The 72,089-nt window shown below is 47.0% G+C and overlaps 1 protein-coding gene across 1 annotated transcript; it reads right to left on the reverse strand.

Annotated features, from left to right (window-relative positions):
• Positions 1–1,856: 1,856 nt before the first annotated feature.
• arhgef33 (Rho guanine nucleotide exchange factor (GEF) 33) lies at positions 1,857–29,970 on the reverse strand. The gene is made up of 5 exons (XM_038818947.1): positions 29,634–29,970; positions 28,701–28,830; positions 19,531–19,669; positions 5,197–5,304; positions 1,857–2,398 (listed from the first exon to the last, which is right to left on the reverse strand). The coding sequence occupies exons 2-5, from the start codon at positions 28,808–28,810 to the stop codon at positions 2,246–2,248; spliced, it is 510 nt and encodes a 169-aa protein (XP_038674875.1). The 5' UTR covers positions 28,811–28,830; positions 29,634–29,970; the 3' UTR covers positions 1,857–2,245.
• Positions 29,971–72,089: the final 42,119 nt, after the last annotated feature.

Below are 72,089 nucleotides of genomic sequence, written 5' to 3' on the forward strand. Positions count from 1 at the left end.
TTTAATTCAATTTTACTTGGGCTCAATGATGCTACACTCAGTCACATGATGCCTTGATATCAAGGTCAGTCATTCTCACCTCTAACCACTCATTCTGCTAGGGGCTGCAGGGCTCCACCAGCGCAGTCCAGATGGCTGTAGAACTGCTTTAGCACATCAGTTTTCTACTCTATCATGCTGTTGGGCAGCATGGTTATCATTTTATGCATACTGCTCATGTGTGCATGAGTTATACATTGGAGTCGTCAGTCACGTAGTCAGCAGAAATCTCTTATTGCCCAGTAGTAACCCCTTAATTTGGCATAATGGGGCAGCACGGTGGCACAGTGGGCTAGTCCTGCTGCCTCACGGAGCTGAGGTCCCAGAATCGATCCCGGCTCTGGGTAACTGTCCGTGTGGAGTTTGCACATTCTTCCTGTGTTTATGTGGGTTTTGCCCCCACAACCCAAAGATGTGCAGGGTAGGTGGATTGGCCACGCTAAATTGTCCCTTAATTGGAAACAATTAATTAGGTACTCTAAATTTTTTTTAAAAATTTGGCATAGTGGCTCAAATGGAGCTGACAAACTGGACTGATGCAGAGTGAAAGGACATGATTATTGCAAGGAAATCAGCCAATGACCTGATTCACTGCCCAAGATAACACACCAGCTGCAGATTGAGGCAGTTGAACACCTTTTGATTCCGATATAGGGCAGAGTTGACTTTAAGCAACCATAAAGTGATGTGCACGCAGTCCATGGCCCCCTGCACCATGGGGAAGCCTGCAGTCCTTGCAAAGCCAATTGCTCACTCCATATGCTGATTTCTGGCAAGAGAGAATGAAATGTATTTAGCTTTTATTAAGTAGAGAGCCTCTGTAATCTCCTTTCCGCAGCAGTGCATGGAAACTGTGAGATGTTGCAAATATCTCCATCTCCAGCCTGGAAAGAGGCAGATGCTAAAAGATTATCACCAGGGTCACTTTCAGAGGCACTAGCTATATGATCCCTGCTGTGCTCCAAGACTGTAGTCGCAGCTGCAGCAGGTGATAGATTTCATTGAGGAACTCCTTACTGAGGTGCAGAATCTCACATATTGTTACTCGTTGAGGTTCAGGTAGGAAAATTGCTCTCTGAACACCTGGGACAGATATGGCTTAGTACATGAGGCCATTTCTTCCCTAATCTTCTAACCAGCAGCTTGTCCTGCTCTGCCTGGCCTCTGCTCATTCTCCAAGACATGCAGTATTTCAAAGGGAATTCCTACTATAGCTCTCATATCTAGGAACAACTGGTTACGCAGAAGCCTTGAAATCAGCAAAAAAATACCTTCAGCACCTGCCATACCATTCCCTGTAGTCTTTTGCAACTTAAAAAAAAGAATATAAAGCATCAAACACAAGCATGACAGAAAAAAAATCAAACAGCAACTAAGCAGTAAGTAGATGATTCTGTTAAATGATATAGAAGGTGGGTCCTCCCCGCTGAACATGTGTTCAGTGGTGTGAGGTTAAGAGAGGCCATTAGCTGGAGCATTGAGCTCCAGGATGTCACAACTGGCATCAAACCAGCATTGGATGTTGATTGACATCAGGACCTGTTTGCTTTGCACACTCTCAAGCCATTCACTGCTCATGTATCAATACGGCATCCAGTGCGGTTCTCCTCAAAAGCGTTCATTTGCATTGCAGATACCATTTTGGAGTGCTAAGTGTGTGTTATTGCCTAAAGACTGGGCACAAACAATCCCAATTTCTAACCCAATATTGTTTGTTGAACTGAAATAGAGATGCAAATAGGAGCCCCTCTGATGATCAAAAAATGCTTGTACATCTAGAAATGGCATCAGTGTCAGTTTTATTCATCTGTTTATACCTGCTGTCTCCCAAATAATTCGACAAATAATGAGCTGATAAAAATGATCATTTGAAAAGGCTGCATGTTAATTTGTGAGTAGAGCTGCCAACTCTGGTTGCATTCCTAGAGGCTTCATTACCTCATCTCCTGCTACCAGCTGCCCACTCTGAGCCTTCTGTCATTGGTCATCTGATATGTCCAACCTCCAATGCACCCCTTTCCACACCAATTAGAAAACAAGAAGACTCTTCACTACCCAGTTGGATGATGTCTTGACTGCCAGTCAACCAGCCATTTTACCACCTTCAATATTTGCAGAACTAATTAACTAATAAATAATTAACATTCAAACAGAATTTTGAAAGACAATCTTTCATTATTGCCCAACATTTTTCCTCCCAGCTTGCTCAGACACCCCAAGGCAATTCTGGAGGTTTGGCAACCCGAGTTGTGAGAGTAGTCAGTGATCTTGTCTGCAAAAGTCGAATGTATTCTGGGATACGATGAATAGGCTGAAAGATCAGTGTCAGCAGATCGGGCATGGCCTCAGAATGGTGGTCCTGTGGGAAGAGACAATAATTGTCAAACTGAAACAACGTTCACAACCTCTCTGGGGCTCAGTAGAAAGTAATAAAAAAAAAGAAAACACGTTATAGTAAAAAGAAAAGAGAATTGAACAATTGAATATCACGGTGAAACATAAATGTACCTGTTAAAAATGTTACATTTTAAAACCCAAAACTCCAGAAGATTAGCAGTTGTGATTTCTGTTGTTACAAAGCTACATCCTCCCTCATTTCCCTTATTTCCATTCCTGAAGGCTTTCTGTTTTGCTGGAGAACAGTTTCAAATGCATTGACATACCCCCAGTCCCTCTCCCAACTAACTGCTCCTCATGTGAGTGCATACAACAACTTGTCAACAGGCCATTCAACCAAAGAGGCATCACTTTCATGGTTGATTTTTTTCCTCAACTGATGCCTGTCTACACAGGAGGAATCAGTATTCATTGATCAGGAGTGGGAAAGTCCTGTACATTTTCCCTAGTCCCTGGCCTTAGGATAAAAAGACTAATTGCTGTGTTCATTACAATGACATCTGAACCAAAATCAACTAACTCAACGCAGACCACACCTTTCCGGTCAGTGTATTTCAGTTCCACACCAAAAAAAACTGCCTAATGAGTCACCAAGGGAGTTCAAAAAAGGCACCAAACATAAAATCACCTGTACTACAAATTATTTGAAATTTGATGGAATAATTATTTTTTAAATAGAACAATGATAACCTGAATCTTCTGTATAGGGTCAGAACCTCTATTTCTGATCCTGTTCAAACAAAACATACACACTATTATCCTCCAAATTTTCAGGTCAATCTTCCTTTTGAGACTCCTGCAGAATTCAGAATTCTGGTAAGTAAATAGTTTAAATGTCCCGAAGCTTCTTTGAAAAGCCAGAGAGAGAAGGTAAGTGGGTAAGGGGATAGGATGGGTAAGCTAGGGGATAAGGTGGGTAAAAGGGTATCGGGGTCGCATAGGTAGGGAGTAAAGTTTAAGGGGGTAGGTGGGTAAGGGGGTTGAGGAGGGTAAAGTGAATGGGTAAGGAAGTAGGGTAAGTGAAGGTATAGCGTGGTGAGGTCGGGTTGGATCAGGGGAGTGGGGAGGTGGGGGGGGGAAGTTGAGTGGTTGACGCTAGTTAGGTTAGGTTGTGGGAAGTCAGTTGGTGAGGGCTAGTCAGGTTGGGTTGGGGGGAGTAACATAGAAAATAGGTGCAGAAGTAGGCCATTCGCCCTTCGAGCCTGCATCACCATTCATGGCTGATCATGCAAATTCAGTGTGCCACTCCCGCTTTCTCTCCATACCCCTTGATCCCTTTAGCCACAAGGGCCACATTCAGTTCCCTCTTGAAGATATCCAGCGAACTGGCCCCAACAGCTTTCTGTGGTAGAGAATTCCAGACGTTCAAAACTCTCTGAGAGAAGAGGTTCTGCCTCATCTCAGTCCTGAATAGCTTCCCCTATTCTTAGGCTGTGACTCCCTAGTTCTAGACGTCCCCAACATTGGGAACATTCTTACCGCATCTGGCCTGTCCAGTCCCATCAGGATTTTATACGTTTCTATGAGATCCCCCCCTCATTCTTCTAAACTCCAGTGAGTACAAGCCCAGTCGATCCAGTCTATCTTCATATGTCAGTCCTGTCATCCCGGGAATTAGTCTGATGAACCTTCGCTGGACACCCTCAAAAGTCTGAGAACACGCATGAACAGATTCAAAAACAGCTTCTTCCCCGCTGTTACCAGACTCCTAAACGACCCTCTTATGGACTGACCTGATTAATACTACACTCCTGTATGCTTCATCTGATGCCGGTGTCTAGGTATTTACATTGTGTACCTTGTGTTGCCCTATTATGTATTTTCTTTTCATCTACTAAATGATCTGTTTGAGCTGCTCGCAGAAATATACTTTTCACTGTACCTCGGTACACGTGACAATAAACAAATCCAAATCCAAACAAATCATTAGCAAGAATGTCCTTCCTCAAACTAGGAGACCAAAACTGCACACATTACTCCAGGTGTGGCCTCACCAAGGCTCTGTATAACCGCAGCAAGACATCCCTACACCTTTATTCAAATCCTCTCGCTATGAAGGCCAACATTACATTACCTTTCCTCACTGCCTGCTGTACCTGCATGCCAACCTTCAGCAACTGTTCCACCATTGCACCCAAGTCTTGTTGCCCTACCCCTTTTCCTAAACTGCCACTGTTCAGATAATAATCTGCCTTCCTTTTTTTGCCACCAAAGTGGATAACCTCACATTTACCCATAGTTACCCAGTCGGGGGTGGGGGCTAGTCAAGTCAAGTTGGGGTGTTGATGGGGTAATCAGAGGGCCAGGGGAGTCAGGGGTTAGTCAGGATTTGAAAGTTCAGGGGAGTCGGGGGTCAGATCTGTAGTTGCCCAGTGCTAGACTACATTTTAACCTGTCTAACATTTCCTGGGTAACTATCCAGATAAGTAAGTTGGAACTATCCAAAGTCATAGATTTGGTGACATTTGGGAGACAAGGAACAGGGGAATTGCCTAGCCAAAGTTCAAACGTCACAGAGAATTCCCATGGAGTAACTGTGTTGGGAAGTCCAAGGGTTAGTGTATCTTGCGAGGCATGTCTGGACTCTGACTATCTGGAGACTGAAAGATCTCGGCCAATATTTTCCTAAACTATCCATCTCTGTTATGTGTTAGTAATTACTGTTAAAATTAGATGTATTTTTACAAAATGGTTTGTATGCATTATCACTTGTGCTATTTATTAGATATGATCTAATGTTGTTAAAAAAAAGTCTTTCACCTCATGTTGCCTTGTAAGTTTGAAACAATCCACCCTGTAGACGTTAAGCACAGAAATACACTCAGGAAGCTCCCTTAGGTAAATGATGTAATTGTCCAAAAACTGGACCTGTAAGAAAATGAAATGCAATTAGTAAATTGTTGAACAGACCTTGCTGTCAGAGAATGGATAGGTTTGTAGTATTTGCTAAAATGTACTTTTTCTCTCCATTTCCCAGATATCCTTACACTCGACGATGAACCATCCTACTGCCTTGTTACCTACCATATCTGGATGGCAGCAAACCAGGTTTTGAATAGTACAAGTGTGAAACATCAGCTCAAATTATAATTTTTCTGTTTTAACAGCAATGAACAGTGGGAGAAACGTTTATCTGGTCCCACCCTCTAACTGATCGGATTGGTTCGGATTGGATTGTGACAATTAAGCAATCTCCAATCGCAGTGAAAAGCCTCGGCCGTAAATGGAGTGGCAACTGAATTGGTTTGCCACTCAACTCGAAAGTACTTACCTTGAAATCCAGTCAATCCCATCCCGCATGAGGACAGCTCAGTTGAAGGTAATTAGCCATGCCCCCTGATTTGGTGTCACATCTTCAACTATCTGGTTGATCTTTTGATGCTGGGCCAGGCCACTGACTCATGAGTAAATTGTCCCATCCACTCTATTTCCATGAATCTCCGATGGAGCTGATCAAGTATGCCAGGCCTAAGTGTTGCAGGAGTGAGTACTTGTTGTCTTTTGAGGAATATTCCATTGGATATACCAATCCCATCTTGATATGGCCAATACATTCTCTTTTTTAATTAAACATTTTTATTGAATTTTATATTTGTACACGAGACAGAAGGTGATTGAAACAGTTACTATTTACAATTTACATGTCTCCCCCCGCCTTTTCTGTTATCCGAGCTCTGTCTTAGGTCCCTCCTTCCGCCATACATGTTATAGTCTATCTTTTGTCTTGTTTTTATCGTTGTTGTCCCTATGGCTTTGGGGGAGTGGGGGGGGGGGGGGGGGGGGGGGGGGCTTCTGGCCCCCTCTTCGCTCTTTCCCTGTGTATCCTGGTATTTCCCTGGTTTCCTCCCTTGCTGCCCCCTGAACTGAGTGGTCGCACACACGGTGGCTCCTGCCTGGGGATTTGGTTCTTGATCCTTTTTGGCCATTTAAAGGGTACTGTGCAAGTGAAAAAGTGACAGAGTTGAAGAGTTTGGAGCCCTCCTCCGGTGTGACATGTTTGCAGGCACGAGGAATGTGTTGAATAAAGAGCCCTCATTGGACTCAGAAAGCTCGCATGGCGTAGGAGTGGAAAAATGGTGGATGACTGAGTCGTCATTGGAATTTGTGACGGAGGAGTTTAGAAGGCAGAGACAGGGGGTCATGGACGATCTGGCAAAAGTCACTGAGCCAATTGGGGCTGCTCTGGACAGGGTGGAACAGCCGTTGGAGATGCAGAATTCGACAATCTAGAAGGTTAAGGAGACGATCTCAGATGCCTCCTTGGAGTCGGAGGTGATGATGTTGGCGGAGGGGCATAAAACATCGAAGGCCAAGATAGAGCTGGAGAATCGCACTGATGTCTAGATGCAAGAATTTGAGGATTGTTGGGCTGTGGAGGGCATAGAAGGTGCAAATGCCACAGACTATGTGGCAAAGATGTTTGGGCAGTTGGTGAGGGAGGGGGTCTTTGCACGCCCTCCCGAAGTGGACCGGGCCCACTGGTTGTTGCGAAAGTAGCCCAGACGTGGGAAGCTGTCATGGGCAATCATAGTCCAACTCCACAGGTGCTTAGATCCTGAGATGGGTGAAGGAAACACGGGAGTGCAGATGGGAAGGCTGCACCATCAGAACTTACCAGGACTTTGGAGCAGAACTGGTGAAAAAGCGAGCGGAGTTTAATAAGATCAAGGCAGCTCTTTTATAAGTGTTGCTGGGAATGGTTGGAATTGTTGGGGGGTGTGGGAGTGGGGATCAGTGATGCTAGTTAACGGGAGTGAAGTGGGGGAGAAAGCTGTGACTGGTTACCTGCGGGGGTGGGGGGGCTTGTTTTCTTTGTTTGTTGGGGTAACAAGCCTATGACGGTTGGGTTTTCTTTGTTTGGGATGGGGAGAGGGAGGGGTCAGTGGGGGAGGACAGCACAGTGGTTAGCACTGCTGCCTCACAGCTCCAGGGACCTAGGTTCAATTCCGGCCTTGGGTGACTGTCTGCGTGGCGTTTGCACTTTCTGCCCATGACTGCATGAGTTTCCTCTGGGTGCTCCGGTTTCCTCTCACGGTCCAAAGATGTGCAGGTTAGGTGGATTAGCCATGCTAAATTGCGCCTTAGTGTCCAAAAGATTAGGTGGGGTTATTGGGATAAGGTGGCGATGTGGGCTTAAGTAGGGTGCTCATTCTGAGGGCTGGTGCAGACTCGATGGGCCAAATGACCTCCTTCTGTACTGTAAATTGTATGTATGATTTGGGGTGGACTGTTGGTTTGGTATTCAGGGGGTAGGGCCTGGGGAGGGAGGGAGGGGCCGGGTCTAGGTGGGGGGGGCAGCTGCTGACGATGAAGGTTTTTTGTTGAGCTACTGAGTAGAAGGGGGAGATGGTGGCCATCTTGGGTAGGTCTGGTATCTGAGTGAGATGGGGCCCAGTTGGACTTCCTTGTGGATGGGATAAGGCTGATCGTGGGGGTGCTGGAGGCAGAGGCCTCCGAACTGAGTGGTCACATGGAACGGAAGGGGATTAAATGGGCTGGTTAAAAGATCTTGGATGTTTAAAAGTTTGAAGATAGATATTATTTTCCTACAGGAGACCATCTGAGAGTTCGAGACCAGACAAGGTCTGGGAAGGGGTGGTTAGGGGCAGGTATTCCATTCGAGCTTTGAAGTGAAGATGAGGGGGACCGTGATGCTTATTAATAAGAGATTGGACTTTTCGGTGGGTAATAGAGTGGTGGATTCAGGAAGGAGTTATGTGATGGTGAGTGGGACATTGGAAAGGACCCCTCTTCTTCTTGCTTCCACTCCAGGGAGGTGGTTTCTGCAGTGATTGAATAGTCCAATCCTGGATTCGCAGACTCTGCCGCAGGTTTGGTGGGTGGTCCTTGTTGAGGTGGTGGGTAGGATGCTCTGGATTCTGCGCACTCCTTCCGCTGTTTATGCTTCGCCTCCGCATGCTCCATCCTATGAAGCTCAAGGTGATTGGTGTCCTCGCTGATGCTTTTTCTCCAGTGTGTGTGTTCCCACGTGTCAATGGGGATGTTGCATTTATTTAGGGAAGCTTTCAGAGTGTCCATGTAGCGTTTCCTCTGCCCTCATAGTGGAGCTTGGAGTAGAGTACTTGTTTTGGGAATCATGTGTCGGGCATGAGGGCAATGAGGCTGCCCATCGCAGCAGGGCGAGCTTGACCAGTACCTCAATTCTGGGGATATTGGCCTGGAAGAGGATGTACACCTTGGTATGCTTATTCTGCCAGTGGATTTGCAGGATTTTGCGGAGGCAAAGTTGGTGATATCTTTCCATGGATTTGAGGTGTCTGCTGAACATTGGCCATGTTTCTCATGCATGTAGGAGGGCAGCGACCATGGTTGCTTTGTATACCATGAGCTTGGTACTGGGTTTGAGGTCTCGGTCTTCGAACACTCTGTTCCTCAGGCGTCCGAAGACTATAGTAGTGCATTGGAGTCAAAGCTAGATTTTGTTGTCAATGTCTGCTTGTACCAAGAGAAGGCTCCTGAGGTATGGGAAATGATCCACAATGTCCAAGGGCTCACCGGGAATCTTGATGGTCGGATGGCAGTTTTTGTGTGGAAGGAGCAGGCTGGTAGAGAATCTTTTTTGTCCCGGATGTTTAGTCTGAGGTCCATTCTCATATGCCTCGGTGAATGCGTTGATGATGGTTTGTAGCTGGGCCTCTGAATGTGCGCACGCATAGGTGTCATCTGCGTACTGCAGCTCGATGAAAGTCGTTGGGTTGGTCTTGGTTCTGGCCTGGAAGCGTTGGAGGTGGAATAGAACATAGAACATCGACCATTACAGCGCAGTACAGGCCCGTCGGCCCACGATGTTGCGCCGTCCTGTGAAACCCTTCTAAAGTCCCTCTACACTATTCCCTTATCGTCTATATGCCTATCCAATGACCATTTGAATGTGTTTAGTGTTGGCGAGTCCACTACTGTTGCAGGCAGGGCATTCCACGCTCTTACTACTCTCTGAGTAAAGAACCTACCTCTGACATCTGTCCTATATCTATCTCCCCTCAATTTAAAGCTATGTCCCCTCGTGCTGGACATCACCATCCGAGGAAAAAGGCTCTCAATGCCCACCCTATCTAATCCTCTGATCATCTTGTATGCCTCAATTAAGTCACCTCTTAACCTTCTTCTCTCTAACGAAAACAGCCTCAAGTCCTTCAGCCTTTCCTCATATGATCTTCCCTCCATACCAGGCAACATTTTTGTAAATCTCCTCTGTACCCTTTCCAATGCTTCCACATCCTTCCTATAATGTGGTGACCAGAACTGCACACAATACTCCAAATGCGGCCGCACCAGAGTTTTGTACAACTGCAACATGACCTCATGGCTCCGAGACTCAATTCCTCTACCAATAAAAGTAGTTCCCCTCTTATTCGGTAGGTTAGCTGCAATTCGCCCTCATTTTCGCCTGTCCGCTGAAATTTGTCACCATTGTCCCCCTGCTCCGCGATGACATGCAAGCTGTGATTCTCATCAACGGGGAGCTTCCGACTGGTGGGGTGGAGTGTTGCTGCGAGTAATATGGAGAAGAGCCTTGGTGCGATGACACAGCCTTATTTGCATCTCAGTTTGCACACGTTTTGGGTCTGTTGTGGTTCCGTTGGTGAGAATCACAACTTGCATGTCATCGTGGAGCAGGCGGACAATGGTGACAAATTTCTGCGGACAGGCAAAATTGAGGAGGATGTTCCACAATCCCTCACGGTTGACAGAGTAAAGGGTCTTTATGAGATCGAAGAAGGCCATGTACAGAAATTGATGTAGCTACTAGCCCTTTTCCTGGATTTGTCGTGCGCTGAAGGTCATGTCCATTGAGCCTCTTGATGGGTGGAAGCCACACTGAGACTCAGGGAGGAGCTCTTCAGCCACTGGGAGGAGGCTTCTCAAAATGACTGGCAATAGTGGAGATTAGGGAAATTCCTCTGTAATTTCCGCAGTCGGACCTGTTTCCTTTCTTGAAGATGGTCACAATTAAGTCATCTCTGAGATCGTCCAACAAGGGTGATGAGGTTATGAATTCTTGTCAGGAGTGCATCTCCACTGCAATTTAATACTTCTGCAGGGATTCCATCTGCGCCAGAGTGCTTGCTGTTCTTCAGCTGTCGGGTGGCCTTTTCAATCTCACAACGAGCTGGGGTTGCGCTGAGATGGTGGCGGGTAGCGTGTTGCGGGATGGTGTCGAGGGCACTTGCGTCGAAGGCAGCGTCCTGATTGAGGAGGTCCTCAAAGTGCTCTCTCCAGCGGTCATTGACTGCTTCTTTGTTTTTGATGAGCGCCTTTCTGTTTTTCACTCTCAGTGAGATGGGTCCCTAGGTAGTCGGTCCGTAGATGGTTTTTATTGCACAATCTCACATCTTGATTGTCGGCGAGTTGCTGAGTTTCCTCCGCTCTTTCCACCCATCATCTGTTCTTTAGATCGCAAGTTCTTTGTTGCACCTTAGCGTTCAGTTGCCTGGAGACTTGTTTCCTCTCACTCAGGTTTTGGTGGAGCTGCCACATCAAGAATGCCTTGTGTTTGTGGTCAAGTGGATCCTCGATCTCCTGATCATTCTCATCGAACCAGTCTTGGTGTTTCCTGGTCAAGAGCCCAAGCGTCTCCTTACAGGCGTTGACTATGGTGGCTTTTAAGGTGGGCCAGGCATTGTGGGTGTTCTGTGGCTCTGGGTCATTGGTCGTGGCCAGGTTAGCTGTGAGGCGCCAACTGAGTAGCTCTTCTAAGGGTCTTTGAGACCAGCGACATTGAGTCTCCTGCAGCAGAGTTTTTTCTGCCAGTGTTGGTTTGATGACGATGATAGAACTGATGAGTTAATGGTCAGTGCAGCGATTGTCAACTCCGGTCATGACGCGGGATGATGGGGACATCTTTACGGTCCCTTACTTGGACGATGATGTAGTCCATTAAGTGCCAGTGCTTGGATCATGGGTGTTGCCAAGAGGTCTCCTGCTTGTCTCTCTTGATCCAGGTGAATGGGTTTGTGCCAAATTGGGAGGATGTGGATTTTATCAAGAGGGTGTTGGCGGCCATTCCTGACTTCGACTCACATCAGTTCTTCTTGGGGGGCGACTGTAGTTGTGTGCTTGATCCCAGATTAGATAGGCCACACCCTAAATCCCTTATGACATTGGGGGTGGTGAAGGAGTTAGTCGTGTTTATGGAGCAGATGGGGGCAGCGGGCCTGTGGAGATTCAGTTACCTGAGGGAGAAGGAGTTCTCCTTCTTTACACATGTGCATCGGGTTACTCCCATATTGACTTCTTTGGAGTGGGAAAGTCGTTGCTCGCTGGGGTGGTGGGAGCGGGCTAATTGGCGAATGTTATATCTGACCATACTCCACACCATGTGGATTTGTGTTTGGAGAGGAACTGTACTCAGCAACCCCCTTGGAGGCTGGATACAGCGCTGCTTGTAGATAGGGGGGGGGGACATGTGAGAATATAGCCTCTGCTATTGGGACATAGGAGCTTAATGAGAACGAGAAGGTCTCACCTTCTATGTTCTGGGAGTTGTTAAAGGCGGTCATTAGGAGGGAGTTGATTTCAATGAAAGCTCACAGGGACAAGTCAGGGAGGGCGGAGAGTGGGGAGGCCGGCAGTGGACTGGCATTACTCTGTTATCCTCACAGTCAAGTTGTTGGCAAAGAGGAAGAATCTCCAGATGCAATTCAACTTGGTATCGACGAAGAAAGTGGTCAGCCAACTTTGTCGTGCAAGAGGGACATTTTACGAGCATGGGGAGATGGCCAGCTAGTTATTGGCTCACCAGCTGAGATGGTAGGTGGCCTCTCGGGAGATAGTTCAGGTTAAGGACCCGGGGGGAGGAGTGGTCGCTGATCCAGAAATGGTTAATGAGGTATTTGAAACCTTTTACTGGGGATTGTACAGGTCACAGACTAGAGGAAGGCTTGATCATGACACAGTTCTTCATTGGATTGAACTTCCCAGTGACGGAGAGGGAAAGAGTTCAGGGGTTGGAGGCTCCACTTGGGCTGGAGGAAATTGTGAAGTGCATTTGTTCTATGCAGTCAGGGAAGGCACCAGGTCAGGACAGATTCCCAGTAGAATTTTACAAAACATTTTCAACAGAACTGGCCCGCATCTGCTGGACATGTTTAATGATTCATTGTCCCAAGGGGTATTGCCGGACACAGTGATATAATTTCCTTGATCCTAAGAAGGATAAAGATCCCAAGGAGTGTGGGTCATATCGGCCCATGACGCAAAGATGTTGGTGAATGTGCTGGCAACTTGTTTGGAGGGGTGCCTGCTAGGGGTTATTTCTGAGAATCAGATGAGGTTTGTTAAGGGCCAATAATTGTCAGCCAACATAAGGAGATGCCTGAACGTGGTGATGTCGCCCTCGCTGGGGACAAAGCCAGAGTCAATAATCTCCATGGACACCCAGAAGACATTCAACTGGGTGGAATGGAAGTATCATTTTGAGATACTGGGGTGGTTTGGCTTTGGACCCGGGTTCATTTAATGGATTAGCCTGTTGTACAAGGCCCTCACTGCGAGTGTACACAGCAACATATTAAACTCGGGGTACATTCGGCTGTATAGGGGTACAAGGCAACGATGTCCACTTTCCCCGCTACTTTTTGCTCTAGCAATTGAGCGGGTGGAAGGGTTTGGAAAGGGGAGGTAGAGAGCATCGGGTGACCCTTTATGCGGATGAGTCACAAACCCTCTCTGATGTGGGAAAGCTAATGGAGGTATTAAATTATAATTCGGTTCCTTTTCAGGTTATAAACTGAACGTGGGAGCGAGTGAGGTGTTTCCAGTGAACTCTCTGGGGAAGGGAGCTGATCTGGAGAAATTGTCCTTTTGGCTGACCTGGTCTAGTTTTCGATCTTTGTTTGGGCGGGTAAGACCCCTTGGGTTCGGAGGGTGTTTTTACAGAGAGATAGATCGTTAGTGGGGTTGGCTTTACCTAGTCTGATGAATTACTACTGGGCGGCAAATATTGAGAAACTAAGGCGATGGGTCATGGACGAGGCGTCAGTTTGGGGACAGATGGAGGAGGTTTCTTTTATATGTTTGAGGGCCCTTGTGACTGCACGTCTTCCATTCTCACTGGTGAGGTACTCCATGAGCCCAATAGTTACAGCTTCTCTGAGAGTATGGAATCAATTTAGACAACATTTTAAGGTGGAGTCTATGTCGCGAACGACACCTATATGTAAGAACCACAGATTTATTCTGTCGAGAATCGGAGGGTCTGGGAATGGTGGGGGTCGAAGGATTTGGGGATTTGTTTGTGGAGGATAAGTTTGCGGGACTGGAGAAGTTCCAGCTTCAGGGGAGGAATGGGTTCAGATATCTACAGGTTCAGAACATTGATCGAAAATAACTTTCTATGTTTCCTCGGTAGCCGCCCCCACTCTGATGGATAAACTAGTGTCTTTGGATGAGATAGGGGAAGGGAGGATTTCTGATATCCATGGGTATTTGGTGGAGAGAGAGGGCTTCGCTGGAGGAGATAAAGAGATAATGGGAGGAAGAGATGGGTGCACACTTGGGGGGCGGGGGTGTATGGAGTGAGGCTTTGCACAGGGTAAATTCTACCTCCTCGTGTCACAAGACTGAGTTTGATTCAGTTTAAAGTGGTGAAAAAAGTGCACATGACTAGGGCACACATGAGTGGGTTCTTTTTGGGGGTGGAGGATAGAGGCAAACGTCGTTCAGGGGGCTGGCAAACCACTCGCATATGTTTTGGTCCTGCCCTAAGTTGGTTGAGCTCTGGGCTTCTTTTCTTGAAATTATGTTGGAGATTTTGGGGGTAACAGTGGTGCCTTGCCCTTTGTGGTGATATGCATCACTGTAAATACACAAGGGGTTAATGTAAATACACTACGGCTAAGCAAACACTAGAGGGAGCACCGGAGACGTCATGACATGCAGACATACAGCTAATGAACACATAGAATAAGACACGACCAATGGGCAGTCAAGACACCCAGAGGTGACACTACCACAAGGGGCATTACACAACCCATATATAAGGATAGGTCACACATGCTCTGTCTCTGTCAGGCGACACTTAGCGAGTAGGACAGGGGCAGATCAGAAGCATCACACCCACCACGTGGCTTAGAGTAGACTGGTTAGTTAGACTGAGTTACTATAGCAAGATTAGCAGGAGAGTCAAACTCATAGAGAACTGTGCTAACGGTTCAATAAATCACATTGAACTTACTTCAAAGTCTGGAGTATCTTTTGGTCACAGCTGCATCGAGTTGCAGCCTGTGTTACCCAAAGTACATAACACAACACATAACATAACACCCTTGGGTGGCAGTCTTTGGGGTATCGGATGAGCTGGGGCTGTAGGAGGGGAAGAAGGCTGAGGACTTGGCCTTCGCTTCTCTGATAGGCCAGAGGAGGGTTCTGCTTGGGTGATGGGCATTGGAGCCGCCTAAAGCGATGACTTGCTTGGGGAACTGTTGGAGTTCTATTCGAGGTGGAGGCTGTCTATTTCCTTCTTTAAGAATAGGTAGTTATCTGCAAGTTAGACGGTGGAATGGGGGGGCGGTGGCGGAGGTATGAATAAAAGAGGGAAATATGGGACTGGTGGGGATATTTTGATAAAATTGTATAAAGTTGATTTTCTTTTGTGTATGTTGTAAAATGGAAAATTTCTTGAATAAAAATATTTTAATAAAGTGTTGAAAAAGCTTCAACCGTGTTAACAAATGGAACTCTTCCACTCAGGTGATTGTGTGAAATAACTGTTCACCTGTAGTGGATTCACCTTGATCCACATTATCCATTTTGCTCAAGCATTCCCAATTTCGTAGATGGGTCTATGCTTTTGGCAATACCTGAAAATTCTCTCCTCCCTTTGACTCTGGGGGGCACATTTCTGCAGTTTGAACGCTATCTGCCCTGGCTTCTCCACACATTCCTGCTGCTGGACCATCTGCAAAGTTTGACTCAGTCCTCTCCAAGCCCACAGACCTTGCACTTGTTTGTATATGTGAAGCATCTACATGGTTTGTGGCGGCTTTTCTCTATTTGGGAGTCTTAGATATTGTACCCAAAGATATTCTGGAGTCCAAGGCTTGCAAATGCTATCTCCAAGCCAAAATGGCCCAATATCTGCATCTGTCCTGTAGTATGCTCTTTACACAGTCTCTTCAGCTTTTCCAGGAGGTCCTACTGGAAGGCCTCGATTGGATTTAACATTCCAAGAGTTCAGCATAAGCCAAGTCACATTCTTTTGTTTTCTCTCTGCATCAGTTAATTAAGTTGTCCAAGCTCACTCCAGCTTTTGTTCACACGGCATGAGTTCCAGGTGATGTATTTAGAAATTAACTTTAATTCTAAGCTGATTTTCTAAATGTTGCCCAGGCTTTGATGGATCTTTCTGGTCAGCATCAGCTATACCAGGGTGCTGATTCTGCGCAGACCTTTGTTTCCTCAGGTGATCCTAATTTTTAAAGCCTGTTTCTATGCATCAACAACCTTCTGATCCAGGGAGCATAATTCAGTCCTCTGGGCGGCACGGTAGCAAAGTGGCTAGAACTGTTGCTTCACAACGCCAGGATCCCAGGTTCGATTCCCGGCTTGGGTCACTGTCTGGGCGGAGTCTGCATGTTCTCCCAGTGTCTGCATGGGTTTCCTCCAGATGCTCCCATTTCCTCCCACAAGTCCCGAAAGAAGTGCTGTTGGGTGAATTGGACATTCTGAATTCTGCTTCTGTGTACCCGAACAGGTGCCAGAGTGTGGAGACAAGGGGCTTTTCACAGTAACTTAATTGCAGTGTGAATGTAAGCCTACTTGTGACAATAAAGATTATTGAAAATGCAATAGGTTGACAGGACATCAGGGGCTTTCCAATCTACCTCTGGAAATCTGGCTTCCATAGCCTAAGTCTTTTACCAGCTTTTCCCTCAAAAGAGCAAACCTTGCTTTATAAATTGCAGCGAGCTGCAAATATGAGCAGAAACCACACCTTGTGCTGTGTTGCTGCGTTGTGGGTTTCAAGCTTACGAATGGCAGGGGCTCTGGTGTCGGGGTTGGCTAATGGTGCAAAAGTGTGGCATTAGCAGAAAGGAATCCATGCCAAAACACAATTCTGCACTAATATGTGTGGCTGAAACCGCCATTGATTTATTTGCCTTGTCAGCTCAGGGCAAAACCAAGAGTGCAGCTAAATTGCTGTCAATCCCTAGTCACACTGTTGCTCTCCCGATGTGAGAGCTATGATATGGTCACAGTGCTTAAGGTAGGGCTTTTGACTTGAATTGTTTCTTTCAGCTGCAGATCAATGCTGTTGACCACTACTGCTGCCACCGTGTTACATTATCTATTTCTAGATTAATATAGTAAGAAGTCTTACAACACCAGGTTAAAGTCCAACAGGTTTGTTTCGAATCACTAGCTTTCGGAGCACAGCCTCTTCCTCAGGTGAATGAAGAGGTGGGTTCCAGAAACATACATGACACATAGACTTTGTCTATATATATATGTTTCTGGAACCCACCTCTTCGTTCACCCAAGGAAGGAGCTGTGCTCCGAAAGCTGGTGATGCAAAACAAACCTGCTGGACTTTAACCTGGTGTTGTAAGACTTCTTACTGTGCCCACCCCAGTCCAACGCCGGCATCTCCACGTCATAGATTAATATAAATGAAGCTAAAGGGCAGGCAGAGAGATTGAACACAGCTTTAATGGAGACTTCTTACTGCTTCATCTAATCAACTGTGCAAGATAGCTAAATCATTGCATCACTTCATGTGATGAAATCTGTATTAGCATAAAATAAATGATTTTATTTGACATACATAACAGCGTTGTCAAAGGTTTGGGGAAACCTGCCTAATTCAAAGTGAAATTGTGTCTTTGATGTAAATTTGACATCTTGGATTTGACTGTGTTTTTATAAATCAGTGCTGACAGTACTCCAGTGCTCCTCTCCAGGAACAGAAGGAAGATCAGTGATTCAATTTTGTATCAGACAATAAAGAAAAGGAAGAACTTGCATTTATATAGTGCCTTTCACAACTTTCAGGTGTCACAAAGTGCTTTTCAGCCATTGTATGACTCTCCCAATGACCAGTTGCAAAGCAAGAACAGAGGGCCAAGTGCAGGTATTGTGGAGGTGTCATTGATCAAAAAATAGTGAAAGGAGGGTCAAGAGAAAAACATTATTTTTAATAAAATCCAAATGCTGCAGATATGAGAAATCTGTAATAAAATGAATAGTGCTGGAAATAATCAGCAGCTCTTTCAGAGAAACAGAGTTAACAATTTGAGTGAAATATGGCTCTTCAAAAATGGTTTTTGAGCTCTGAAGAAGAATTATATTTGTCGTGAAGTATTAATTTTAAAACAGGAGAAAATTTACACTTAAAAGTTCCAACCTAAAAAAATTATCCCTCAATTTGCTGAGATGCAATTTTTTTTTTACATTCTAAAATGCTCATTATCTTTGGAGAAAAGACTGAAATAATCTGGAAAGTGTCCCATTATTAATTATATAAAAGTAGATCTCATTACTAACATTTCAAAATAATTAGTTTTCTTTAAAAATAAACTCTAAAATGTTTGCTTCTTTGAGGCACCATATTTATACATTGCTGAATTACAGAATGTGGATTCCCCTGTGTGATTTCTCATGACTATCTGATCTCAGCCAGGCCGTTGGGGAATAAATCAAGCTTGGGGGGTTGATACGAAAAAGAGGTGGTAATAATAATAATAATAATCTTCATTATTGTCACAAGTAGGCTTACATTAACACTGCAATGAAGTTACTGTGAAAAACCCCTAGTTGCCACATTCTGGTGCCTGTTCAGGTACAGAGGGAGAATTCAGAATGTCCATATTACCTAACAGTCTTCGGGACTTGTGGGAGGAAACTGGAGCACCGGGAGGAAACCCATACAGACATGGGGAGAACATGCAGACTCCATACAGACAGTGACCCAAGCCAGGAATCGAACCGGGGCCCCTGGTGCTGTTGAGCAACAGTGCTAACCATTTTGCTACCATGCTGTCCATATTTGAGGAGATCAGATGACTGTGCCAAAATTTTGCAATTGGTTCAAAACAAGGGGCGTCTGCTCTCTCACTCATTGGGGCAATATCCTAAAGATAGGAACCTCACATGAAATGAAAAGAAAAAATAACATTAGAAAATATTGTCAGGCATCCTCATTATACAGTAAGCATGAAGAAAAATAGGTGTGCTACGATTATTTGTCCTATTCTTTTTTAATTTTTCTGTGTAATCTTTTCATAACTCTAGTTTTATAGTCTAATTTATCTAGGCTCTGGCTTGAACTTATCTTTATTCTTCTATCCCAGCACTTTCACTTTTCATTTTGAAGATGATGGAATCCTGTTGAAAAAGTGGTTTAAATGGTGGCCTTCCAGGCAATAAAAAGCCTAGAATGTGGTAATGAACACAATCATATTACAACTGAACACCACCCGGATCAGCATGAGTTGTGGTGATATGCCTATGGCTATATCATAGATGGGTGGTATGTGACCTCCAACCAGCAGGTGGCGGTACAGATACACCATATGGTCTCACGTGAGCTGTGACTCCGATATAAGGGGAGACGCATCCAGCCATCTAGAGAAGATTGATAGGGTAATAAGACATACATGTGAATGGTCAATGTGAGGTGCAAGTTTCAGAGGAGTAGTTAGCAGACTCTATGATAACGTGCTCTGTATCAGATTGCTATCTTACCACACGAGACTCAATAAAAGATTCTGGTTGGGACAATCGTGGTGTTTGCTGGATTCCTTCGTAAAATATAAAGGACCAAACACAACATGAGTAACGTCTGGAATACTGAGCAAACGGTGGGGGGGGGCAGGGATTTTCTGCACCTCCCGCTGTGTTTCTGGGCAAAGGGCTGGTCCCGTCACTGTCAATGGAATTTCCCATTGAATCCAACCCCGGAAAACCCATGGTGGGACCAAAAGATCCCGCTGCCAAAAACAGCCAGAAACCCCCCCCCCCCCCCCCCCCCCCGCCTTATTCTTCACTATTTATTTTTACCACTAAAGCAAATAACTCTAATGGGGAGACATATTGAACAAACTAGTTCCTGGACTAGTTTTACTTTCTATTTACCTCATCGTTGTTCAGCAACTTCATGAATATATCTCCCACAACGTCTTGCCACTGCCATCTGTTCATCCTCTCCTCCAGATTACAAAGTAGAGCAATATGAGGCTGGGTGAGGGCTCTTAGGGAACTCGGTAAAATTCTGCTGCAAAGAAAAGGCAGTCAAAGAACAACTGATCAAAACAAATTGATCAAAACACACAGTGTCAACATGTCATGTGACATAGATTTCAAACTTCTTCCAGTGCAGGGAACAATCCAACTTTTAGTTATGTTTAATGTCAGCTTTCAAAATTTCCTCCATGGAATTTTATGGCCACCCACAGGAGTGGGCTGGCAAGTGGGGTGGCCATGAAATTGGGGGTGATGTTGTCAGGCTCCATACACATTGCATACCTGCCTCCACTGGTATTTTAACAGTGGCAGGGCTGGCAAAGGCAGCCTTCTCACCATTTAAAAAAATATACATATTTTTATTGGGTTTTCTGAATTTTTTACAAATAATACAACAAACAAAATTTTCAACGCAAAACAGGCACAGGATCGAACAAGAACAAAAAGAAAATGTTTCCGATAATACAAACAAAACAAAGAAGAAGCAAATAACTTAATCTCTTTACCCCAATGTGGTGAATGTATAATATGTATAATTCACATTGTGTATCACTGTGTCCCTGTGGGCTCTGTCTCTGAGCCGATGCGCGGCTCTGCCCACAGGGGGAGATGAGGAGCATGTACAGGGCTCCATCCTTGGTTCTGCCCATGGCTCCGCCCATGGCTCCTCCCACTACCAGAAGTATAAAGTGCTGCGGTCTTGCGAGCCTGCCCTCAGTTCATCTGGTCGCAGGCAGGCTCAGTTGTAAGTCGATTAAAGCCACAGTTTACTTCTACTTGTGTCTTGAGTGAATTGATGGTCGCATCACTCAAATCCCTAACAACCCTAACAGCTGACGGTGTCTAGAAAAAGGAGATAAACGGTTGCCACCTCAGGAAGAATCATTCAACAGAATCCCGGATGGTTAATTTAATTTTTTCCAAAGGCAAAAAGGAAAAAGTCCCCTAACTAGTCAGAGGCACTAGGTGGAGTGGGAGACCTCAAACCGAACAGTATCCGCCTCACGCCTATCAATGATACAAAGGCAACAACGTACGCATCTACCCCAGAGTCAACTGCTGGAGAGTCCGAAACCCTGGGCAGGATTCTCTGCGGGCGAGATCCCCCGCTTCGTCGGCAGCGCCCACAGATTTCCTGACAGCGTGGATGTGGCCACAATGGGAAGCCCCATTGGCCGGTAGCAGGACAGAGAATCCCGCCTCCTAAATATGGGTACCAGTGGGCATGGCTGTAATTCTTTTTTTTAATATAAATTTAGAATCCCCAATTAATTTTTTTCCAATTAAGGGGCAATTTAGTGTGGCCAATCCACCTACCCTGCACATCTTTGGGTTGTGTGGGTGAAACCCACACAGACACAGGGAGAACATGCAAAGTCCACATGGACAGTGACCTGGGGCCAGGATCAAACCCAGGTCCTCTGTGCCGTGAGACAGCAGTGCTACCCACTGCGCCACTGTGCCGCCCATATGGCTATAATTCTAATCAAAGAATATTAGACATACGGTGCGATTCTCCAGAAAAATTTCTAAGTTGATTTGTGGCGCAATTTTCAGTGAATTTCCCACCGGCTCTGCTGGCAAGTTCCCCACCGCTATTCAGTGACACTCAGTCACTTTTTAGGGCCCTGGGGAGTTTCTCACCGGTTTAGCCCACACTTAGAATTTTTTCAGCAGTGGGGAGCTGAACTCAGAGATTGGGCCGCCATTTTGAAAGGGTGCCCTGTTCTCTAAGTGAGCTTATGGGTCCCACTATCCACTGACAATGTCACCCACCACACATACATAGGTACTAGCCCACACCCACCAAGTGGGAACACCCCAAAACCCCCTTACTGCACACACTCATCCAGAACCCCCACCAGTCACCCCCCAACCTCCCGGAGGCCACTACTTACCTGCCCTGCACTCCCCCCACCCTTTATACCACCCCCCCCACTTTCCTTTCATGGGCAATTCCCATCTCGGGCCTGGACCCTTGGCAGTGTTACCCTGGCACCTGGGCACCCTTGCACTGCAACCTTGCACCCAGGCAGTGCTCCAGTCAGCATGGCAGTGCCAAGGTGCCCACATTCCATGGGGAGAGCCAGGGTGCCATCCTGCATTGACCCTGACTCCCCAGGGGTCTAAGAAGGCCAGGGAGAGCCCTTTTCTTGTGGACAGCGATGATCGGCGGCTGACTGCAGCCTCCCTGGGGAGGCCAGTGAATCGAGGGAGCATGTCCCAGTCACTGAAGAACATCACCGAGGGTGACGACATGATGGTGCAGACCATGGAGAGCCGCCAGAGCTGGCCAAGCCTGATGATGCAGGGCAAACCAGATGCCCCTCCGTCCCAAGAACTCCAGGGCCCTATGGGCACTGACCGGGAGGAGGCACCCGGTCCCATCTCATGGAGTGGGGAATGGTGGCCTCCAGCTCCCTTGTGTTCCATCCCTCTGATGAGGCCGCGTCTTGAGCCAGCACACGGGACAGAGCGGCACGGCTGTGCATGTGCTGCCGCCAAGTGCGTAGGGGTAGGTAGGGAGTAGGGGGGTTAAGGGGGGGGGGGGGGGGGAGAGTGGGGCGGCACCATCGGGAAATGGAGAATTGTAGTACACATTAAAAACCCTCGAGTACAACAAGTATGATGCCTCTGCCACTTTCTTCCGCAAAGCAGCCTGAGCTCCAAACCCTTGGCCCATCTCCCCCTCCACATAGCCCTCACCCACCCTCCAGCCGTGGACATGTCCCCGGAGATGTGTCCTATCCCCTGGGTGTTTGGATGTTGGCTGCTGCGTGCGTGGTGTTTCCTATAAAACCGGAAAGCTGGCCAAGAGCTGCCGGCCAATCAGAAAGCTGGCAGCCTTCTCAACCCAGCAGCACCAAAAGGAGCAGTGGCCCCTTTTGGAACTACAGGCAGTTCCCCAAAAAAGAGTGGTCTTGGTGCTAGAGACATAGGTAAAATTGGGGTTCAACCATGGCCAAGCTGAAAGGCTTGAAAGGTGATGGGGAAGCCAGGTTCAGCACAGGATGGGGGAACAGGCAGGGATGGGGTGTACTGTGGGGGACATCCTCCATTTGGAATGGTGTGTCCGAACAGGAGGAGCCCACAGGTTTCACCTAGCAGGCTTGCCCTGTGACATTGACACCTCCCGTCACTGGTAAAATACCAATGGAGTCTGATGAGGCCCTTAAGTGGCCATCAGTTAGTCAGTTAAGGGCTTCAATTGTCCCAATTGGGGGAAGGCAATCACTTCCGATGCTGCGATGTGAGGGAACGTGCCTATGAAGTGGCTACCGCTGGAAACCTGACCTTTCTACCCTTTTTCCAGATGCTACAAGTGTTTAATTTATCGGAGAAGACCTGGAAATTAACTGGCTAGAGTTCTCTCGTCTCTTTGATGCCCAGGAGAGACAAAGTTGGAAAAGAATCAGCCCGAATTTCAACAGCAGACTCTGAAGCTTCCCACGGATCAGCTGGAGGCAAGGTGGCAATGGCAGCTTCTTCTCCAGCCACTCCACTCAGCCAAAGCACTCAGCAAAGTTTTGGAAATATCGACAGTGCTTGACTTTGGATTTTAAAAGATCAATCAAGGAGGGCTTGGCCCTCATTCATTCAGTTCTTAAGATCACCAGCCAGACCATCGAAGCACAAGGAGCCACAGTCACGGACACGGAGACTGCATTGCCTGACCATTGCAATACGATCACCTCCTTGGGGTCCATTTTGGTCAAGGATAACAGGGCATTAACATCCAAGCTGAACGACCTCGAGAACAGATGCAGAAGGCAAAGTGTTCATGTTGTGTGGTTACTGGAGGGGATAGGAGGCCACACCCCTACTCAATATTTCTCAGATCTGTTCCACAAAATGATGGGTGAGAACGTACTTCCAGCCCCCCAAAATGAGACTGGACCAACCGTTCGCTTTGGCCCAAGCCTCATCTGGAGATTCTCTTTGTGCAGTAATTGCAAGGTTTTACAGCTTTAAGGAGAAGGAGTTGGTGCTTCAATGGTCAAGAGGGCACCGGGATTTTAGGTGGGAAAGCTACTATCAGATTATATCAGGGCAAGAATGCGGACCTAGCCAAGAAAAGGGCCGCCTTTAATGAAGTGAAATCTTCCTTATATAAGAATGGAGTCAGCTTTGGGATAATTTATCCAGCTCGCCTTCGTGTAACATTCCGTGAAAAAGATTTTTTTTTGACTCGTCGGGAGATGCCGATTCCGGTGTCCAGAAGCACAATTTGGGCTCCGTTTAACCTGATCTATGGCTCATTGTATGGGTACTTTTCATGTCTGTTGTTGGGTGTAATCTTGATTATGCGGGATTTCTACTGTTCGCTCCCTACAATAATCCATTCTCTTTCTCTTTGTTCTTACTATTTGGCGTGACTTTCAGTCGCCCTCGTGACACTCTAAGTTAAATAAGTTTTATTCCCCAGTTGGGAGTCGCCATGGTAACAAAGTGTGTTAGTTAACAGGTGTGATATTAAAGGGTCTTCTGTAGCTCATAGTAGTTTTTAAAATGAGCTTAGAATTTGTGTTGAGTTGAGTTCTGCTATTTGTAGGTTATTGTTTGCCACTGTTCCATTTTCCTTTGGGTGTGGTTACGCTTGACTGCGATGTAATGTTTGGATTGGGGAGTAGGGGTGGGGGTGGGTTTTTGTTTCAGTTTTCTAACGGCGTCTACTGGTCTCTCTTTGTTGAGTAACCTGACTTGGCTTGGTGGCCATCTTGAGTTGATCTTCTAGCTCTGTCTTCTCGGTGCCCCTTGTTTAACATCCTCTTGGAGGCAGGACCGTCTCCCAAATGAGGCTGGAATTCCATGCAAAGGTCTGGCCGTTGTAATTATTTAGCAAAATTCAGATATCTCAAACTTGTTCAAACGGTAATTTTATGCAGCCTTACCTTTATTTTTGCTTTTCCCAATATTTTCAGTGAAATTTCAGGATGTGTATGTTAGTGGCATTAGAAATTCTTAAGTTTGTTCGGCATTAAATAGCTCCTGTATTTTTTTTTAAATTAAGGGACAATTTAGTGTGGCCAATCCACCTACCTTGCACATCTTTGGGTTGTGGGGGTGAAACCCACGCAGACACGGGGAGAATGTTCAAACTCCAGACGGACAGTAGCGCAGGGCTGGGATTGAACCCGTCCCCTTGGTGCCATGAGGCAGCAGTGCTAACCGCTGCCCCACCGTGCCGCCCAGCTCCTGTATTGTTTTGATGAGAAATAAGCTGATGGGTCAATAGCTTAAGAAAAATATAAATGAGGAAGTGATAAGTTGATTGCAAACTTGGGTGTTCAAAGTATGAAAATGAAGATTCATTTCACCGGCCGCGTTGCGCTCTTGCTCGAGCGTGGCCGTTGAATCCCAGGAGAGCCCTCTCGCAGGCTTCCCAGTGGTCTTTACATGTCGTGGGATTCATCCAAGCCCTGCCAGGCGTCCGAGTTGGGGCAGGACTAAACAGCGTCCTGCCAGGCGTCCGAGTTGGGGCAGGACTAAACAGCGTCCTGCCAGGCGTCCGAGTTGGGGCAGGACTAAACAGCGTCCTGCCAGGCGTCCGAGTTGGGGCAGGACTAAACAGCGCGCACCAAAACTGTTTTAAACCGACTTCGGCTAACTTAGCCAGGATCCACCAGGCTCGCAGGATCTACCGGCCTTCTGAGCGAGGCCGCAGCTGGGCACCGTTCAGCACTGGGCCAGGTGGAATGGCACCCAGGGGGTCTCCTGGGCCATTGGAGGCCTCTGGGTGGTCAGGGTCAGTGCAGGGTGGCTCCCTGGTCCTGGAATGTGGGCACCTTGGCCCTGCTCAGCTCACACATTGGCACTGCAACCCTGGCACTGCCAAGGTGCCTGGGTGGCAATGCCAAGCTGGCGGGAGCACTGACCGGGTGCCAGGGTGGCAGTGCACGGGTACTCAGATGCCAGGGTGACACTCCAAGGGTCCAGACCCGAGGGGACATTCCCCATGAAAAGAAGGTGGTGAGGGAGTGGGGGGGTGTTGAAGGGTGAGTGTGTGCAAGGCAAGTAAGTAGGGACCTCTGGAAGGTTGGGGTGGTGACAGGTGGAGGTCCTGGAAGGGGAGGCCAGGAAAGGGGAGTGGCCAGAAGAGGGGGGACCCCCAGGGCATCCTCACTTGAGGGGGGTAGTGACCAAGGTGTGGAGGGTGACATTGCCCATGGGTGAGGGTGTGGGGGACCCACAAGCTCACTTAGAGATTGGGGCAAAATGGTGGCCCGGTCTCGGAGTTCAGCTGCCCAATGCTAAAAATAAATTCTAAGTGTGGCCTAAACTGGTGAGAAACTCCCCAAGGCCTAAAAAAGTGACTAAGTGTCATTGGATAGCGGTGGAGAACTCGTCGGCAGAGCCGGTGGGAGACTCCCTGAAAAACACGCCATAAATTAACTTAGACATTTTTGGGAGAATCACGCCCAGGGCAGATGGGCTTATTGAAATATTGGGGAGGTAATGGCAGATTGGTATTGTCGCTGGACTAGTCACCCAGAATAATGCTCTGGAGACTCGGATTCAAATTCTAGCGTGGCAGGTGGTGAAAGGTGAATTCAATAGAAATCTGGAATTAAATGACCATGAAATCATTGTCAATTGCCGTAAAAACCCATCTGGTTCAGTCATGCCCTTGAGGGATGGAAATCTGCTGTTCTTACCTGTTCTGGCCTACTTGTAACTACAGATCCACAGCAATGTGGTTGACTCTTAATTGCCCTATGGGATGGACGTCCCCTACCCGAATTTTAAAAAATCATCACAGCTGCAGGTGATGAATGGGGGAGGGGGGGAGACACAAGTTCATGGATAATTCACTGTTGAAATGTGATTATCTTCTTGCATAAAGCTATTGAAAGCACTCAAAATGGACTAGCTTACAGCTCACTTATTTATCATTATCCATTCATTGTGGGGCCTTGAGCAGCAAGGAAATTTATAAATGAACATTCTGATAAATAAACAGTGAGATAGTGACTGAGGGGCTAATGAACACAAAGCCATTTATCTAGTTCATTATGTATTTTAAGATTTTTCATTGTGAGAAATCTTTTTGCCAAAGAATTTACAAGGATTCTGTGCTGCAGCTTTGCTTTTCAAACAATAACGGGGACTACTTGCTTCCATACATTCTATGCTATTGCCTTCCTTAACTTTAGCAAAATTCTAAATGTCAAATTTATTTCCCCACAATCTATAATGGACGGCACGGTGGCACAGTGGTTAGCACAAAACTGCCTCACGCGCCAGGGACCAGTGTTTGGTGAGTGCCTGTGTGGAGTTTGCACGTTCTCCCTGTGTCTGCGTGGGTTTCCTCCAGGTGCTCCGATTTCCTCCCACAGTCCAAGGATGTGCAGGTTAGATGGATTGGCCATGATAAATTGCCCTTAGTGTCCAGGGATGTGCGGATTATGGGGATAGGGCAGGGTGAATTTGGGGGTGGAGGGGGGATGAAGGTGGGGGTGGACTTGGGTGGAGTGCTCTTTCGGAGGGTCAGTGCAGAGCCGATGGGCCGAATGGCCTCTTTCTACACTGTAAGGATTCTATGAGTCTATGACAGTTACATAATCGAAGCACCTGCTACTTCTGAAGGGCTATCGAACTTCTTAGAGTTGAACTCATTGAAAGAGATTTGATTGTAAATAATCAACACTAACACATCCAGAATGAGATTGTAATCAGCTTACTCAGAGTACAATATGTTGTCATCTTTCCATACTGTAGTAATCTTCAGGAAACCTCCAGGTGGTTCTCAGATTCCAAGCAAGGTTAAAAGAGACCTTATCAGAACTAATGGGCATTTCATGTCCAATATTTCCCTCTATGTTTTGGACTTGGTACGAGTGAGTTATTAATCGCCGAATGGCTGAAGTCCAATGTCAAGGATGCCAGTTGACTGCAACATGCCAAATTCATTCTGCTTTGTCACTAGACTGAATTTTCCCAGTGAGGATGAGAAACAGAGGGGGCTGTATCCTGGATATCAACCTCACCCCCAGGGATACTGTTATTGATCTGTGATTTTCACAGAACGGCCAATTAATAGCCAGAGGGCATATTTGCCATCTAATTGAAGATGGTAGGTGGGCTTGTGAAACCGGAGGGTCAGTCTAAGATCTTCCATCTTCAGAGAACAGCAAGCTTTAATGGAATGTAAGTAAGAGAGATGTTTCAAATGGAACCACTCGCTCTCCGACTTTTTAAGTCATTAAATTAAAAATAGATTCAACAGCCAAGCCATGTGAGAAGCTTTATGAAGCAAACAGTTTTCATTGAGTCGTGAATGGTAAGGGGAGGAAATTGTTCGAACATTGAAAGATGGAGGCGGTGATTTTTCTGTTTATTCATGCGCTTACTATTATGAATTTAATTTGTAGGAGTATGTTTGGTTTCGTGAGAAACTCATGGTAGCTGTACATTGAGAAATGTCTTTGGATTAGGATTTTGTTTAGGGAGGGAAAACTATTTTATCCAATATGATTAGTGAGATAATGGAAGGAAAAAATAAGTAATTGGAAATCAAATAAAATGAGCCATTTAAACACTTAACCAATGAGAAAGAAGTAAATTGACAAAATATAATGTAAGACAGCAACTGCAGTATGGGTATAATGAGAATTATTCATTATGTGTGAAGAGGAAGGAATGAGGCAGGGTCCCAAAGATGTTTACATAATTTATCAGTGAGCTGCTAGACTCATGACGAGAACACAGAGAACAAACTAATATGTGAAAGCTGCCTTTGCGAAAATAGCAGACTGTTTCAGTGAAAGAATGATCAGTACCTACGAGCTTTGCAGGTCCCAGACTTGAGATGACAATATATAATCCCACGTTTAATTTAGAACTGACTGAAAACGAGTGAGATATTTATAGATTGTATAAATTTCTCTCATATATGACCGATTTTCTTGCTTCTCCATTTTTGTAACTTTTTCACACCGATTATAGTCCACACAACGAGTGTTTATTGAAGATGAAAATAAAAATGAAAACTATTCACTAAATCCACCAAAAGTACAAAACACATCTTAAGTTATCATTTTTAAAGACATTGCAAACTGTACCTCAAGTCTTCGCTCTCCAGTAACATATTCTTTCTACTTGCACTGATATTGGTCTTCAGAATTAATGAGAGATAGAATGTGTACATTCTTTCTGACTTCAGCAGTTCCATAGCAGCTTGGTGCCTTTTGACTAGAATGTGTAAAGACAGAGAATGATTGGTTGCAAAATGTGACTGGTTAACTTGTTTGTGGTTATTTCACAGTTTGTACATTGCATTCAAATAATTTTCGCAAAATATTCATAATTTTGACCATAGTGTAAAAAAAAAATTATAACCCAGACCTTTGCTCTCCCCCACCCCAACTAGGGGTTTTGAAAAATGGGGAGTACGTGAAAGTGCATGAATGGGATTCCTTCCGGGATCCAGCCCGCCAGACCTTGTTGCGATTTTACATTGGTGTGGGCAGGGCCTCAGCTGGGAAGGCCGCCCTTGTCCTCGTTAAGGCATTGAAGTAGCCACTGAAGGGCCTCTTCCCACCCAGCCTGACGTTTCAGGCTGGCGGGGGGTGATAGATCAGTGGGAGGGGGAAACTGAAGACTATTCAAAATCAGGTGGGGGGGGGGGGGGGTGCCTCCATCAGAGGTCCCCTGCTGACTGGGGATGCCCTCCCCTTAAAGCCATAGAGGTCTCTGGACCTTCCTCCCCCCCATTGATCTACACCGATTGCCACCTTCATAATTCCATAGGTCTTCCCTACACACACGGACCCCCCCCCCCCCCCCCCCCCCCGGACCCTCTACCACCTGCCAGATATCTCGGAGGGTTGTGAGGTGGTGGAAATTATAAAGATAGGGAGGGACGAGGCCTTGGAGGGATTTGAAAACATGGGTGAGAATTTTAAAATCAAGATGTTGCTTGACTGGGGTGGGGAGGGGGCTACATAGGTCAGCAAGCAGGGAAGTTGTGAGCAAGGACACAGGCTTTGAATTACCTCAAGCTTACTGCAGTAGAATGTGGGAGACCAGCCAGGAGTGCATTGGAGTGAAGTCAAGAGATAATAAAGGCATGAAGGAGGGCTTCAGCAGCAGGTGGGAAAAGTTGGGGATGAAGTTGTTCAATGTTATGGAATGGAAATAGTCTGGATGAGTGATGGTGTGGATTTGTGATTGAAAACTCATCTTGGGGTCAAATGTGACACGAGGATTAAATAGTCTGGTTTAGTCACAGGCAGTGAGAGGAATGAAATCAATAGGGGAGCTGAGCTTGGAGTTGTGACAAAAATTACTTCAGTCTTCCCACATTTAATTGAAGCAAATGTGTGCTTAGACAGGACTGGATATTGGCAAGCAGTCAGATAAATTAGCAAGAGTGTAGGAGATGAGAGAGGTGGTGGTGAGGTGGAACTGGCTATCACCAGAATACATGTGAAAATGAATGCTGTGTTATTGGATGATGTTGCTGCGGGGACAGTAGATGAGAAACAGGAAACAGACAAATTTAGATCCTCTTAGACACCAGAGTTAGCATCATAGGAACAGGAAGTGATGCATTCCAAGTAAACTCCGGCTATGATCAGAACAGTGGCGTGCAGAGGGGGGGGCCGACGGTGCGCTGGCCCCGGGCATCCATTGGATGGGGGCAGCAGCGTGAAGAGAACGGAGCGCGCACCGCGGTCGGCCGGAGCGCGCCTGCGCACCGCGGTCGGCCGGAGCGCGCCTGCGCACCGAGGTCGGCCGGAGCGCGCCTGCGCACCGCGGTCGGCCGGAGTGTGCCTGCGCGCCGCGGTCGGCCGGAGCGCGCCTGCGCACCGCGGTCGGCCGGAGCGCGCCTGCGCACCGCGGTCGGGCCGGAGCGCGCCTGCGCACCGAGGTCGGCCGGAGCGCGCCTGCGCACCGCGGTCGGCCGGAGCGCGCCTGCGCACCGCGGTCGGCCGGAGCGCGCCTGCGCACCGCGGTCGGCCGGAGTGCGCCTGCGCTCCGCGGTCGCCGCTGGTGAAGAGGCGGCTTTGCACTCGGCGGCTGGAGCGTGAATAAAAAGGGCGCGAATTCTCCCGAATCGACGGCAATCAATGCCACCATGGGTGAGTTTTATTTATTCTTTATCTTTATCTTTTGATCCATTTTTAAACTGTTCTCTGCACCCTCTCTATAGTTGTCAACTTACTAAACTGTCGTGCCCAGAATTTGACATTTGGGACAGAACCAGTATTTTATAAAGATTCATCATGGCCTCTTAACTTTTGCCCTCTTACCCTTTATACTTAAAGCCCAGGGTCCTATAAATGGGAGATTCTCAGAGACAGGGGCAGCACGGTAGCATGGTGGTTAGCATAAATGCTTCACAGCTCCAGGGTCCCAGGTTCGGTTCCCGGCTGGGTCACTGTCTGTGCGGAGTCTGCACGTCCTCCCCGTGTGTGCGTGGGTTTCCTCCGGGTGCTCCGGTTTCCTCCCACAGTCCAAAGATGTGCGGGTTAGGTGGATTGGCCATGCTAAATTACCCGTAGTGTCCTAAAAAAGTAAGGTTGGGGGGGGTTGTTGGGTTACGGGTATAGGGTGGATACGTGGGTTTGAGTAGGGTGATCATTGCTCGGCACAACATCGAGGGCTGAAGGACCTGTTCTGTGCTGTACTGTTCCATGTTCTATGTTCTACTTGACTGCAAGCTGCTGGAGCTCGGATCTTGAACAGAGCTTTTATATCTGGATTTGGGGACCCTTTATGCACTGGCATAGTGCAAAAACAGGCCCCACATGACCAGGGTTTTGTGAAGAAGAAGTGATCTTGAAATGTGTCGACTGTGAAAATTATATTTGTGGAAATTGGGTGAAGTAATGCCGGTGTTTGATGAGACTTGGTGCTAAAGCTTTAGAGAAATGAAGATGGAATTTGATTTGAAGAAGTTCAACGTTTTGAAGGATATTGTGGCTGAAATGAATGTGATACGTGCTGAATGGGCTGACTGAGAAATGTGTGAGATATGTCTTTGTATCTGCTATGTGTAATTTATTGATCATATTATTGCAATTTTCCTGTTAATTCATGTTTAATTTACGTTGATTTTGGTGTGATTGCTAATATAAAAGTGAAGTCTTGTATATTGGTCTTAGTTGGGTTGTTTGTAGTTTGTTTCCACAAGGGTCATAACAGTATTTCCATGACGTTGCTGCTCTTATCCTTCTCCATGGGGGTTGCAGAGGAGGGAGGCACAACTTTCGAGACATAACATCTCACCCATTGCTGCAAAGCAAAATGACTGAAGAAGAAAACAATATCCCTAGAATCCCAGCGCTAAGGGGAAATTGACTAACTCTTACAGCGCAATTTAACCTCAGGCAGCCGTCCTATACCTTAGAGATGACAAAGATAAAGAGGTCAGTGAATAGCTCTAGAACGGGTGCAACTACGTTTTTTATAGGTTTTTTGGTGATATTTAATGAAATATTTACGTGGGGCTTTGGGGCATACAATCAAGGTTTGCCCCGGGCATCACCAGACCTCTGCACGCCACTGGATCAGAAAGTGGGAGGATGAGCCGGAGGTCACCGCCAAAATCCTACCAGAGTAACTGGCTGCTGGCAATAACCTCTGGGAAAGCTGTGATGCAGGTGGATGGTCAAAGCAAGCCGGATATCATAAAAGACACTTCAATCAGAGAGAAATGACTGATACCAAAACAGGCAGTAAGTTCAACATGCAAAACCAACAAGAAGAAAGAAGATGTTGGTTGCTGCACAGCTCTCTCACCCTCAGCCCTGTCTGGCTGGCCTCTGGCTCTGGTTGAGTCGCCCAGCTACCATTGCCCGCTGCTTCCCCATTACGTGAGACACGACACCAATGCTTGCCTGCCCTTCTTCGCACCTTCTGACTACTGCTCCGCTCACCTCTCTTTCAGGTTGCCGAGCCTCGAGCTTCGGCTACCGTGTGCACTCCTGGCTGGCTACCTGCCTGCCCAGTTGCTGCTGCTGGCTATCTGGCCTGGCCTCTGCTCTCTCTCTCGCCCTTGCCACCAGGCCTGGTTGCTGCCCAGCCCATTCATCTCACTCTCAGTTCTGCCTGGCTGGCCTCTAACTCAGCTAGAGTCACCCCACCCCTCCTGGCCACTGCTCCTGAGACATGATGCCAGCACTTGCCTGGCCTTCTTTGCAACTCCCGACTGCTCAGCTCTCAGCACATTCTTGGGTAGCCGAGCCGAGCCGAGCCTCGACCCTCAGCAACCACATGTGCTCCTGACTGGTGGCTGCTGGCTATTTAGCCTGGTGATCTCTGTTCTTTTTGGTTGGTTGCCCGCCTGTCCTGCTCAGCCCTGGCCTTGAGGTCAAGAGTCACTCTACTGCTCCCCTTGACAACTGTTGGCCAGTACATCCTTCTTGCTTCACGAAAGGCTTTGCAGGCTCGCACCCTGTTAGGTTGATGACCTCACTTTTGCCTCAGGCTGTGCACCTGAAGCCTGGGTGCTGCTTTGTACTTTTAACCAATGAAAGTTCAGAAACTTCACACCAATTCAGGAGATCCGTGTCTGAACTGCTCGGAGTCTCCGCCACCTCTCAATATCTGGCAAACTGTTTTCCCGCCCTAAAAGGGAGTCCACCAATCAGAGCCCGATATTGTTCAGTATAGGCTGCTGAGAGACCCATTCTAATTTCTTGAGCCTATCAACAAATTTAGAGCTACCAAGGCTCTGTTTAGTGTTCCCATGTGTGATTCATTGAAAGTCCACCTCTGAATGTTCCCCATTGTTTACTTACTGCCACACTTTTAGTCTATTTACTCAATCATTTTCTCAATTTCGGCACAACATCGTGGGCCAAAGGGCCTGTTCTGTGCTGTATTTCTCTCTCTATCTATCACTCTTAGCCACTTCCCCCCTCATATCTACATAATTGGCTCCATTTAAGCCTAAGATTCTAGGGCAGCGCGGTGGCGCAGTGGTTAGCACTGCTGCCTATGGCCTAGGGCCGAGTCACTGTCCATGTGGTGTTTGCACATTCTCCCGTGTCTGTGTGGGTCTCATCCTTACAACCCAAAGATGTGCAGAGTAGGTGGATTGGCCATGCTAAATTACCCCTTAATTGGGAAAAAAAAATAATTGGGTATCTAAAAATTTTTTTGAAAGTTTCTTGTTTAAAAAGATTCTTGTTTGAGACTCAAGTATATCGCTCTCAAACTTAATATGGAATTCAGTTGTATTATGAAAACTATTTACCAATGGATCATTTACTATGAGATTCCTAATTAACCTTGCATCTAAAATAACCTTATTCTTTGACATGAATAGCAGCACATCATCCACAAGGAGCTTGATCTTCTGCAGCTTCATCCCACATTGCAACCCCGATATCAAGGGGTCCAACCTAATGGCCTTCACCATAGAACATAGAACATAGAACAGTACAGCACAGAACAGGCCCTTCGGCCCTCGATGTTGTGCCGAGCCATGATCACCCTACTCAAACCCACGTATCCACCCGATACCCGTAACCCAACAACCCCCCCCCTTAACCTTACTTTTTAGGACACTACGGGCAATTTAGCATGGTCAATCCACCTAACCCGCACATCTTTGGACTGTGGGAGGAAACCGGAGCACCCGGAGGAAACCCACGCACACACGGGGAGGACGTGCAGACTCCGCACAGACAGTGACCCAGCCGGGAATCGAACCTGGGACCCTGGAGCTGTGAAGCATTTATGCTAACCACCATGCTACCGTGCTGCACCAGTGGCTCAATGGCCAGTGCAAACAACAAGGGGATAGAGGGCAATCCTGCTTAGTCCCTCTCTGAAGCCCAAAGATCAATAACATCAAACCATTCATGATCCCCGCTGCCGTGGGTCTATGATATAATAATTGGATCCACTTAATATAATTCACCCCTCACCCAAAGCCTCGCAACGTATAAAACAGATAATTCCACTCAACTCGGTCAAATACTTTCTTTGCATCTAAGGAAATAACCAGACCATCCACTGCATGTTTCTGAAATGCCTGTATCACATTTAGCAGCTTTCTAATGTTCTTACATGAAAATCTTCCTCTCATAATTCCAGTCTGGTTCTCCCACATGATTGTCAGAGGCTGTCTTCCAGCCTTTTGGCCAGAATCCTAGATACCAGTTTCAAGTTGACATCCTGAAGAGTAATTGACCTACAGGAGGCACATTCCTCTGGGTCCTTGCCTGCTTTCATAATCAAAGGAATATTAGTCGGCGGCAATATCCTCGACTCAAAAGAGTGACAAAACATACCCACCAATGGGTCCAACAAGTCTAACAACAAATCCCTTAAGTCCCGATAAAACACACACCCAAAGCCATCTGGTCCCGGTGCCTTACCCAACTGAAGCTCCTTAATGGCCTTTGATACCTCCTCCCCAGAGAGTGGGGCATTAAGAGCCCCACATTGGTTTTCCAAGGCCTCCAAGAGCTTCAAAGCAGAGAAGAAATGTTCCACGGTCGCCAACTCACCACCAGATTTTGCCAGACTTGTATAATCCTGCATAAAATTCCTTAAAAGACCCATTTATCTCTTCTGTCTTCATAACCCTTTTCACTTCCACAAGCCACACAGATAGGAGAATCCCGCTGCCGCCAAGAAACACGTGGCTGAGGGGGGTGAGAATACATCCCAGGGTATAAAAAACTAGGCTGTTGCTTAGCAACTAGAGGCCCACAGAAATAGCAAGAAGCAGTTTGAGTCAGTTTGAACAAGGTAACCCAGAACTAAGGAGCTTTTCATAGAAACAGCCAGAATAGGCAGGAAAATACACCGGGAAAGAAAGCAAGTCCCAGAAACATAGGAAGAAAGTCCCAGAAATCATGAAAACAAGTTCCAACAAGAGCTTCTGTTCAAAGGAGTATAGAAAAGAGATCTGGGAAAAAGGTTCTGTTCAGTGAAGTCAAAAGTGAGGGGCAAAGAGAGAGGTGCCAAGTTAAAGACAGGGCTGTAAGGTGCAGACCTGGTACACTGACTTGCAAGAAGCCACAGATCGAAGGTGACCAGAGGTTGGTGACTACTTACTATGGGTCTGTGAAGTAGCAGTGTCTGTTGGCATGGCTGGATAGGTGGTAGATTGTGTAGATAGGAAGCTTGAATGCATGTGGAAATCCAGGGCAAAGAAAAGCTGGAAGGAGAAGGTGGAACCCTGGAGGTGGTTCCTTGGTGAAGACATTCAAGAGAAAGCTTTGTTTAGGAGACGATTTCAAGGTGTGTTCTTCGAAAGTGGATATTGGAAATCCTTTTGTGGAAGATAGAGTTCCAGTAAAACCAGTTGGCTCACAGTATGACTGGGGGAGTTGATAAGAAAACTATAGAAGTTGGTTTTATGGTGTGGTGTGTTGACCATATTTCACCTATTGGTTTACATGGACTGTGTACTTACTGTGTAAATTAGAGTATAAATTGGATTTTTTTGTATCTTATGGTATCCTTACAAATCTGTATATATCTGTAAAGGTATAGCTGGGGTGAAGGAGTAGTATATTATAATTCATCTTTTCTTGTCTAATAAATGTTTTACTATTCCAATCGCTTTTCGATTGGAGGGCTGTGACTAGTGGTGTTCCGCAGGGATCAGTGCTGGAACCTTTGCTGTTCGTAGTATATATAAATGATTTGGAGGAAAATGTAACTGGTCTGATTAGTAAGTTTGCAGACGACACAAAGGTAGGTGGAATTGCGGATAGCGATGAGGACTGTCAGAGGATGCAGCAGGATTTAGATCGTTTGGAGACTTGGGCGAAGAGATGGCAGATGGAGTTTAATCCGGACAAATGTGAGGTAATGCATTTTGGAAGGTCTAATGCAGGTAGGGAATACACAGTGGATGGTAGAACCCTCCAGAGTATTGCCAATCAGAGAGATTTAGGTGTACAGGTCCATAGGTCACTGAAAGGGGCAACACAGGTGGAGATGGTAGTCAAGAAGGCATACGGCATGCTTTCCTTCATTGGCTGGGGCATTGAGTATAAAAATTGGCAAGTCATGTTGCAGCTGTATAGAACCTTAGTTAGGCCACACTTGGAGTATAGTGTTCAATTCTGGTCACCACACTACCAGAAGGATGTGGAGGCTTTAGAGATGTATTTACCACACAAATATTGCCACTTAATGCTTTTTAAGGTATTTCAGTGGAGAGATAGACAGCAAGGTGCTGTTCTCACAAAGCAACTCAGACATAGGTTAAAATGGATGTGGAGGCTTTAGAAAGGCTGCAGAAGTGATTTACCAGGATGTTGCCTGGTATGGAGGGCATTAGCTATGAGGAGAGGTTGAATAAGCTTGATTTGTTCTCACTGGAACGAAGGAGGTTGAGGGGCGATCTGATAGAGGTCTACAAAATTATGAGGGGCATAGACAGAATGGATAGTCAGAGGCTTTTTCCCAGGGTAGAGGGGTCAATTACTAGGGGGCATATGTTTAAGGTGCGAGGGGCAAGGTTTAGAGGAGATGTACGAGGTAAGTTTTTTACACAGAGGGTAGTGGGTGCCTGGAACTCGCTGCCGGAGGAGGTGGTGGAAGCAGGGACGATAGTGACATTTAAGGGGCATCTTGACAAATACATGAATAGGGTGGGAATAGAGGGATACGGACCCTGGAAGTGTGGAGGATTTTAGTTTAGATGGGCAGCATGGTCGGCGCAGGCTTGGTGGGCCGAAGGGCCTGTTCCTGTGCTGTACTTTTCTTTGTTCTTTGTTCTCACACTATGCCACCAAATGTACAATAGATCGTTATCAGCCAAAATTATCATTTAACATAAGATTTCTTGTTAGGTAATCACAAAGTGCATCACATATAAGTTTATGGATAAATGTACTGCAGCTAAAAGTTTACATTTTAAGTGATCTTCCCTTTAGAAATGCTTACATTGCGGGACAAGGTGGGTTCCCGGTAGACTTTTACAAGAAATTCTCAGCAGCGTTGGTCCCGCACCTACGGGAGATGACTCACTGTCAAAGGGAGCCAGGTATGTTGACTCTGGAGGCTTTTGAAGATGCTGGCTGGAACCCTGATCCAGTTGTCCTACCCTATTACAAGCATATGTCATTTTGCTGGCAGAGGAAGGGATAGGACATGTATCGTACAAAATCAGCAGGGCGATTTGAAATTAGTGCTGAGTTCAGTTAGACCTTCGGTACAATCGACCAGGACCCGCACAGCTTTTGGGGTCGTATAAAACCACTGATTCAGCCCCAGTGTCAGCACTTAGTCTCTGAAACGGAGAATCCGGCCCAAGTTTTTTAATAATACATTGATATATGCATTCATGGTGCAGGAGAAGGACTGGACCATGATTGCATCAAAAGTAAATTAAGGATTGGATCCTGGTTGGCATTGATCAACAGTAATGTGGATGGCGTGTGTGTCTAAGTTGGAATTCATATCAAGGGAGGGTGCATTATTCAAGTGAGTTGATCTCCATTAGATGTGCAAGTTCTAATTTGAGAGTTTGAAAGTTTTTGTGTATGTATCTCAGGAAAGATGAAAGGCATTTGAACTGGAAGTGTGGGAGAAAATTGGAAGTTCGTGTGAACGCAGGTCTGCATCAAGGGAATATATCACAGCAATGTGAATGATGGATGGAAAATGAGTGGGTGTGTCTGAAGTGAAGGTAATCTTCATCTGATATTGAAGAGGGTATTGTAGAAAGGAAAGGTGGAAGAACATTGCTGACACCAATTGCATGTGTTGTGATCATTGGTATTGAGCAACCAAAATTGCTGACCGTACTTATGAGGGACTTGGAATTACTCAAACAATCCTGCTGATTTTCTGCAATACTTTGTCAACCTATTATTTCCTCTATAACTGAAATACGTCAGTTTCTTAAAGCGTTCCAATCAAGAGTTAATGATGGCTATCCAATTGACAGAAGCAGAGTGACCAGATAAACTCTATTTGAGCTTGCGACCTTCTGGTTGAGGTTCAAAACCTGTACCTCAGCCTGGACCCCTTGTGGTAGTCAGTATTAGGGGTATTACGGTATCCTGGATAATGCTGTGAAACCATTGGTGTGGGAGGTACCTGAGACTGCTATATCATTGGTGAAGCCTGCCTGCTGGTTCCGTCCAGTAAGGCGGAGTATAAGAGCCCGTGTCTCCCCAGCAGCTGCATTCTGTACCTGCGCTGCTGGGGGAAACATCTAGTACAATAAAACCTTCAATTGTCGTCCAATCTCGCTTCTGGAGTCATTGATCGAGCATCACCCCTCTCTGAAGTAAAATAAAATGCAAATTACTGCGGATGCTAGCATCTGAAACAAAAACAGAAAATGCAGGGTGGCACAGTGGCGCAGTGGTTAGCACTGTTGCCTCAGGGTGCCAAGGGCCTGGGTTCGATCCCGGCCTTGGGTCACTGTCTGTCTGGAATTTGTACATTCTCCCTGTATCTGTGAGGGTATCACCCCACAACCCAAAGATGTGCAGGTAGGTGGATTGGCCACACTAAATTGCCCTTTAATTGGAAGTAAACTCAGAAAATGCTGCATCATCTCAGCAGGTCTGACAGCATCTGTGAAGAGAGAACAGCGCTAACGTTTCGGGTCTGGATGACTCTTTGTTTCCTGAACCACAGCATACGTTTCTACCTTATTCAGAAAGTAATTCATTCACATTTCCATTTCTCAAAATGCTGTTTTCCAAAAATGTGATTAGATTCATTTAATTAGAGCCACACTCCCTCCACAATGTGATACCCATTTTGTGCTGATGTAGATGCTGTCTCTTTCTTTCTGGTTTGATTGTTGTGCTGGAGTATTTCAATCAGCTCTTTTATTTCTTTCTGTCTTTCACCAAGTTCTTTGATTTGAGTGGTTGATCCTTGAAGTTGTTCCTGTAAAATTAATTTTTAAAGCAATCATTTGATTTCTTGTTACAAAAAAAAACACTTTGAATCAGAATCCTACTCCAGATATTGAAGTACATAATCCAGCCTTGAACTCCAGTGCACTACTAAGGGAGTGCTGCACTAATAGAGATGCCATCACTGAGGTGAGACATTAAACCATGGCCCATCTTTCCTCTTAGGTGGATGTAAGCAATCCCATAGCATTATACTGAAGAAGAGCAGGGGATTTCCCCCCAATATCCTGGCCAATATTTGCCTGTCGACTGACACCACGAAAAGATTAACAGGCCATCTATCTCAATGCATACCATTGCATACCAATGCGTACCAGCCTCCCCGGACAGGCGCTGGAATGTGGCGACTAGGGGCTTTTCACAGTAACTTCATTTGAAGCCTACTCGTGACAATAAGCGATTTTCATTTTCATTTTCTATGCACAAATTAACTATTCAACTTTCCTACAAGGCAAGAGTGAGTCTATTTCAAAATGTCTTCATATGTTTTAGGACCCCTGAGGTTGCGAAAGGCACTATTTAAACACAAAATGCAAATTATGCCAATAGTGGAGACTAAGGGCAGGATTTTCATCATGGAGGCAAGAAACCTTCCAACTCGGCAGACCCGCCTCCATGGAAATTATGTCCACACACCTGATTTTTGCTTCTGGCAGGTGGGGATGGGAGTCAGGCCAACCGCCTCTGAAAGTAGTTCACAGGTGGGGCAGAGCAGCTTGGTTAGAGGGCCTGTTTGGTTCTCTTGAGACCTTAGCCCAGTTTTATAAAAGAGTGAGACCCTCTAGACTCACCCTCCACCTACTCCCATAACCCCTCATATCTCCATGCCAACCCCATGTCTCCCATAACCCCCATGTCCTTTCCATGCCCCCTCTATGGCCACTAACCCAGTATCCATTAGGGCCTGGGGAGCCATGTGGAGATAAAAAAAAAACTTCTAAAAATCCAATAGAATTCTCATTCATAAACACTTGATTCAGAAAAAAAAAAGTTTCAATCACTAAGCCTATTCGAAGTGGGCAGCACGGTAGCACAGTGGTTAGCATTGTGGCTTCAGAACACCAGAGTCCCAGGTTTGATTCCCGGTCTGGGTCACTGTCTATGCGAAGTTTGCATATTTTCCCCGTGTCTGCGTGGGTTTCCTCCAGGTGCTCCGATTTCCTCCCACAAGTCCCAAAAGACGTGCTGTTAGGTAATTTGAACTTCTGCATTCCCCCTCTGTGTACCCAAACAGGTGCCGGAATGTGGTGACTCGGGGCTTTTCACAGTAACTTAATTGCGATGTAAGCCTACTTGTGACAATAAAGATTATTATTTTTATTAGATTTTAAATCCCCCTCAAGGGTCAATCTGTTATTAAAACAAACAAACTTCTACTCAGTAACTTCATCAAAGACAGCTAATCCTACAATAACTTCTTTAAACTATCAATCAGAATGTGAACTCAATCCCCCTGCTGAAGTTAGTGGGTTTGAAACCTTTGGAACTCAGCCAACCATTTAAAATGGGCTCAGCTGTGTTAACACTTCTTGGAAAATGGCAGTATTGCTGTCTATCAAAACTGCAGGAACAGATGGTAATGATTTTTACGAAGATACACGAATGGCCTGTCAATCAATGCGTTCCAGCAGCACTTTTTTAACTCTAATTTTTCAGGCACAGTCTTTTTTCCCCCCATGCTTAAAGGGCAAGGAATTTAAACAACTTCAGATCATAACACTTAAACAGGTGTTATCCAACTCTCAAGAGCATTTACGCCTCCTCCATAAATCAGTGGGGAGGTGATGGTGTATGGATATTGTCACTGGATTAGTAATCCAGAGATCCACGATCATGCTCTGGGGTCCTGGGTTCAAATCCCACTACAGCAGTTGGTGAAATTTAAACTCAATAAAAGTCTGGAACTAAAATTCTCATGATGGCAATTAAACTATTATTGTAAAACCCATATGATTCACTAATGTCCTTGAGGGAGGGGAGTCTGTCATCTTTTTTTTTAATAAACAATTTTATTGAGGTAGTTTTTGGCTTTATAAACAGTTACAGACATCATCAGAAAGAAAGCAAAAAAAGGCAAAAATGTGCAAACATCCATGTACTTGCAATACTTCAATCATAACATAGGAATCTGTCATCTTTACCTGGTCTGGCCTACATGGCACTCCTGACCCACAGCAATATGATTAACTCTTGACTACCCTCTGAAATGGCCTAGCAAGCTCAGCCACTCAGCTCAATTGGGGATGGGCAACAAATGCTGGCCTTGCCAGCGATGCCCACATCCCATTCAATAATTTTTTTAATCTCCCATATTGCAGGTTACAGTGAAACATCAGGGACGCGATCTATCGGCGGCCATGTCATGCCAGACTGGGAATCCGTGGGCTTCCTGGCAGCTACTACACCTCGCAGGATCTACCCAGATGACAAGGTGGCACTGCCAAGGGTATGCGCCTGAGTGGGGCCACGCCCATAAAAAGAGATTGGAGGGGGTTATGAAGGGTTCATTCCAGGTAAGTAAGAGCCTCTGGGAGTTTGAGAAGGGTGACGGGTGAGGGTCCTGGAAGAGGGGGGGTCCTGTAAGAGGGCATGGGGGGACCTAAAGAGGAAGATATGATGTAATGCCTATTTGCGTGAGGGGGGTAACATTGCCTGTGGGTGGGGGGTGTAGAGGACACTCAAGCTCACTTTCAACAGTGATGTCGAAGGTTGTGGGGGTGAGGGTGGAGCCATCTCCAAAAGTGGCATTCTGCAGGGTATTAGAGCAGCCAGAAATACATATGGGGAAGAGGGCCGATGCCCTGGCTTTTGCTTCCTTAATTGCAAGCCAGAGAATCCTGCTCGGCTGGCGATCAGCAGCACCACTCACAGCTGCAGACTGGCTGGCAGAGCTGGCGGAATTTCTCCGCTTGGAGGCAATCAAATAAACCATCTAAGGGTTGGAGAAAGGCTTTCTTAAAGCATGGGGACAGTTTGTCGGCCTGTTCCAAGACCTGTTCAAGGCCAGTAGTAACTAGCACAGAGGAAAATAAAAAACTAAAAGGAATGACAGGAACACTGAACCCGGGGGGGAGACAGGAGGGAACCTGAGGGGAATAAAAGGAACGACACAAAGCAGACGCTTCAGATACTCACAGGAAAGAAGGGGAAGGGGAGAGCCAAAGCACACCCCCAAACGAGCATGGAGGGTCTCAGGGGTTATTAGGTTGGGGGGTGAGGGAGGATAGCGCACTGAGACAGATGGTGACAAATTATAAATAAGTACAAGAAAATCTTATGTACTGTACAATAACAAACACGAAATGCAATGTCTACAAAACTGAAAATGTCAATAAAAATGTTCTTTTAAAAAACAGACTGGAAAAGATTTAAGGGAAACGTTTGAGAACGGAAGGAATTGGAAAGCAGTGTTCTATAGGGTTCAGTGCTGAGATCACCTCTCCTCACTGTGTACACCACCAAAGATTTGCATTTCGGGTTAGAGGAAGGAACCCAAAAATGCAGCCAATATTAACATAGAAACTGTAGTAAGTAATCCTAAACTCTAAAAGAAGCTGAAGGAGATATTAATGCAATGGTGGAGTGTGCAAAATCAATGGAAATGAAATTTATTATCTGTAAATGTAAAGTAATATATGTTGGTATTTTAAAAACAGTGGTGTTTTGACAGGTTTTTTCATGTGGAAGAGCAGAGGGAATTTGGGACTTAGGTTTGCAAGAAAAGTACTTTGGATAAGGCCATAAAGAAACTGGGATTTAAGACATCAAAATTGAAATGTAACAGTGAATCTATATGAAAGAATCTTAATATAACCACAGTTGTATTAATATGTATACTTTTGGTCAAATTGGGGAATTGATTCGAAAAGTCTTTAAAATTATGAAGCAATGAGGCAGAATGATTGAGGAGGACTTAGATGTAACAATAACTTGCATTTTTGTAGCACCTTTAATGTAATAAAACTCCCTGCGATGCTTTACATGAGTGATTTTCAACCAAGATTTAACATCAAGCCCTCTTCAATTACTAACCATGCCACACACCAGGATGGGGGTTGCACCCGCAGAATTGCTGAAGGGCTGGCACCTCTGGACCAGACTCAGTCTACTGTTTCCCAGCCTAGTTGGGAAAGTGGAGTCAAAATAAGAGACCCAGATAAGATAAAAATAAGAGACCCAAAATAAGAGAAAGAAAATTACAATACCCGACGACCAAATAGGGCCTTCAGGCTGGGAGGTACCATCTATGTTCACAATTTTGTATCCCCTTGGATCCCATGAGCTGTAATGGAAAAGACTGGCCCTGTATTGTACAAGGTCAAAACCAGGGGAGGGACTATAAAACATCTCAGGAGCAGGGATCCCTCTACCATGGACACTAATCCAGGCGAGGCGATGCCCTCAATGCCCTTTTAACCTACCTCCAGGCAGGGTTCTCAACCTATGTGAAACCCAAGAGTCATCTTCCAAGAGGATGAAGACTTGGGCTCAGAAATGGAGACTGAGGTAACAGACCCCCGGCCGGAAGTCAATGTCAAGGAACAGCTCCCATCAGTTGCCCTTTAACCCTTATCTAGGAAGCCCCAGATCTGGCTCCATTGGCAGTGGACTCAAGGCCATGTGCAAAGAGGCAAAGAAGGCCTCATTATCACGGGGGTGAGGTGGAAGATCTGCACTTGAAGGAGGAGGGATGCGATAACCTTCATCTGGACTACAGGGGACTGTGGAATATATGTTCCCATAGTAATAGGCAGAGGCCTGCCCAACTGGGACTCATTACCGAGCCCTTTAAATGCCGTCCCAGACCCCGACCAGGATTTCCGTTAGTCCCGGGCTGGGACTCTTGTGTTGTACGCCGCAGTTGTGACTTTACTTTTAAATTCAGAAGAAATCTGTTTCACCCTTCTTCTTCATGTCTCCTGGATTACAATATTAATTTAGAGTTGATGAACAATTCTGTAATGATATGTATATTGATTGGGATGTAAAGAGTTAACAAGTTAATGATAAAACTTCTTACCGCTAGAGGGAACCACAGAACAGTCATATATACAGTATAGCATTTTATAGAATTTACAGAGCAGAAGGAGGCCATTTGGCCCATCGAGTCTACACCAGCCCTTGGAAAGCGCACCCTACCTAAACCCACACCTCCACCCTATCCCCGTAACCCAGTAACCCACCTGACCCAACCTTTTTGGACACTAAGGGCAATTTAGCACGGCCAATCCACCTAACCTGCACATTTTTGGACTGTGAGAGGAAACCGGAGCACCCAGAGGAAACCCACGCAGACACGAGGAGAAAGTGCAAACTCCGCACAGACAGTGACCCAAGCTGGGAATTGATCCTGGAACCCTGGAGCTGTGAAGCAACTGTGCAAACCACTGTGCTACCATACCCCCCCCCCCCATTTATCATGTGACTTCGGGGATTCTGGGATTAGATGGTGTTTGAAGATGGTGAAGCAAGGAGCAGTTGTACTTGAGAGTTCTGTCGTGAGAGATAGCCCAGTTTAATATAGAAACTTCTACTTTAGGAATGTGAATGAATCTTAGTACTTGTTTGTTAAAGCTTTGTGTTCTTTATTCAACACTACGCATCCTAGCCATCCAGGTAAAACAAAATAGAGAAAACAGAAATTCTAACACCATGGACAACAGTAATGTTGTCGGGGCAGCACAGTGGCACAGTGGTTAGCTGACTGGAGGACCCGGGTTCATTATCCGTGTGGAGTTTGCACATTCTCCCCATGTCTGCGTGGGTCTCACCCCACAACCCAAAGATGTGCAGGGTAAGTGGATTGGCCACGCTAAATTGCCCCTCAATTGGAATTTGTTTTTAAAATCAGTGATGTTGTTGCAGAACCTTCTTCAGAAATAAATGGATAGAATTATTTTTTGATACAGTAGAAAAGTTTTCACACCTTAAATAAGCTCACTGTGTCTTTAAGCTGCTTCAGTTTTTCTCGCCATTCCAGTTCAAAAGTTTGAATGCTTTCTTTGAGGAATTGTTTGGCACCTTCAATTCTGGCCAGCACTTGCATGGATCCTGTGAATTCAGCTTTCAGGTCAGCTACCAAAGCCTGCAACTGAAGGACACTGAATGAGTTAAGCACAGACAACACATTATGGAACTCTACTAACAACTCGAAAGACTTGAATCCATTATCCAGGCTGACACACAATGCAATACTGAGAGTGCTGCAATGCTGGAGATGCTCTGTTTCAAATTAAACTTTAAATTCAGGCCCAGTCTGCATTGGACGTAAAAGATCCCATCGCACTAACTTGACAAGGAGCAGAAAAGTTCTACCTAGTGACTTGGTCAAAAAAAAATCCCTCAACAAATATCACAAAAATCAAATGACCAGGTCATCATTATGTTACCAGTTATGGCACTTTGTTGTGCATAAACTGGCTGCGGTATTTCCCTCATTACAACTGTGACGATACTTGAAAAGCACTTAATTGGCTGTGAAGTGCTTTGGGGGGCTTTTGAGGTCATGAAAGGTGCTATACGAGTGCAAGTCTTTTTTTTCTTTTTATAATTTCTAGCGTGTTTAAAATTCTCATCCTTATTTTCAAATTCCTCCTTGGCCTTGTCCCTCCCTATTCCTCTAATCTCCTTCAGCCCTAAAACACTCAGATATCTGCAGTCCTCAATTTTAATCCCACCCCATTGGCAGCGATACTTTCAGCTCCCTAAACTCTGAAATTCTCTTCCTAATCCTCTGCATCTCCGTACCTCTGTTTTCTCCTTTAAGATGCTCCTTCAAACATACTCATTTGACCAATTTTTTGGTCATCTGTCCTATCATCTCCTTATGTGTCCAGTTTGTGTTGATTTTGTTCCTATGAAGTGTGGAGGACCAATTTAATACTCTTTCAAAAGACTATGGGAGGAATCTACCCCACCCCCCAGGGAGTGTTTCGCTGTGATGCAGGGGTTCCGCCATTGTCTGGCAGTAGGATCTTCCGGTCCTGCAGTAGGTTTTCCCAATGTTTGCACCCTCTGTCACCGGGGAAAACGCAGCGGGGATCACCTCCGGCAGCACCAGTAGATTCTGCCACGGAATGGGCAGAAGATTGTGGCCTATATGAATAGAAGTTGTTGTTCCTGTTGAAGTAGATGTCATGATATGCAGACATGTAGATAATGATATACAGGCAGGCACAGACAGGCAGCTAATGAACAGAGAGAACAGGATATGACCAATGAGCAGGAAGGACACTCAGGGGTGGTATCTCACTATAAAAGGCATGAGGCACTTATACCCCGCCTCTTTCCACTGATGAACATCTACAGAGTGAGTCAGGGTGTATGTACAGTATCACACCTCCATCACGTGGCTAAGAGCTAGTCTGGTTCAGTCAGACAGAGTAACCACACCTAGGTTAGCAGAGAGTCGAACTCATAGAGAACTGTGCTAACAGTGCTATTGGTTCAATAAATCAGATTGAACTAACTTCAAGGTCTGGAGTATCTTTTGGTTAAAGCTGCATCCAGTTGCAGTGTGTTATCCCAGAGTACATAACATGACAGTAGAGAACCTCATTTAATTTAAAATACACAGCTATGCCTTGAATTTCACTTTTCCTGTATGAAACAGGAATTATGGAAATTATATATACTTTCAATGTCTTTTTTTAAATAAAGTTATAGTAACCAATTAAATTTTTCTATTTAAGGGGCAATTTAGCGTGGCCAATCCACCTAGCCTGCACATCTTTGGGTCGTGGGGGCGAAACCCACACAAACACGGGGAGAATGTGCAAACTCCACACGGACAGTGACCCAGAGCCGGGATCGAACCTGGGACCTTGGCACCGTGAGACAGCAGGGCTAACCCACTGCACCACCGAGCTGCCTATACTTTCATTGTCTCTATTTCACCAAAGCATGTGAAGTGGATCCTTTCTTAATGAAAGAAAGATTTGCATTAAATACTTTTGAAATTTGATCACTGTTGTAGGGCACGATTTAATGGCCTCGTCATGCCCGGCTTAGTGACGTGATGAGGCCGTTTAATCTCTCGCAAGATGCGTGATGCATGGAACGCCTTGCGAGAACTAATGAGATTTCATGAGACGTCGCGATCGGGATCTTCCCTGGCTGGCCGTTAAATAGCAGCATCGTTCTCGCCTCTGTAGGTACCCCGCTAAATGTGCCCAAAATGGGACTCTGCCCTGTTAAATCGCGCTCATTGTTTTCACAACTATCTTAGGTCCAGATTTTTACACAATATCTCAAGTCCGAATGAAAATGGCAGGAAATCCTAAGTTCTCAGGAAGATGGTAGTTCCCATCTTCATGAAGGTGGAACTAGAGTCAGGTCGGGGTTCACACAAAGGCATCTCACTTGGGTAACTGGCCATTTAAACCAGCAACTGCCTCCACTGAAGTGGGACTTTAGAAGGACAGGAGTGTGGAATCCAGAGTGTGCAGATTAGAACAGGTAAAAGGTCTGAATTTGATGGATACATTTGGATAGGCAAAGGAAAACCCCTTTGGAGAGGTAAGGCACTCTTTGGATAGGACCCCGGGACACCTTGGGAGAGTTAAAGTACCATTTGAGATGCTTTCTTTTGGGTGAGATGTTCAACTAAGACTCGTCTGTCCGTTTGGGTAGACAGAAAAAGATCCCACAGCACTGTCCGTGTGGAGTTTGCACATTCGCCCCGTGTTTGCGTGGGTTTCGCCCCCACAACACATAGATGTGCAGGGAAGGTGGATTGGCCGCGCTAAATTAATTAATTGGGCACTCTAAATTTAAAAAAATTAAAAATAAAAGATCCCACAGCGTAACTTTCAAGCAGAGTGATGCACTATCAATTGACCACAGAAGCGAAGTTGTAGTCCGAAACTGAAGGCTTTAATAGACAAGATGTTTCCCCAGCAGCTCAGGTACAGAAAGGAAGCTGTGGGGAACACACGGGCTCGTATACCCCGCCTTACAGGGCGGAGCTACCTTACAGCTCTAACCAATGGGTGACTAGTGTTACATACAATTGGGCCAATGAGCAGCGGGCCTTCTCCACCAATGATGTATCGGCATTGCTAGTTACCGTAATACCTCTAGTCATACTACCACACAGAGTACAGGTGTTCTCTCTGATGTCCTGGCCAATATTTATCCTTCAACGGGCATCACTAAAAACTGTTTTTAGGGCTTGGCTTTGTGCAAAATGGCTGGTGCATTTGCTACATTACAACTGTGACTCCACATAAGAAGTTCTTCCTTGGCTGGCAAGCACTTTGGGACAACCAGCGGTTTTGAAAGATACTGGATAAATGAAAGCTTTTTTTCTTTTTAGTAGGAAGTATGTGACAAAACTTTTGTTCCAAGGAGGAACATGCGGTCTTGTTAGTCTCCTGACCAAGTTGTACCACCTTACACTTACCTATATTGAAGTTCATCAGTCAATTACATATCTATTCTGTAAGTTTGGGCGGGATTTAACTGAATGGGAACAGTCCCATAGCGAGAGCGTTTAGCCGCATGTTTCCCAGCGCTCACAGCGCCGAGAAACACAAGACTTTAAAAGGCGACCTGCATTGGTTAAGGGACTTCAATTTAGCCCCATTTTCTGCATTGAGGAGCTCAGCTTGCCGGAACTCCTCAGTGTAGTGAGAGATCGGGACGCCATTTTTAAATGGCATCCCAATCTTCGAGGCCCCTGAAACAACCTCTGATTCCCTCCCCCCTGAAGCCCCAATGCACAATGGAAGGGTTCCCAGCCCACCCCGCACCCCCAAACACCTGCGTAGGGCACCCGTGCATAAAATGCCAACTTGGAATCTTGGCAGTGCCAATCTAGCACCATGGCAGTGCCAAGCTGGCACCCAGGCAGGCCTAGGTGCCCTGTTCGGGTATTGGGGTGGTGCGGGGGGCCAGGGACCCTCCCATAGTGCTTTGCAGCATACAAAAGAGGTAGAAGGTTGGAAGCCGGGTTTGGGGGGCGGGGGGATGATGATCTCCAGTGGAGATGAGGTGAATGACGATCTACAATAGCTTAATGTTAGTTGATGAGGTCATGGTCTGGGAAGGTAGAAAGAGGTAGATAGATAGATAGATAGAGAAATACAGCACAGAACAGGCCCTTCGGCCCACGATGTTGCGCCGAACTTTTGTCCTAGGTTAATCATAGAATTTTGGACAATTTTTCATGGCCAATCCACCCAACCTGCACATCTTTGGACTGTGGGAGGAAACCGGAGTACCCGGAGGAAACCCACGCAGTCACGGGGAGGATGTGCAGACTCCACACAGACAGTGACCCAAGTCGAAATCGAACTTGGGACCCTGCAGCTGTGAAGCAATTGTGCTATCCACAATGCTACTGTGCTGCCCTTAAGAAGTTAACCTACTCTCCATTATTCTACCCTAATCCAAGTACCTATCCAATAGCCACTTGAAGGTCCCTAACTTTTCCGACTCAACTACTACCACAGGCAGTGCATTCCATGCCCCCACTACTCTCTGGGTAAAGAACCTACCTCTGACATCCCCTCTATATCTTCCACCATTTATCTTAAATTTATGTCCCCTTGTAATGGTGTGTTCCACCCGGGGAAAAAGTCTCTGACTGTCTACTCTATCTATTCCCCTGATCATCTTATAAACCTCTATCAAGTCACCCCTCATCCTTCTCCGTTCTAATGAGAAAAGGCCTAGCACCCTCAACCTTTCCTCGTATGACCTACTCTCCATTCCAGGCAACATCCTGGTAAATCTCCTTTGCACCTTTTCCAAAGCTTCCACATCCTTCCTAAAATGAGGTGACCAGAACTGCACACAGTACTCCAAATGTGGCCTGACCAAGGTTTTGTACAGCTGCATCATCACCTCACGGCTCTTAAATTCAATCCCTCTGCTAATGAACGCTAGCACACCATAGGCCTTCTTCACAGCTCTATCCACTTGAGTGGCAACTTTCAAAGAACTATGAACATAGACCCCAAGATCTCTCTGCTCCTCCACGTTGCCAAGAACCCTACCATTAACCCTGTATTCCGCATTCAGATTTGTCCTTCCAAAATGGACAACCTCACACTTGTCAGGGTTAAACTCCATCTGCCACTTCTCAGCCCAGCTCTGCATTCTATCTATGTCTCTTTGAAGCCGACAACAGCCCTCCTCACTATCCACAACTCCACCAATCTTCGTATCATCTGCAAATTTACTGACCCACCCTTCAACTCCCTCATCCAAGTCGTTAATGAAAATCACAAACAGCAGAGGACCCAGAACTGATCCCTGCGGTACGCCACTGGTAACTGGGCTCCAGGCTGAATATTTGCCATCCACCACCACTCTCTGTCTTCTATCGGTTAGCCAGTTTGTTATCCAACTGGCCAAATTTCCCACTATCCCATGCCTCCTTACTTTCTGCATAAACCTACCATAGGGAACCTTATCAAATGCCTTACTAAAATCCATATACACTACATCCACTGCTTTACCTTCATCCACATGCTTGGTCACCTCCTCAAAGAATTCAATAAGACTTGTAAGGCAAGACCTACCCCTCACAAATCCGTGCTGACTATCCCTAATCAAGCAATGCCTTTCCAGATGCTCAGAAATCCTATCCCTCAGTACCCTTTCCATTACTTTGCCTACCACCGAAGTAAGACTAACTGGCCTGTAATTCCCAGGTTATCCCTATTCCCTTTTTTGAACAGGGGCACGACATTCGCCACTCTCCAATCCTCTGGTACCACCCCTGTTGACAGCGAGGACGAAAAGATCATTGCCAACGGCTCTGCAATTTCATTTCTTGCTTCCCATAGAATCCTTGGATATATCCCGTCAGGCCCGGGGGACTTGTCTATCCTCAAGTTTTTCAAAACGCGCAACACATCTTCCTTCCTGACAAGTATCTCCTCAAGCTTATCAGTCTGCTTCACGCTGTCCTCTCCAACAATATGGCCCCTCTCGTTTGTAAATACTGAAGAAAAATACTTGTTCAAGACCTCTCCTATCTCTTCAGACTCAATACACAATCTCCCGCTACTGTCCTTAATCGGACCTACCCTCGCTCTAGTCATTCTCATATTTCTCACATATGTGTAAAAGGCCTTGGGGTTTTCCTTGATCCTACCTGCCAAAGATTTTTCATGCCCTCTCTTAGCTCTCCTAATCCCTTTCTTCAGTTCCCTCCTGGCTATCTTGTATCCCTCCAGCGCCCTGTCTGAACCTTGTTTCTTCAGCCTTACATAAGTCTCCTTCTTCCTCTTAACAAGACATTCAACCTCTCTTGTCAACCATGGTTCCCTCACTCGACCATCTCTTCCCTGCCTGACAGGGACATACATATCAAAGACACGCAGTACCTGTTCCTTGAACAAGTTCCACATTTCACTTGTGTCCTTCCCTGACAGCCTATGTTCCCAACTTCTGCACTTCAATTCTTGTCTGACAGCATTGTATTTACCCTTCCCCCAATTATAAACCTTGCCCTGTTGCTCGCACCTATCCCTCTCCATTACTAAAGTGAAAGTCACAGAATTGTGGTCACTACCTCCAAAATGCTCCCCACACTAACAAATCTATCACCTGCCCTGGTTCATTACCAAGTACTAAATCCAATATGGCCTCCCCTCTGGTCGGACAATCTACATACTGTGTTAGAAAAGCTTCCTGGACACACTGCACAAACACTACCCCATCCAAACTATTTGATCTAAAGAGTTTCCACTCAATGTTTGGGAAGTTGAAGTCGCCCATGACTACTACCCTGTGACTTCTGCACCTTTCCAAAATCTGTTTCCCAATCTGTTCCTCCACATCTCTGCTGCTATTGGGGGGCCTATAGAAAACTCCCAACAAGGTGACTGCTCCTTTCCTATTTCTAACTTCAACCCATATTACCTCAGGCGGCAGATCCCTCTCGAACTGCCTTTCTGCAGCTGTTATACTATCTCTAATTAACAATGCCACCCCCCCACCTCTTTTACCATCCTCCCTAATCTTGTTGAAACATCTATAACCAGGGACCTCCAACAACCATTTCTGCCCCTCTTCTATCCAAGTTTCCGTGATGGCCACCACATCGTAGTCCCAAGTACAGATCCATGCCTTAAGTTCACCCACCTTATTCCTGATGCTTCTTGCATTAAAGTATACACACTTCAACCCATCTCCTTGCCTGCAAGTACTCTCCTTTGTCATTGTTACCTTCCCCACTGCATCACTACGTGCTTTGGCGTCCTGACTATCGTCTTCCTTAGTTGCTGGACTACAGATCCGGTTCCCATTCCCCTGCCAAATTAGTTTAAACCCTCCCGAAGAGTAGTAGAAAACCTCCCCCCCAGGATATTGGTGCCCCTCTGGTTCAGGTGCAACCCGTCCTGCTTGTACAGGTCCCACCTTCCCCAGAATGCGCTCCAATTATCCAAATACCTGAAGCCCTCCCTCCTACACCATTCCTGCAGCCACGTGTTCAACTGCACTCTCTCCCTATTCCTAGCCTCGCTATCACGTGGCACCGGCAACAAACCAGAGATGACAACTCTGTCTGTCCTGGCCTTTAACTTCCAGCCTAACTCCCTAAACTTGTTTATTACCTCCACACCCTTTTTCCTACCTACATCATTGGTACCAATGTGCACCACGACTTCTGGCTGCTCACCCTCCCCCTTCAGGATCCTGAAGACACGATCAGAGACATCCCTGGCCCTGGCACCCGGGAGGCAACATACCTTTCGGGAGTCTCGCTCGCGACCACAGAATCTCCTATATATTCCCCTAACCATTGAATCTCCTATTACTATTGCTTTTCTGTGCTCCCCCCTTCCCTTCTGATCCCCAGAGCCAGACTCAGTGCCAGAGACCTGGCCGCTGGGGCCTTCCCCCGGTAGGTCATCCCCCCCAACAGCATCCAAAATGGTATACTTGTTTTGAAGGGGAACGGCCACGAGGGATCCCTGCACTGTCTGCCTGTTAGTTTTCTTTCCCCTGACTGTAGCCCAGCTACTCTTGTCCAGTACCTTTGGTGTGGCTACCTCCCTGTAACTCTTCTCTATGACCCCCTCTGCCTCCCGGATGATCCGAAGTTCATCCAGCTCCAGCTCCAGTACCTTAACACGGTCTCTGAGGAGCTGGAGTTGGGTGCACTTCCCGCAGGTATAGTCAGCGGGGACACCAGTGGTATCCCTCACCACCCACATCCTACAGGAGGAGCATGCAACTGCCCTAGCCTCCATCCCCTCTTACTTTACAGAATTAGCTGCCCCTTGGACCAACTGGACCTCCGCCCTCCGACTCTACTTCCAGTCAGCTGTACTCTAAACTCCTGGCTCCCTTCACGCTCTTTGATAAATATAGGAAATGAAATGTAAGGAGCACCTTACTCCCTCCTCACCTAACTCCCTCAGTCACCAAACTCTCACTGTAGCACTCAAATGCCACAAGCTCAGCACTCCCTCAGTCACCAAACTCTCACTGTAGCACTCAAATGCCACAAGCTCAGCACTCCCTCAGTCACCAAACTCTCACTGTAGCACTCAAATGCCACAAGCTCAGCACTCCAGTGCAAAAAAAACAAAAAAACAAAAAAAAAAAACAAAAAAAAAAACAGGTGTTTAGTTTTGCATCCATTTGTCAAACAACAACAGTGCCCCCTTGTTAGCAGATTTAATGGCAATGTTATGGTTGGACCTGAGAGAACCATTGTCTTCCTCCGCCTGGCTGAACAAATTCTTACCTTGAATAATTTATTTGACTCGCTTATTTCATCCAAATAAAAAGTGTTCCAGTAGGAACCCTTGTTGAACCTGCTTTTTCTTGGGATACATGCAACATTCTTTGTTCCAGTCCTATACCGGTCCCCTCTTCCACTCTTTTACTGGTATATCAATGACTGTATTGCTGCCATTTCCCGCTCTCATCTCAAGCTGGCGCACGACATGCAGGGTGGGCGGGATCCTCCATTGGCTGACACTTCAATCGGGAAACACGATTGTGCGGAGAATCAGTTCCGACGCCGAAACCACAGTGGACACCGATTTGACGGCAAATCGCAATTCTCCGTTGCCTCGACAGCGGCGCCAATGTGGTGCGGAATGCATGTACAGCAAACACTGTTTGCATATCATTAGCAGGCCCGAACCCTGCCTCCACGATTATCTGCCTCCTATGGACCGAGTTCCCAATGGCGTGGTACACTTATGCTTTTAAAAATTGTGAAACCGGCGCCATGGCTGATGAAGGAGAGAGAGAGGAGGTAGGAAACATTGAGGCACATCTGTGGGCTGCAGCTCAGGAGGTGGGTAGCTGGTGGCCTCAGTCGCCAGGGCATTCGGCCATGGCGGCCGGTATGGGTGCCGGCATGTGTGAGCATGGGAGTTCGGCCGTCCTCCGGGTGGAGGGAGGGAGGGGAGGGAGAGGGTAATGGTTGTGTGGGATGGGATTAGTGCCAGGTGCACAGTGTTGCCTACTCACCCTGGCCGCCCTGAGGAGGTCGTGTCATTTTTTATGGCACTGCTGGCGAGTCCGGACAGTGTTGCTCGCGGCATTGACCGCCTCTGCCAACTGTGCCCATTACGGCGAACGGAGGCAGCGGGCGGCCGGGGTACAGGGTCCATCTCCTCTCCTCCATCTCATCCAGGAGGGTCTCCAACTCGGCGTCCATGAAACGGTTGTCACTCTCCTTGCTGCCATCTTGTTGGCTGGGCTGGTGTGTGTCGGGATTGAAGTCTGTGCATGTGGCTGCAGTTTGTCAGCCTCCTGAGCGTCAATCCCGAACCTGGCAAATCTGGCACCATTTCGCATTGGAATCGATTGTGTTACACATGATGCCTCTGCCCCTTAACAGTAGCTGAATCGGCCCAGGTACGGCACCAGTTTTGCTGCCATGGAACTGAGAATCCAACCGCAAGTTTCAGAAACCCAATAAAAATATTTAATGAAGATTCACGTTGAGTCATTTATGACCTTAAAAATCCAGCTTATGCCCATAATATAACATATTAAAAAATGATGTAAGAACACTTACCTGTGAGATCTGTAATGGTAAATCTATCCCTGCAATGACTTCAGTCTCTGCTGAGAAAAATAAAATGAGATTCAGTTTGTGCTGATGAAATTTTATTCTGCATCATATTATAAACTTCCATAATCGGAGGACACAGAGCTAACATAATTAGCAAAAGAACCAGAGGGGAGATGAATAACATTTTTGCAATGTGAGTTGTTATGATCTGAAATGAGTGTTTGAAAGGGTGGTGGAAGCAGATTCAGTACTAAATGCCGAAAGGTAATTGGATGAATATTTGAACTGGAGAAAAATTGCAGACTTATGGGGAAAGAGCAACTGAGTGCGAGTAATTGAATCGATCTTCCAAAGAGCTGGCACAAGGCTGAATTTTATTTATTTTGACATTTTGTGTACATACATTTATATTGTAAGAGTCCTTCCTGCTTATTTCCTTTGTTCCCATTTCTTTTACTTACGTTTATTATTTTTGGACCGTGGACCCATAATTGGAATATGTCTTTAAGCAGAACACCCAAGCTGAAGCAGCCCATTTGTCAGGACATGGTGTTCCCAGGTTTTGGTATGGCCACAAATCTGGTATGGCCACAAACATCCCCTTCATCAATCCTACATCATCCCAATTTGGGGTGTATACACTAACCAGCGACACCAACCTCCCCTCCAGTGCACCGTCACTATTACACACCTACTCCCTTGATCCGCCACCACTTTCTCCATCTCAAACTTCACCCTCTCACCCAACAATACCACTACCCCCCTGCTATCAAAGCCCAAGTGAAATGCCTGGCTTACCCAACCCTTCCACAGCCTCACCTGATCTTTCACCCTCAAATGAGTCTCCTGCAGACGCGCCAGATCGGCGTTCAAACACTTTAGATGCCAAATACTCTTGCTCACTTCACTTGTGGCCCCAGCACTCGCACGTTCCACGTCACCACCAGGACCGAGAGTCTGTCAGCCCCCATGCCCCTGCTGTCAGTCATTACTACTCCTCCAGGCCCTGCCCCATAAGCAGGCCCCCACTCTACCCCTAGTCGCTGCCATCTCCCTACCCCTCCCCCTTCCATTGAGACTCCCCCCGCCACTTCGTCTCGAAATTACCTCTGGCATCCACCAATCATTCACACCTCCCAGGCCCATCGAAACCTGTTCACACAGGTTCATAGAATTCCTACAGTGCAGAAGGAGGCCAACGACCATAGCCCCTCCCCCACCTCGCTCCTGTTCACCAACCAACTTTTGTTTGCAAGTGCAGCGGCTCCTGCCAGACCCCACACCAAAGAAACACATCAACATTAACGGGGGCCATTGATCACCCGACCCTTTCAAACTTCTAACACAATCCAGTACTAAGCCCCTAATCCCACAGATCCCCATCAACGTCCCCAAACTATCCCTACCCAAACACCCCTTACACAAAAACACATACAGATAGACAGCCATAATGAGAAATAACAACATCACAGAAAAAGGAGGAACAAAAACCATCAAAGTCCAAGCTCTGTCCAGGCTTAAGCCTTCACAAACGCCTGTGCCTCTGCCGCCATCGGCTGAAAGCTCATGGGGGTCTTTCCATATGCACCGTGGCCACAAACCTTCACCGGCAACCCGAACCTCGGAGGAGGCAGAATCAGCAGAGATGGATCATTCAGCATCTCATTGCCCACAGATCACCCGGTTCATTGGCAGGTCGCGATCAGGTTTCTGTCAGGTAGGAGTCAGACATTTGCAGGAGATATTGGAAGCCCACACCAGGCCTACGACCAACAATCAACCCCCCCACCCACCAAAACACCCATGACTTAACCCCCCCCCCCATCCCAAGAAGGACTTATCTGGTTCCCCATTTAATGTATGGTGCCCCTCTCCATGGGACTCGCTGGTGGTTAGTGGTGACCTGCATGCTCTCCTCCGATATTCCCTCGGAGGTGAGCTTCACGTTCTGATGGAGCTGTTGTAAACCGCGCCGATGTGATGTCACACTTATGCAGTTTGAATATTCAATGAGCATGAAAGTGATGGCGGGACCGCTCACTAATGATATGGGCAGGAACCTCATTACTTCACCAAGGGGCGTGGAAAATTATAAGACGAGATCACGCTGGTGAGAATCTAGATTTCCCACTCTCCTGATATTTTGGGTCCGCGTCGCCATTTATACTGACAGTTAACGGAGACTCAAAATTCTGTCCAAAGTTTCAGATCAATGATCTTTCATCAGACATTCTGATGAAGTGTCATTGACTTGAAGCATTAACTCTGTTTCTCTCGCCGCAGGTGCTATTTGATCTGTTGAGTATTTTAATCATTTTTTGTTTTTATTTCATTAATATATCAGTTATTCGAACCAAATGCCTCAGGCTTTTCAATTGCTGCAACAAGTTGTCCGACTGAAGAGCCAAATAACAATAATTTTCAAAAACTGTCCCACGGGCAGTTGTCTCAGAATTTAATGCGTAAGGCGAGAAAGGCTGTGCTTTGGCCTTCACTCAGTAAACATCACTCCTGACTACAATACGACTCTCAAAACCCCATCAACTCTGATGATCGAAATGTAATTACTGGCCTCTCGATAAAGACCCAAGGTGCTTTCAAAGGAGCTGACTTTCAGACAAAGGGAAGAGGGGGCTGTCATGTTCTTGTTGGATGGCCTGATTTATATTAAAAGAACACTTGTAGCTAAAGCTATAAATGATTTATTAACATCAACTGTGGGTAAACTATATATAAAATAACATATGAATAACAGTAAGATCAAGCACACCAGCCTCTCTCCGGCTCCCTCCAACTAGCCTGAGTTCTTAGTTTAATCATATATCTTTTATGTTAAAGAACTCTGTGAGAAAGATATCCATCAGTTTAATGGACTCAAATATTTTGTTATGATGGTTTTGGAAGCAGTTTTAAGGTATCAGTAAACTATTATTTATATTTGCTGCTTTGCTGATGTGTAAATGTATTGCCTGTAATCAAGTCAATTTAAAGGGTGTGATTTAATGTCCGCATTGCACTTAAGCCCGATGAGGCCGTTAAATCGCAGGATAGGTCAAAATCGAGAACCGCGTTGGGCGCCGATCTGTTTGCAATGTAAACGGCCTGCTACTGTTGGCGAAATCAGGATCCTGCCGTAACATGGTTAGAAACCAATAATCAAGACTTCCGGTGACGGGGATGTGCTGAGTAGTCACACATCAGGTGGCTCTCCTTCAGAACACAGTAAAATAGGCACTTTTGACTGAATTTAATCCAAAAATTCAGAATGTTCAACTCCTAAACAAAAAGAGAAGAGCAATACGCCAGCAAGCAGTAGCTCAAGAAGCTGCAGGGAAGCTAGAAGCAGCGGAAAATGGCAGGAGCATCAAGCAAGTGAGTTGGCGCACCCACGAGGCGAGGGGTCCCTGGCCACCCCGAGAGAGGGAGACCGATGTGTCCCCCCCCCCCCCCCCCCCCCCCCCCCCCCCGCAACCTGGAGAGGAATGGAAGACATTCCTAACCAAGGAATTGACTGCGATGAAGGAAGGGTCAAAGTGGAGAGCCAGGTGGCGGTTAGGGTGGTGGAGGCACTGGTCGGCATGCAGACGGCACTCGATGGGATTGGGAAGAAGCTGGAGGCTCAGGGATGAGCAATCCAAGAGCTCGAAAAGGCATCAACTGACTGAAGTGACAGGATCGTCACCCTGGAAGCAGAGATAAAAAGGTTGGTGGTGATCCAAGGGAGCCTGAAGGGGAAGGTTGAGGACCAGGAGAACCGGTCATGGCAACAGAATATTTGAATAGTGGGCCTGCCAGAGGGGATCGAGGGCAGAGACCCGACTGACTATGTGGCCTAGATACTGAGCAACTTGGTTGGAAAGGACAGCTTCCTCAAATCACTGGAGATCAACAGGGCCCACAGGTCACTCTAAGCTGAAGCCCAAGGCCAGGGAGCAGCTGAGGGCAACAATCGCCAAGTTGAACAGGTACCAGGATTGGAAGAGGATCCTACGTTGGGATCAGCAAACCAAAGCGAGCAGTTGGGTAGGATACAGAATACGGGTGTATCAGGACACTGGGGCAGAACTGGCAAAGCGCAGCGCTGAGATTAACCACGCAAAGTCGGCCCTATAAAAGGGCAATGTAGGGACTTCCGGTGATGGCGGGCGGGAGGTAGCCACGCAATGGAGGTCTCCCGTTCGGGAATGGCATTTTCGGGGCTTTCAGCCCGGTCCCAGGGTCCACGGAGACATCAAAGGCACGGAGAAGGCGCAGAGGAGGCACAGCAGAAGAGGATGTCAAGGGTCAGTAAGAAAAAGGCCGTTAAAAAAGCAGCTGAGGGCCTGTCAGGGAGTGGAGAGGTCACCACGGGATCACCAGGGAAAAAGGAGGCTGGAGCACCAGGGGAGGCCGCATTGCTTAAGGCTGAAGAAATAACCAAGGTGATGGCTGCAGAATTCGAAAGGCAGTTTACAGAACACTTGGAGGCGACGAGGAAGGAGATGAGGGAGGTTTTGAGTGTGCTGGTGGAGGAGGCGATTTCCTCGGTGACGACGGCGGTGGCGAGTGCAGTGGCGGAGGTGCGGGAGTAAGGGGAGGCGCTGAAGGTAGTGGAGGAGACGGTGGCGCAGCATGGTGATCAACTTACCTCGATGGGGAAGGAGATGCGGAAGGTGATGGAGGTGAACAAGGATCTGTGAGGAAAATTGCAAGACCTGGAAAACAGGTCCAGGCAACAGAATTTGAGGATTGTGAGGCTGCCCGAAGGAGTTGAAGGGCCGAGACCGATTGAGTATTTTGCCGCTATGCTGGCAAACCTATTGGGGGAGGGGGAGGATCCCTCCCGATATGAACTGGATCGGGCTCATCGGTCGTGGAGGCCTGTACCAAATGCGAGTGAGCCGCCAAGGGTAGTGACTTTGTGCTTTCGTAGGTACAGTGCGAAGGAGAAGGTCCTGTGCTGGGCCACGCAGAAGCGGGTGGTGCAGTGGGCTGGAGCTGGTATACGTGTATCCCAGGACTTTACGGTGGAGCTGACGAGGAGGCGGGCTGCTTTCAATCGGGTGAAGAGGGCACTGTACATTAGCAAGGTGCAGTGCGGCATTGTATATCCAGCGAAGCTGAGGGTGACTTATAAGCTCAAGGACTTTTATTTTGGAACGGCGGAAGCAGCGGAGGAGTTTGCGAAGGCAGAAGTACTGTGGCAGAACTGAGAAATTGAGAAATGGCCATGTGCCGATGTAACCTCAAGACTGTATTTTCTTCTTTTTTGTTTCTTCCTTTTTGTTTTACTGCATGCGGGTGTGTGGGCTAAAGGAGCCAATGTTGTATATATTTGGACAAGGGAAGTGATGGGTCTTGCACTAGAAGTGAGGGCTCTTTGGGGTGTAGGTGGATATGCGGGGTGTGTGTGCTAAAAGGGGATTTCTGGGTTTTCCTAGTGCCGGGCAAGGGGGAAAGGGACCCGGGCGGGGGCCTCCGCGCTGGCCGGTTTAAACTGGCCAGTGAACGGGAGTGAGGTGGGGGGAGGGGCTGTGGCCATCGGAGCCTGGCAGAACAGGGTCCGAGTGGTCTAGCTGGAGTGGAAAGTTGGGGAGAAGGAACCGAGATTGGGGGGAGGAGTTTTACAAGAGGCAGTGGGCGGGAGGAGTTGGAGGGGGGTGGGGGTTTACAACTCTTGGGTATCACGTACGGTACTCTTTCAGAGGTTGGATGGCGTTGAGTATGGGGGGGGGGGGGGGGGGGGGGGGGTAGTGGACTCTAGGGTGAACATGGGTAGTCCCTGACTCCTTTTTCTTTTTCTCCTTTGTTTTTTGTTTCCACTGTGGGAGGGTTTGTTTTATTGGATGCATATATTGACAGGTAGGCCGTTGTTTGGGGTGGTGGGCGGATGGGATCGTTGTTATTGTTAAGGGGATTGATTTTGTATTTGTTACCGTTTATTGTTTGTGGGTGGGGTATGAATTTTGGAGGAAAATGTGAAAATGGAGAATAAAAACATTAAAAAAAAAAGGGCAATGTAAAATTTGGGAAGTTATTCCTAGTCAGGCTCTGGATGACATTCCAGAATAAAGAACACTTTTTCACCCCCCCCCCCCCCCCCCCCCCCCCCCCCGGCAGAGGTGGACGGGTTTGTGGGTGCGAATGGCCTGGACAGGACAAAAGGAAACAAAGCGGCGGTAAGGAAGCGGCAGGGAGAGAAAGCAAAAGAAAAAGTTACAAATATGGACAATCCTTGCGCGGACGGCGTTGCCTCACTATGAGTAGGAGCACCAGCTCCGAGGAAGGAAGTGGAGCCGGCAGCAGAGCGTAGGAGAGGGTGAAGAGGAGACAGAGATGGCAGCAACGATTGGGCATAGGAGGGGGAAAGATTATCCCCGGGAGGGGGGCCATCACACTAACGGGGAAAGCTAGCGCCAGGAAGTATGAAAGAGAGGAAGGCCGGGCACGGTGCATTTCCCAACTGGGATAGAACACCCGGCAAGGGGGGGGACTCAGGAATGGAGGTGGTTAGGGGGTAAATAGGGAGGGGGCATGGGGGTGAGGAAGGGCAGAAAGGGGATAGAGGGGGGAATCGGAACCATGGGGGGAACATATGATAAGGGAAGAAAGGGTTTTAGACTGGCTTCAGCAGGTCAGGTTCGGATTGATGGAACAAGGTGGCACTGTTAGCAGCCACTTTGGAGGGTCCCTAAACAAAGGGAAACCCCAGAGTGCAGGGACATGTCCACCAAGTAAGTATTGTTGATCCCGCAGGAAGTGGTGGACAGGAACTCCCGACCAAGATTATCACCTGGAATATTAGTGGACTATTCATAGAGCAGATGAGGGCGGTAGACCCATGGAGGTTCCTGCACCCGGGTGAAAAGGAGTTCTCGTTCTTCTCGCAGGTGCACAGGGTGCACACCCGCATCAACTTCTTTGCAGTGGGGAAATCTGCAGCAGGAATCATAGGAGCGGGGGAGAAAACACCAGAGGTGATTGTCTTCCTGGATGCAAAAAAGGCCTTCAACAGAGTCGAATGGGAATACCTCCTCGAGGTACTGGAACGGTTTGGGCGAGGGGCGGGATTCACCGCCTGGGCGAGACTCGTTACAATGCTCCCAAGGCGAGCGTTCGAACTAACACCATCAGCTCTGAATACTTCCAGCTACAAAGATGCAGAAGGCAAGGATGCCCGTTGTCCCCGCTGTTGTTCGCATGAGTAATTGAACCACTGCCGATAGCCCTGAGGAATGTGAAAAGCTGGAAGTGTCTTGTTATGCTCTTGGCGTAACATAAGCTGCTTCCTTGATGTTCACTCTGACAAAGGAGGTTCAGACATGGAGATAACTTCAACACGTTTATTAAACTATTTACAATTCTCCTACTCGGATTCACCACTACTGTTAATCCTTCTATAGCTACTCAGACTGACGAACCAGTCTGCTACAATCCACGTGGTGGGTGTGATGTTGAATCAACCCTGTGTCTGTACTCACTGAGTGTCTCCACTGGAAAGAGGAAGATCATGTGTGCTGTGGCCTTTATATATGGGTTGGTGTAATGCCTCCCTGTGGTAGTGTCACCTCTCTGTGTATCGTGAATGCCCATTGGTCGTGTCCTATCTTACTGACCTATTGGTTGAGTGTCTGTGTGTCACATCTCTGGTGCTCCCTCTAGTGTCTAGCTAGTCTACGTGTACTTACATTAACCCCTTGTGTATCTACAGTGATGCACATCACCACATCCCCCTTTATTCATGTTACATATTTTCTGTACACTGTTAAAGAAAATTGAACAAAAAACAGGTAGATAAGCGATGCTCTCTACAAATTATTATAACAGTGATCATTAAATAATAAGTCGAACTCATATGTATGAGTCCAAAACCCATCAATTATCATGGTTGAATGTCTTTCTTGTTGCGTTGGTGATTTTGATGGTGGCATGTCCTTGTGAACGCCATCAGTGTCCCTGTGCGTAAGGAACCAAGAAGTGGTCAAATCACTTTGTTGTCTGATTTGGAGTCTTTTTTTCTTCCGATGCCTGTGATAGTGATGTTGGATGGCATTTGTCCTGAAAGCCAGGTTGCCTGTTGGTGGTGCAGCACACGTGAATTGGGAAGATGCATCGTCCTGCCATGGTATGTCATTGTACTGAGCTGAGCAGTAACAGTGTCCCTCATGGGCAGAGTTGTACCATGTCGTACCAGTCGTAGTTCCATTGGTGTAGTCTTTGTTGTGCTTGCTGTCGACAATGTTGCCTTTGGTGCGCGTCGTGTCGTTGTCTTTGATATGGTTTTCATAGGTTGTGTTGTTGTGTCGGTGGGTTTTGTTGCCGTGTTTGCTGGGCTCAAGGACCACAATCTGTGGACAATACGAGTCCTTCACACAGTTACTCGTGTCAGCGTGCTTTGTGGCATCTGCTGTTTTCTTGAGCGTGCCGTCACTGAGTTTACAGCGCTCCCCGTCTGGAGTCAAGTCCGGCTTACTTGAATAAGCTTTGGCTTGTTGATTCTCCCCATGGTCTGTTTCACCTGAGTCAGTTTTGGTTCGTCGATGCTCTCTGTCTAGAGTCTGGTCTTTGTCACCTGAGTCAGTTTTGGTTTGTCGATGCTCCCTGTCTGGAGTCAAAACATTCAGGAATGCATTTGCTTGTGGAGAGGCTCGAGCGAATGAGGTTTGAAGTAACGTGGTGTCACCGGAGTCACCAGTAGTCTCACTGTGATCATCGAGTGCCACTGTACACACCAGCTGAGGTCTATCATGTTGCACATCTTGTATGGGAAGTGGGATGCTGTCGTCACTTGTCTCACATACAGTGGGTAGAGCCTCAGTAGCTTCTTGTTGTTCACTTGGGCTGGGTATACTGTCATAGTCTTCTTCTGGTGGCTCAAACAATGTGGGTGGACTGTCATAGTTGCTTTGTTGTTCACTGGAGCATGGTAGACTGTCATAGTCATCTTGCTGTGCACTTGGGCGTGGCAGACTGTCATAGTCTTTCTGTTGTTCATTTAAGCGTGGCAGACTTGCATCGTCTGCTGCTGGTTGCTCAGAGGAGGTTGCTAGATCCTCATGGTCTTGTTCATGCAAGTACTGCGCTTTGGAGTCTTGCATAGCTTCTATCGTGGAGGCTGTCCACGAGCTCGCTGTGGAGGCTTGTGTCACTCGAGTCACTTCTTGTGTGGAGATGTGAGTTGTCTCGCTGTTGAGTCTTTCATCGCTTCCTGTGTAGAGGCTGGGACCCTTTGTGGTGCGTGGACCACTCTCTGTCTTTTGGTGTCAGGCCGCAGCATAATCCTGAACTCACGAGTCGGGATGCCATATATGCTGGGCTGAAGATCCTCAAATCCGAAGAACACATCCGCGTCTGTGTCGGAGTCTTCACTGTAGAACACATCTCGTTGCAGTTCGGATTTGGTACTGGGGTTGCCATCTCGAATGATGAAACCTTCATCTGAGTCATAGTCTTCTAGGACCATATCATCACTTTTTGTGTCGGAGCTGGCATTGGGCTCATGATGTCCAAAGAAGAAATAAAGGTCGGAGTCATAGTATTCAAGGACTATATCATCTCTTTGAGCGGTGCTAACTGTTTGTTGCAGGGTTCTGCAGAGGTTACTTTCAGCTACTGGTTGAATTTCAGGCATTGTGCTGTCGTCCCAGGTGAAAGAATCAGGTTTTACAGCGTTAATTTTTTTTTTTGTGTTTTGGGACATTTCCCCTTTAAGTGGGTGTGGTCCGGGGCCTCTGACGTCACAAAGCGTGTGACGTCGGTCGTAGGAAGCGATTGCGCATGTGCATATTGCTGTCCCTTTACTGGGGGCCCTTTTCGCAATTGCGCATGCGCGGCTCCTCGCGCATGCGCAAACGGACCTTCCCGTTCTGTGCGCTTCTCGCGCAACTGCGCACGTGCAGTACCTTTTTCAATGAATGAAAATCGCTTATTGTCACGAGTAGCCTTCAATGAAGTTACTGTGAAAAGCCCCTAGTCGCCACATTCCGGCGCCTGTACGGGGAGGCTGGTACGGGAATTGAACCGTGCTGCTGGCCTGCTTAGTCTGATTTAAAAGCCAGCGATTTAGCCCAGTGAGCTGATGGCCGCCGATCAAAAATGTCATTCTCTGCTTCAGGAATTCGGCCTCGTTATAAGTATTGGCGCCTCTGTTACCATTTTCTGTTGATTTGTTTTGTGTTTTCCTCACAGTATTTACCGAATTTGTCCAGGACTGCCTGGAAGTCGTTCCTGTTTTGCCCTTTGGAGAACTTGAATGTTTTAAAGATTTCTTCTGCTCTGGCAGCGGCGATGGTGAGCAGAAGCTCTGTCTTTTCAGCATCGGCCACATCTTGTAGGTTGGCTGCTACCAGAAAGATCTCAAACCTTCGCCTGAATGCACGCCGGTTTTCGCGGAGATTGCCGTGGCACTTGAGCCGCTGTGGAACCGGAATCTCGATCATCTTGCCTGGGTGTTGTTGCTGGTTGTCACTGCTTGCTGAGTTGTAACTATATGGATTGAAACAGTCACTCGCTGGTACCATGTCTTGTTATGCTCTTGGCGTAACATAAGCTGCTTCCTTGATGTTCACTTTGACAAAGGAAGGTTCAGACATGGAGATAACTTCAACACGTTTATTAAACTATTTGCAATTCTCCTACTCGGATTTACCACTACTGTTAATCCTTCTATAACTACTCAGACTGACGAACCAGTCTGCTACAATCCACGTGGTGGGTGTGATGTTGAATCAACCCTGTGTCTGTACTCACTGAGTGTCTCCACTGGAAAGAGGAAGATCATGTGTGCTGTGGCCTTTATATATGATGTGGAGATGCCGCATATATGGGTTGGTGTAATGCCCTCCTGTGGTAGTGTCACGTCTGTGTGTATCGTGAATGCCCATTGATCGTGTCCTATCTTACTGACCTACTGGTTGAGTGTCTGTGTATCATGTCTCTGGTGCTCCCTCTAGTGTCTAGCTAGTCTACGTGTACTTACATGAACTCCTTGTGTATCTACAGTGATGAATAAGCTGGAAGGGCATCCAGAGAGGAGACAGAGAGTGCAGAGTCTGACTCTATGCGGATAACCCGCTCCTGTACGTCTCAAAGCCACAGGAAGGACTGAAGGCAATCATGCGGATCCTGAAAGAGTTCAGAACCTTCTCGGGTTATAAACTCAACCTGGGCAAAAATGAAGCATTCCCAGTGAACCCAAACGGGGGAGGAACAGAGCTCAAATAGCTCAAAATAGATTCCGATATCTGGGGATCCAAATAGCCAGAGACTGGACACAGATTCACAAGTGGAACCTTACCAGCCTGGTGGAGGAAGTCAAAAAGGACCGAGTGAGGCGCACTCCCACTCTCCCTGGCGGGGAGAATGCAGACGATCAAAATGAACATGCTGCCGTGGTTCCTCTTCCTGTTCAGATCCATATCGATCTTTATCCCAAAGGCCTTCTTCCAAAACGTAGACGGCTTAATCATGCTGTTTGTGTGTGTGTGTGTGTGTGGTGGGGGGGGGGGGGTGAGAATCTGAGAGTTCCCAAACCAACACTGCAAAGGAGGAAAATCAAAGATGGCCTGGCATTACCAAACCTGCAGTGCTGCCACTGGGCAGGAATGGCAGAAAGAGTGAGGGGATTGGTACACAAACACAATTCGGAGTGGGTGCAGATGGAGGTGGCCGTCTGCAAGGGGACCTTCGGGCCCTGGCTACGGTAACACTCCCATCCCCCTTGACAAAATATACATCAAGCCCAGTGGTATCGGCTGCACTAAAAACGTGGGCCTAATTAAGACAGCACTTTGGGATGACTAAGATGTCCCCCATGGTCCCCATCTGCGGTAACCACAGATTACCCCCAGCCATGCTAGACAGCACTTTAAGAAATGGAGACAGGATGGAGATACCCCCGTACCTCTAACAGTTAGAGACTTTTACATAGGAAACAGAATAGCAACGCTAAACAAACTGACGGAGGAATGGGAACTGCCGACAGGAAAGGAAATGAGACACCTACAGATAAATACTTCCTCCACAAGGAGCCAATAGGGTGCCCCTTGGACGCAGAGACCACACAATTAGAGGACCTGATGCACGCGGACAGTAAAGATGGGGGACTCTGCGGGAAATGTACGGACAGCTACTGGACAGATCTCGAACACCACTGGGCGAGACAAGACGGAAATGGGGGGACAAACTGGGGACACAAGTGGGGTGGGGACTCTGGAGCGAAGCACTGAGCCGGCCAACTCCACCTACTCCTGCGCAAGGCTCAGCCTCATCCAGTTTAAAGTGGTGCATAGAGCGCACCTGACCAGAACCTGAATGAGCAGGTTCTTCCCGGTGATGGAGGATAAATGTGAACGGTGCCAGAGGGGCCCTGGCCAACCACAACCACATATTCTGGGCATGTCCCAAACTTGGTGGGTTCTGGACAGCCTTCTCCGAGGCAATGTCCAAGGCTGTGGGGGTGAGGGTGAAGCCATGCCCAATAGTGACAATCTTCGGGGTATCAGATCAGCCAGAGCTACACAAGGGGAAGAGGGCCGATGTCCTAGTTTTCGCTTCCCTAGTCGCACGACAAAGAATCCTGCTCGGCTGACAATCAGCAGCACCATTCACAGCTGAAGACTGGCTGGAAGACCTTTCAGAATTTCTCCACCTGGAGAAGATTAAATTACCATCCGAGGGTTGGTGGGAGGCTTCCTAAATGCATGGGGGCAGTTTGTCAGCCTGTTCCAGAACCTGTTCAAGGCCAACAACAATGAATAGATAAGGAAACTGGAAAGTTAAAAACGAAAAGAGAGAGGAAAATAAAAATAATAATATTTATTGTTACAAGTAGACTTACATTAACACTGCAATGAACTTACAGTGAAAAGCCCCTAGTCGCCACATTCCATCGCCTGTTCGGGTACACGGAGGGAGAATTCAGAATGTCTAAAATATCTAATAGCACGTCTTTCGGGACTTATGGGAGGAAACCGGAGCACCCAGAGGAAACCCACCCAGACACGGGGAGAACGTGCAGACTCCGCACAGACAGTGACCCAAGCAGGGAATTGAACCTCGAACCCTGGCGCAGTGAAACAACAGTGCTAACCACTGTGCTTTATGGTAATTGATAAGAGAAGCAACAGCAATGTGAGGAAAAATGTTTTTATGCAGCAAGTCGTCAGGATCTGAAATGCATTTGTTTGAGAGTGTGGTGGAGGCAGGATCAATCAAGGCTTTCAAAAGGGAATTGGATCATTTTCTGTAAAGGAAAAATTTGCAGGATTACAGGGAAAAGGCAGGCGAGTGGCACCTGAAGAATTGCTCCTTCAGAGAGCCAGCGTAGACATGATGGGTCAAATGGTCTCCTCCTGCGCTGTCACCATTTACTGATTCTATGATAAGAGGGTGATCATTAATCCTGCAGAATGATAACCCATGTATAAGAATTAAGTTTTAGATCATTGAATGCGCAACCAGCCCAAGGAAACAGCCTAAAGGGGGTTGAGGCAGTAACAAGAAGGCTTTGTTTTAGCCATGACCTAGGAACATCTCTGCAAATGACAATGGGGCTGTTCTTCACCTACTCATCTACTCAGGTGACACTCGTACTTCAGCTCATTTATCAAACCGGCTTTCAAATAGTAACATATGTTTTAAGAATTTTAAAACAGTGCAAACTTATGGCAATTTAGCATTTTTTCTGGTGGCTGGCTCAAGAGGGACAGAGATGAAGGTCTAGTAGCAGGACCTGGCTTTGTCTTTCAATTGGAATGGCCTATGTATTGAAGGAACCCAAGATGGGAGTAAATAATCACCAAAGGGTATAAACATATATTTATATATATGCATGAAAATAAAAACAAAATGCATTTATATCGCACCCTTATTTCAATAAAATGTTGCAACAGATTTGAAACCAAACCACATGAAACAATGTTAGGATAAGTGACCAAAAGGTGGGTCAAGTAAACAGAATTAAAGGAGTGTTTAGTTGCAAAGGAGGAGAGAGAGGCGTAGGAAGGGAATTTCAGAGTTTATGGCCTAGGCAGCTGAAAACACATGGATCAATGAAAATCAGGGATGCACAAGAAGTCAGAATTGAAGAACCACAAGTACCTTGGAGAGTTGCAGGGGTTGACGATCTTAAAGCGATAGGGAGAGGTGATGTCATGAAAACAAGGAATTGAGGCACTACCAGACCAGGAGCCAGTTTAGGATGGAGAGCACAGGGGTAAGAGGTGAATGAGATTCTGTGCAAGTTAGGACATGGTTTTGGATGAACTAAGATATTCAAGATCCAAGGGTGTTGTGATTGCTCACCTCACAAAAATGACATGGAAAGTCCATGGGCGGGATTCTCCGACCCCCCGCCGGGTCGGAGAATCGCCGGGGGGTGGCGTGAATCCCACCCCCGCCGGCTCCTGCATTCTCCGGCACCGGAAAATTGGCAGGGGCGGGAATCGTGCCGCGCCGGTTGGCGGCCGCTCTCAGCCCCCCCCCCCCCTGGTGATTCTCTGACCCACGATGGGCCGAAGTCCCGCTCGATCTATGCAGGTCCCGCCGGCGTACATTGGACTAGATCCCTTACCGGCGGGATCTGGCGGCGCGGGCGGGCTCCAAGGTCCTGGGGGGGCAGGGGCCGATCTGGCCCCGGGGGGTGCCCCCACGGTGGCCTGGCCCGCGATCGGGGCCCGCGCCGTGGGGGCACTTTTCCTATGCGTCAGCCGCTGTGGTCCTCCGCGATGGCCATGCGTAGGTGAACCCCCCCCCCGCGCATGCGCAGGGATGACATCAGCAGCCGCTGCCGCTTTCGCGCACGAGCGGACCTCCACCGGCCGGCGCAGTCTCTTCTGCCCCGGCTGGCGCGGCGCCAAAGGCCTCCCACGCCGGCCGGCGAGGCGCCAACCACTCCGGGGCGGGCCTAGCCCCTGAAGGTGCAGACGATTCCGCATCTTTGGGGCAGCCCGATGCCGGATTGGTTCACGCCACTCCGCCCCCCTGGGACCCCCCACCCCGCTGGGTACGGGAGAATCCCGCCCCATGAATGAAACAATTCAGAAATCTAGGATATTTATTAGCTAATGAATTGGCAGCTATTTGAAAATTATTGTAATGTTTCTGTCCCAAATAAAGTATGCAATGCAGACATGGCGGCATCATGGCATAGTGATTAGCACTGCGGCCTCACAGTGCCAGTGACTCGGATTTGATTCCAGCTTTGGGTGACTGTTTAGAGCTTGCACATTCTCCCTGTGTTTGCATGGGTTTCAGACAGGCGTCTGGTTTCCTCCTACAGTCCAAAAATGTACAGGTTAGGTGGATTGGCCATGCTAAATTGCCCCTTAGGGTACAGGTTGGGTTATGGTGATAGGGTAGGGTGGGCAAGGGAGTGAACCTGGGTAGAGTGCTCTTTCGGAGGGTCAGTGCAGACATGATGAACCGAATGGTTTCCTTCTGCACTTTAGAGATTCTATGTTTCTATGAATTACAATATCATCTTAAGGTTTGCTCTTTCTTTTTCTGCATTGGGACTGGTTTAGTAAAGTGGGCTAAACAGCTGGCTTGTAAAGAACAAGGCCAGCAGCGTGGGTTCAATTCCCGTAGCAACCTCCCCAAACAGGCGCCGGAATGTGGCGACTAGGGGCTTTTCACAGTAACTTCATTTGAAGCCTACTTGTGACAATAAACTATTTTCATTTCAAGTCTCCTCTAATCATTTTTATGAAGGAACTGGCTCAAGTGAAGTTTAGTTGAAAGACCTGTAATTGCAGGCTGCAATAAAGTGATAACATTGCATTTCTGGTTCATTGTTGCAACATATGATGCTGTCTTTGTAAGGTTCTCCCCCTATTCTTTTTCTTGATATCCTCTGACTGCTAGAACTTCAGTAGTAATATCAAAATGAAATTGGATATATGTTTGAAAAGGAGAAATTTGAAGGTCTATGGGCAAGAACTAGAGGAGTAGAATTTGTCATAATATCCACTCATGTATATCATGAGATACAGACAGGCAGTGATTGACACACAGGATAACCAATGAACACACACGACACAAAACAACCAATCACCAGACAGGACACCACCACTATGAAGCCCACAGGGCATTAAGACTCTCCCTCTCTCACAGGATACAGCTACTGAGATAGTCACAGTGCACAAGCCAGTGAACATCATCACCATGTGATAGAGAGCTAGTCTGGTCAAGCCAGTAGGAGGTTATCAGTTAGGTTAATAGAGTGTCAACCCACAGCAGATTATGTACAGCAATCAGCAAGTTCAATAAAACAGTGTTGGACCATCTCCTGTGTCGGAAGCCTGTTTCTCGTTTCACTGCATCCAGTTGCAGTCGATGTTAGACCAACACAGATAACACATGAAAATAATTTGGAGTTACTATTTCAAAGAGTTGCCAAGGGATAATGGGCTAAATGGCCTTCTCTCTGCTATATGACTCTGTGGCTAGACATAAAATCCAGCCAATAGGGCCTACTCCTAGATCTTCATCAATTCCACACTGAAACATCTTGAACCATCCATTTCCTACATGGCTGGCTGTCAAACATGTAGTAGGGACATTGTCCCAAAATCCTCAGCCTTGTGTGATGCCTCTACTTTTCGCAATTTTAAATA

Source organism: Scyliorhinus canicula, chromosome 1 (genome assembly GCF_902713615.1).
Source record: "Scyliorhinus canicula chromosome 1, sScyCan1.1, whole genome shotgun sequence".
NCBI lineage: Eukaryota > Metazoa > Chordata > Chondrichthyes > Carcharhiniformes > Scyliorhinidae > Scyliorhinus > Scyliorhinus canicula.

Coding starts and splice junctions, on each gene's coding strand:
- arhgef33 (XM_038818947.1), bottom strand. CDS start 28,810: ATGGAACTGCTGAAGTCAGAAAGAATGTACACATTCTATCTCTCATTA. Junction 19,670..28,700: donor CTGGAGAGCGAAGACTTGAG/GTACAGTTTGCA, acceptor TTTTCTTTGCAG/CAGAATTTTACCGAGTTCCC. Junction 2,399..5,196: donor AACTTACAAGGCAACATGAG/GTGAAAGACTTT, acceptor CTCTTCCCACAG/GACCACCATTCTGAGGCCAT.